The sequence below is a fragment of the Cornus florida genome, unplaced genomic scaffold, assembly GCF_030987335.1.
Source record: "Cornus florida cultivar Cherokee Brave unplaced genomic scaffold, ASM3098733v1 CherokeeBrave_3.0.0_Hap2_Chr10, whole genome shotgun sequence".
Lineage (NCBI taxonomy): Eukaryota > Viridiplantae > Streptophyta > Magnoliopsida > Cornales > Cornaceae > Cornus > Cornus florida.
Genome location: NW_026775580.1, coordinates 100,249,679 through 100,310,626, shown reverse-complemented (window position 1 = coordinate 100,310,626; position 60,948 = coordinate 100,249,679). Strand labels below are relative to the sequence as shown.

Here is a 60,948-nt window from a genome sequence, read left to right as displayed (position 1 = left end):
CAATAAGAGCTCATTAATTCACTAGACTAATTAACAAGAGCTTGTCAATCCACCCAGAAATTAAAAATGATTATATTTTTGGGGTTGTCAAATGATGTAGCCTTCCGTTCAAGTGAGTAAGTTTTGAATGCGGTCATGTATTTTGGGACACAGGGAATACAATATAAGTAGCTAAGTGTGTGCAATGGGCTGGACTCCTGTCACGCACTCACGCCCAAGTTCAAGTGGATCTGACTGGTCAACAGAACGGGACGGGCGGGCCAACCGTGAATGTAAATTCCAAGCCCAAGCTAGTGGCCCAGGGGCGGCAGTATTTTGTTGCTTTTTCTATAAAAACTATTCAAGCCTTCAGGCTAGGATGGCAGAAATTTTGAACCCGGCGGGTCTCGCCCGTTCGACCAGTTTGGAACGGGTTTGGGGACCGTTTATGTAAATGGGAATGGAGATGGGAGCATTCCAATCGAAACAAACTCACAGGGAGGTGGTAGTACTGTCTCTCTCTCACTCACTCACATACGCACCCGCACACATGGCTGTTAGTTGCTGCATATCTCACGAGTTCGTCAAAGCGGCGTCCAAGAACCTCGATAAAGTAGCAGTTATACATGCTTGTGGTGGCTTCAAATTCACCAGAGAATTTCGCAACAATCAAACTTATAGTGACAACGTTACTTGGGATTCTGAAATCAACTACGATAAATTCTTGGACGACCTCGCAACTGGATCGGCGTTTCATCCTCCGGTGTACGAAGGCGACCGGTGTTTCACTTTCTCCCAAATTCTGGCCTCCGTTGATTCCCTCAGTTCTCGTCTCCGCCACATTCTTGACGGTGGAGATGATCCCTATCTTGTCAGACCGACCACCGGTTAGGATCTTTCTCTTATATATACACACACTAAACACACACACGTAAATATGTCTGTATTTATTTGTTAGTTCCTTCTCGGAGGTGATGCTCGCACCATCGTTTTTATAAATGCACTCTTTTCTTTTACCTTATTAATATAAACACAAAAATACCTCTCATACTTTATTCCCTTATATTTGGTGAGATACTAATTTCATTCATATTAAAAGTGAAAGTGCAAATATTGCATCCCTTTTATTTATTAATTTTTGATGTACTTTTTGTTTGATAAGTAGGTAATTGGACTTAAATATTAAAAAAGTGAGCTTGAACTGATTTTAACTTAATCTTTTTTACCGGCAAGAAATTCACACAACCACTTCTATTCTGCGGACATTCTATTTTGGAAGATGAGAAAGATTTTTAGCTTAATTTGAATATCATGAATAATATTTGTGTTTAAACTTGACAACAGGATGATGATAGGGTAAATTTGATACATATAATAGTTTAAATTTGAAATAGGATAAACTGTACAAAACCATCCCTAAACTTTCAAAATTTCGTAGATTATTGTCCGGATTCAAACTTTTGTTCTGATACAAAACTCTCTTAAACTGTTGAAATGCTGCAAATCACCCTCCACACGGATGTGTGACATAAATGAATAGTTGATTGCATGAGTGCTAGTTGCGAGTGATGGTGGTGGTAGTTGTGTGGTGCTAGGCTGTTTTGGTATTTTTAACATTAGGTGGTGGTGGAGATGGCGGTAATGAGGTTATGGTTCATAAGCTGGTGGGCTAAAGGAGAAAGATAAGGTTGTGGAGGCAATGGATTTGGTTGCATACTTACACATTTTGGGGTGTGCTATAGAAGGATTGTGTTAATGGTGATAGAAGCTTTAATAGCTACAGGTTGTGGTGGCTGCAGTTTCCTATACGATCTTTCTACAATATCCCTAAGCAGTTAAATTATGGACTAAAGCCTTTTGTGCATTGTCAAGTGAGTTATGGGCACATCTTTAATCCCTTAATCACATAGAGATTATTTGTATCTATGTTCACATTTTTTTTTTCTTTCCCATTTGTACTAACCAAAGAAATCTTATTTATAATTATTAATCCGTGGAATCAGATGTTAGTCAAAAATTGTGGTAACAGTTCAGTAAATTGTATCCGTGAATGTAAAGATCATCAGTTTTCTGTAATGATGGGTAGGTCATGAGGCATCATTCTTACTTGATAAAGAAAATGGTCATTGAGTACTTTGATTTTGATTTAGTGCTTTCTCTTTAATTCAATAATCTATTATTAAAGGGCAAAAGATAAAATAAAGTTCAGAGGCATTGATCTGATCTCATGTAATAGGAATCCACTTGCTGAACTTGGTAGTCTTAAGTCGCGATATTTAACCCTTCTTATTGTATATGTTGCACATTTTTCACATAATGAAATTTTACCACACAAATTGATCAAGTGTCCAGCACACCAGCTACCAATTTGAAAAACAGCAAAGGGAATAGACCAACCTTCTGTGAAGGTTTGTTATCCAATGCTGTAGTTTTGGTTGGGACACATTCAATGGTTGAACACAATTGTCTTAGACACATCAGATGTTTCAAGCACCATATTCTAAGTCACATTCAATTTTTTGAGGTGGATGTAATTCTTGAAGATGGCTTGGTTTTTGCTCAAGTTAACTAGATGTAGTTGATCAAATATGTTTGCTATTCCTTTGATACTTGACATGCCATGGCATGTTTCATTTATCATGGTGGATTAAGGATTTTGACTTCGTTGCAGGCAGTTTCTCTAGTGAGCAGCCAGTAGCTGTTGACATGTCTGAATCATTGAAGTTTTCAAGTCCAGATGTAGAGCATTATATTGAGTATCAACATATGTATACTCCAAAAGTATTGGGAATATATATGGTACCTTCTGTTGAATACGTTGTTGCTGTTCTTTCTGTTCTTCGGTGCGGTGAGGCTTTTATCCCTTTAGATCCTTTATGGCCAAAAGACAGAATACTATCCATTGTTTCTTCTTCAAATGTTGATCTTATAATCGGGTGTCAATCTTCATTTGATGGAAGTTGTTGTCTCAAGGTTGATAACTCAAATTGGCTTTTAGATTGTGGCAATTGTTCTATTTTATTCATATCCATGAAAGACAACCTTCAGGAGAAAATTTGTTCATCACCATTAGCATGGCCATGTGAAAACAGAAAATTAAGATCATTTTGTTACTTGATGTATACATCGGGATCAACAGGAAAGCCTAAAGGTGTTTGTGGTACCGAGCCAGGTAAACAACTTTGCTTGTTGTGGTATGTCAAATGACAATATATGCTCTAGATTATATCAGTATACTGGCAAGATCTGCTATTTTTGTGTAAAGCATAACTGCCTAAGGTTAAACTGGTTACATTAATACCTTTCAGGCAACTTATACCAATTCAACTCAACAAGCTTTAATTGCTACTACTAATGCCTTTTAAGCAATAGGTTTATATATACATATCCATATGCGCGCGCGCACACACACACATATACGTATATATATTATATATATATATATAGAGAGAGAGAGAGAGAGAGAGAGGTTAAAGCCAAACTCACTCTTATGGGTTATGACTTTAAACATATGTATTAGTTGGTAAACATATATAGTTTTATAAGAAATTGTGGTGGTGGGAAAATAACTAACCTACCGAAATATTCTACTTTAGATGAAGAAGGGCATAGTGCTACTTCTCAAGCATTAACATGAATTAATTCTTTCGATTCCTTATCCTCCTGAGTTATTCAAACACAAAATTGGTTGTAAAAACAAAAAGCCTCTTTGTGTGTGGTGGTGCATCTGGCTGGAGAGGAATAAAAGATATTTTGAGGGAAAGGAGAGGCCTATTTCTTTTCTTAAGTTCTCTATTCTTTCCACTCTTTTTTCTTGGGTTTCGGGTAGAGATTTTAGATCTTCTGAGGATATTGTTGTTTTCTTGGCCTCTTTGAAGGCTTAAAGGGTTGTTTTGGCCCTGTGTTTGTTCTCTTGGGATGCGTTCCCCTTTTGAACGCTTTCAATGCATTTCTTACTTATCAAAAAAAAAAAAAAAAAAAAAAAAATTTTGTAATTGGTTTTAAACACAAAAACCTCCCCGCTTATCTATTGTTGACTACAGTTATAACTGCTAAAGGCATTAAATTGCATTATTAAATATCCCTATAGAATTCTGTGTTTGACTTTATCCGATAGAAGTTTAAATTTTTTATATGGCATGATAAGGTCTGGTTTTGGGTCAACTAGGAGGCTATTTTTGAATCCTTGACATTGTGAGTGATATAATCTCCCACAAGCGTCAATTTGCAATGGGTCAAGCATTAACCTGACAGGATTTTTGATATTTAATCTCTTTGTTGCAAAAGTACAGGACAAGTGACTGATTAAGATTTTTCCTTCCATCCCGACTTCCATAACACTGGCATCTTTTAAAATGCCTACACTGATGTGACAATTGTTACAAGTCTTTGCATAGTCATTCGTTTGTTTATTGATGAAAAATTGTCTTTCTTGCTATAGATGGTTAGGCAATCCTTCACTTTTGATCATTTTCCTCCTCCCCCTGTGGAGGTGCAGAATTTTGTTCAACCAATAATGATTGAGAAAAATAAAACAACTCACTCAACAAACAATGAAAATAAACAAGAACAGTATATAGAGAAGCGTAGAATTGCTTGATCCCTTTATTGGAGGTCTTAGACTCTATTTATATACAAAAGATTGCAAAATTATGGTAGGACTCGCGTTGCTTGCCCTCCAATTCTTTCTATATAAACATTCTTTACTAATAGAGTTCTTTCCATTGTCGAATTTTCCATACATAGAACTTGCCTTGTACAGAACTTCCTATCTCAGAGTTTTCCTTCTATAGTAAATCCTTTAACTGGTAGGACTTGTGCATTCTTGAATAACTGGGCTGAACATATTTTGATCCGGCTGGGCTTGAGTAACAGGCCGGATGTTAAATATTAACAAGCTGGGCTGATGACTTCTTGATTCGGCCTTGATGGAGGTTGGAGGACAAATAACAATGGTCTTGGGCTGTAAATACCCTCAATTTGGGCTTGAGCATGATGGGCCTTATATGTCCTTGGAATGTAGATATGGGTAGTGGTGACGTGTGCGCTTTTTATTGGAGGGAGTTTTTTTCCCTCCACACTTTGCCCCAAATTTCATTTTTAATTGAGCGACGGCTCCTATTAAAGAGGGAATTGAAACCGGTTTTTTACTTTGCTTCAGAAACGGTTCGAGGTCTTTCATTATTACTCCGTCATACAAGATTTTGCAAGAGTTACATTTGCCCTTGCTGCACTTCTGCGTTCTTCATTCCATCGCTTTGTCAGGTTAGTTTCGCATCTTTCTCTTCAATCTTTCATTATGAGTACTTCATCTACTCCCGAACGTATAGACCTTGGGGATTCTGAATCCACACCTTCATCTTCCCCCGTTCGCATTAGGGCTCCCCCTCCTAGGGTTTCTACAGATCGCCTTTTGTTGAATCCATTAGGTACTTCCCCTCTTCTAACCGAGACATCCACCTCAGGCTCTGATTATGTTCTTACTCATGAAGAGAAGAAAGCAATCATCTCTATTCGCCGCATCAAGTTCTCTATTGCTTCGGTAATGGAAGAATTTGATATTCCTGAGGGAGTAGAAATTGCAGAATATCCCGAGGGTGCCGATTTTACCTCCGGCGAGGGAATTGAGGAGGATGAGTTGCTTCTTTCGGTAGGGCATCTTAACGCCCTCCGATTCCCTCTTCATCCCTTCTATCATTTAGTTTTCAATAAGCTGGGTCTTGCCCTCCTTCAGGTAAATCCTAATTTCTTTCGCATCCTTTCGGCACTGTTGGTGCGCCGGAAATTAGAGGCTCTGGATTTGACCCTTGCCGACCTTCTGCTTACTTACAATATATCTAAGCATGGGACCGAGCCTGGTCGCTTCTTTTTTACCTCTCCCCTTCATCAGAGGATATGCACGAACCTTCCTTCATCCGAAAAGAAGTGGAAAGAAAGGATGGTTATAGTTAAAGGAAAGTGGTTCGTGCCCCAATCAATTACGCTCCCCATCCCGCGCAAGTTCGGGAAATTAGGTATAGAATACTTAACCTCCCTTCATACCAAGTGTTCTGGTTGTTTTCCTTGCCAAGTCTTAATGTTTCGCCGTACTTATGAGTTTCTTGGTGTTTTTTCAGCTACATTCCCATCCTCCGCAGCAAGGAACAGACTTTCTTTTCTTGAGGAACGAGTCTGGAGTGACCCCTCGCCTATCGAGGACCTGCTAACTTCTTCAAACCTCAAGGATATTGCCTCCAGTGCTGTTGCTGCAGACCTCATGGATCTGTTTCTACCATCCTTTGACAGTTTCCCTATGACTGAGGAGGAGATACGGAGGGCTGAGGCTCTTAAAAAGAAAGCCAAAGATGCCCAACCCTTGGTTGTTATTAGATCAACTGAGGATGAGGTGGAGGTTGAGGAACCACCAATGAAGAAATCTCGCCTCAACCCCTCATCCTCTGGCAAGGACAAAGTCCCTTCTAAGAGCAGAGGGAAAAAGACTGGAGAGGCCGAACCTGAAGATGAAGTCAGGGCCTTTGTTCTGGCTGAGACTGGGGCTCCTTGGACTCCTTCCTTCACCAGGGCTGACAGGTCAGTCCTGCACTCAGGGGATTCTGTGATTACAGACCCTTCAGCTGCACTGGCGGTGGCTCGAGGAATGTGGCTCCCAAAGGACGAGGAAGCCATCAGCCAAATGGGGTTGGAACAATTACTCCCCTCTGCCCTGGTCCGGGCCATAGAGGTTCGCATTGCTCCTTCAGAATTATGTTACTCTTGCTTGCTTATGTTTCTACTTATGCTTATATTTGCTCCCCTGTTAAACAGAGTCTATACCACACCATGGCCCTCTGCGCCACTGCTGAAGCTCAATCCCTTTCCATCAAGAAGCTGGAAAAGGATTTTGACAATGCAGAGAAGAGAGCCACTACTGCCTCTACCAATCTGAAGATAGCTTCTGAAGCTAAAGATGCGTATAAGAGGCAGTTGTCAGCCTCTGAGGCTAAGGTGGATTCTCTTTAGGCCGAAGTTCAACGCCTGACCGAGGCTCTTACTACTTGCTTCAAGGCGGGGAAGCAAATGCAGGGGCGCTACTCCTGTCTGGCACACCTGGCTAGTGCTAAAGCGTTCCGGTCTGGCTATAATCAGGGCTCAGGTCCTAAGACGATGGATCCGGATGCTTTTGACAAGCAGGTGGGGGCACTTCCCATACGATGAAGGGCTAGAGGCTTTGGAAGCTGAAATCCGCTTTGCCGAGATGGTGAAGGCGCACCTGAAGGGTACTCCTAGCTCTTCTGCTCCTGAAGGGCTAGAGGCTTTGGAAGCTGTAATGAAAGCGGTTTTCTCCTCATCTTCAGGATTCATGGGAATCTGATTGTAGCCGGAGTATGCATCGAGGAATGTGAGCCTCTCATAACCCGTCGTAGCATCCACCATTTGATTAATTTTGGGCAGAGGGAAGCTATCTTTTGGGCAAGCTTTGTTAAGGTTGGTATAATCTACGCATACCCTCCATTTCCCATTCTTCTTTTGAACGACTACTACATTTGAGAGCCATTGTGGGTACTGCACCTCTCGAATGAATCCTGCTTGTAATAGTTTATTTACTTCCTCGGCTATTATGCGATTCCGTTCAGGTACGAACCGTCGGTGCCTCTGCTTGACCGGCCTGAATTCTGGGTTAACCCTCAAACTATGGCATGAGACCATAGGATCGATCCCTACCATGTCCGAGTGATCCCAGGCAAAGACATCTGAATTGCACCGAATGACCCTGATCATTGCTTCCTTCTCTTCGGCTGTGCAAGATGAGCCAATGTAGGTGACCTTCTGAGGGTCTCCGAGGACTACCTCTATAGCTTCGAGGGACTCCTCGGTAGGTGCTTCAGCCTCGGCTTCTTCCTCTGCCTTGAGATACTTGGGCAGAGGATATTGTAACTGCTATTTGATTGCGCCTTTGGGATTCGCCTCTAACTGAGGTGATTTCGACGCCTTTTTTGCTTCATGTAGCGTTAGCATGTAACATTCTTTTGCAGCCACCTGGTCTCCCCAGAGGTCGATGACTTCCCTGCCATCTGGGGATAAACACCTCATTACTTGATGAAGGGTAGAGGGGACTCCGTTCATACGATGGTTCCAACCTCTCCCCATAATGAGGTTATAAGATGGATGAATCTCCGTCACGACAAAGTTCTCCTTCAGAGTCCTCTTTGCTGCAGTAACGGATAGATCGATCACCCCAAGCGGATTCACCTTAGTACCATCAAATCCCATTAGGGGGCTGGAAGTTGGCCTGATGGACGATGGTGAAACCCCCAACTGATCAAAAGCTGTTTTTGTAATGATGTTGGCGCTACTTCCCGGATCTATCAGCACTCTCCTGATCATATAATTCGCTACCAGGAGGCTGATGACCAAGGGGTCCTCATGCGGGCGCTGGACTCTAGAAAGATCATTGTTACCGAATCCAATGTTGATGCTGCCTGGTGCAACCGTGTTTACCGAAGACAATCTTCGTAACTTATGAGCCTCTCTCAGCCTGGATCTGTACAACTCTTCAGACTCTTCATCATCCTCTGACCTTCCGTGTATAGCATGGATAACCTTTACCTGACCGCCCTCTACCCGTCGAGGGTTAACCTCCCGAGGTTTTACGTGCTCCTTCGTGGCGAGATACTCCACCAACTCTCCTCTCGCTATCATGCTTTCTACCTGTCGCTGAAGGGACCTGCAGTCATTGGTGGTATGCCCATAGTCTCTATGGTAGGCACAATGTTTGCTTTTGTCCCTCTACTCCAAGGGTTGTTTCATGGGCTGAGGAGTTGCGAACCTCGTCTTATTCTCTTGGAATAGGCGCGCCAAGGTAGGACGGAGAGGGGTAAGCCTGCCCTCTGTCCTTCGCCTCTTCTCAGACGCTTGGGTGACTTGTGTGGCGGTATGAGGAACCTTCTGCATCCTTGTGCTCGGCAGCTTTCTCTCGAGACTTGTTTTCCACTGTGACGAGGGTAGCGTGCTGTGCACGGTGGGCTACGTTTTCCTCCAACCGAATGTAGATTTGTGCCCTAGCGTTCAAAGTCTGCATATCCGGGGGGGAATATTTGACCAAGGATGTGTGAAACTTGGTTCCCTGGATCATTGCCAACTTAAATGTTTCGATTGCCGTGGCAGGGTGGCAATCTGCTATCTCCGAGGCCTCCATGTTAAACCTGGATAAAAAATCTTGCAGAGTTTCTCCCTTCCTTTGCCTTATGGTGAAAAGGCTGGCGATACTTTTCTTCTGCTTCTTATTTCCGCAATACTGGGCTAAGAACATAGTGCACAAGGTCTCATAATCAGGGATAGACTTGTGTGGCCTATTCCTGAACCATTCTAACGCTGCTCCGGTTAAACTGGTAGGAAAAACCTTACACATCCACGGATCGTTATGATCGTCCAGTGCCATCTTTTGCGCATAATGATCGAGATGCCGAGAGGGGTCTCCTGCCCCATCGAACTGGGTGAAGGATGGCATAGTGAACTTCTTTGGTCTCTCCACAAGGTACACCTCGTCAGTAAAGGGGGTCTTGATCAAGGAGTTTTTGTGCTCTCTAGTCATCTCGGCTGGTGTCTGAACTCTTAAGAGCTTCTTTTCGTCGAAGGCATCTTGTACGCGTGCGCCATCTGGAACGCCATTGGACCATACCGTAAGCCTATGGCTGGACTCGGCCTGTTCGTCCTGTGTGCGACGCGGGAGATTATCCGAAGCAACCGCCTCGGACCTCGTCCCTTGCTTTTGCTGAACCTCATTAGGTCGAGCCCCGTTGGGTGGTGTCTCGTTGGCTGGAGGCTCGTGAACTGGAGGTAAATTCCTGGTGGGGGGTGGTGCTGCAACATCGCCTGGTGGTGGTTGTGGCGTTAGCCTGGCCATGGTCGTGTGCAGCGTATGAGTTTGCTGCTGAAGCGCGGCTATCTGGGCGACACTCGTATCGTTTGCTTGCCAGAGTGTCTCAAATTGGTGCAAGAACTCTTCTCGCATCTTTTGCATCAATTCTATCTGTTGATTCATTGCTGACTCTCCGTTTGACATTCCAGACACGACTAAGGATTTGATTTGAAGAACAAGTGGGAGTATATTTTTATACGTTTCCCACAGACGGCGCCAAAGTGTAGGTGTAGAATTTCGCTCAACCAATAATGATTGAGAAAAATAAAACAACTCACTCAACAAACAATGAAAATAAACAAGAACAGTATATAGAGAAGCGTAGAATTGCTTGATCCCTTTATTGGAGGTCTTAGCCTCTATTTATATACAAAAGATTGCAAAATTATGGTAGGACTCGCGTTGCTTGCCCTCCAATTCTTTCTATATAAACATTCTTTACTAATAGAGTTCTTTCCATTGTCGAATTTTCCATACGTAGAACTTGCCTTGTACAGAATTTCCTATCTCAGAGTTTTCCTTCTACAGTAAATCCTTCAACTAGTAGGACTTGTGCATTCTTGAATAACTGGGCTGAACATATTTTGATCCGGCTGGGCTTGAGTAACAGGCCGGATGTTAAATATTAACAAGCTGGGCTGATGACTTCTTGATTCGGTCTTGATGGAGGTTGGAGGACAAATAACAATGGTCTTGGGCTGTAAATACCCTCAATTTGGGCTTGAGCATGATGGGCCTTATATGTCCTTGGAATGTAGATATGGGTAGTGGTGACGTGTGCGCTTTTTATTGGAGGGAGTTTTTTTCCCTCCACACCCTGCTTTTATCTTTTGTATCTTTTGATGATGTTTCATTACCCATCAGGAAAATAAAAGAGATATGAACAAACAGAAAACTGGAGCAATTTTGTGGCGGTTGCCATATTTCTCAGACGAAAGCTGTTATTGAGTTTCTTTTCTTTTATAGCAACAGGTCCTCTTATTTATTTTTTATTTTTTTATAGCAACAGGTCCTCTTTTATTTATATGCTTCATAGAGAGTGATTTTATTTGATGACCTAGCTCATATAAATCTTGTGCTTGATCTACACTTCTCATTATTTGCTCTGCAGATCCCTTCCTATCTTTATGTGCACTTAGATGTCATCTGTTTATTCTTTGTCAGGTCTTCTTAATCGCTTTAGGTGGATGCAAGAACTGTATCCCCTACATGGAGAGGAAATTTTATTTTTCAAAACATCAATAAGCTTTATTGATCATCTGCAAGAATTTCTTGGAGCTCTTCTTACTACTTGTACACTAGTCATACCTCCTCTCCTTGAGCTAAAAGAAAATTTATTCTATATGATCGATTTTCTACAGGTAGAGTAGTATACACAAAATTACATTTTTTACTTGGAAGTTGTTTTTTATTGCTTAGAATTGGATGAAGCAATTAGAAGCCTTTATTTATTCCACTTCTCTTTATTATTGAATTCTTGAATTTCTGTTCAATCCTTAGATTGTAAGGATATTGATGAATTTAGGACACAAAAATTTTACTCCATCAAAGGATTGTTTTCAGAGATGTAATTGCATAATCACCACATATGTTTCATAAAATTTTCAAGCTTCTCCTACATAACATTCAAAAAGAAACTTCTTATCATCACCCAAAAAGAAAAAAATAAAAAAAGTCATTGAGATATATAAACTATATCCAACTTCCAAATGTATATGATAAGCAAGATTAACAAATTTTGACAAAGTCTACAAGACTGAAGTCATACCTTTTTTTTTTTTCCCTGATAAGTAAATTTTTATAAAGAAAGCGCTCAGAAGGGGTGCGAAACCCAAAGACTGAAGTCATACTTTACATGATTATAATCATCGTAGAGTCCAGGACTTGCTCATAATCCGCCACTATTGACTTTTTTATCGATCTATTTTACCTTTTACACTAAATTTTATCCTGGTATTTACCATTATAGAATTGGGTCACAAACTATATGGTTAAATGTAGAAAAAGGTCATTGCCCAGGATAGGTCCATATTAAGGTGTTTGGAAGGGTGGAGCCGATGAAGACCCAACGAAAAAATTTAATAGCAGAAGGTGACTCAAAACTCAAACTGTGTGTTCGTTTTTCATGCCTTGATTTTTACATTTCATGGTACAAGGCCCATAAAGCTTTACACTTCAAAATATTTATATGTTGGTTTCATTTTTATAAAATTGTTCTGGCAATATTCATTACATATGCAAGGCAATAGGAGGAGGGATGGGGATTTAGAATTTTTTGGCACATCTGTAGGGATGGGATTTAGAATTTTTTGGCAGCTTCTGGTTGAGAACATATATTTTATTAAATGAGTCAGTAACTGATTTAGAAAAATTATGAGTTTGGCAAATGAAAATGATTTTTACACTGTTAGTTGGAAAATAGTTAAAATTTTAAAGTTTTTGTGTGTTATTGTGTGTGTGAGGTGGGTGAGTTTGTGGGTACCTTTTCAATTATAGAATGTAATGTTTGCTTAAAGCATGATTCTGTAGCTAGAGAATAGCATATTAATTATGTGCAACACCTCGTCTAATAATTTGCTTTAGAATGCGCCATTATGTTCCTTTATTTTACCTGATCCAAGATTTTTTATTTTCTTAAGATTCACGACAATCTGTGTTGTATAGTTGACACTTGACACCCTCAATGTTTTGCCAACAGTTTAAACACTATGCTGCATGTTACAACTACTTTGGCATCAAACTAAGTAACTTTCAAACCTTCCTGTGTAAAAGTTTTTGCTTATATAAGAGTATACGCAAGAGAATTTTTTGATTGTCTATATAAAAAATGCTTATATTAACAAAAAAAAATGCAAAAACCTCTATATAAAAATACTTATATTAACAAAAAAAATGCAAAAACCTCTCTATAAAAATGCTTATATTAAGCATTTATTTATTTATTTTGTTAATATAAGCATTTTTATATAGAGGTTTCGTACCTGCAAGATTATACTTATGTAAGCATTTATTATCTTGTCGGTACGCAATGCATTTTTTTATGTTATTTTTCTTTTAAAATACCTTGACCTATATATTTCTATGCAGGCCATGTTACTCATAAGTCATAAACAAAGTGTTTATTCAACTTTTTCTTCAAAATAAATTGTTACAAGTATTTCCAACTTGTTTTTGTAGGTGTATTCTATCAACAGGCTTATTGCTGTTCCATCATTGATGAGAGCAGTCCTACCTGCTTTGCGAAGTCTATATAACAAGAGGGCTAAGAGTTCATTAAAATTGTTAGTGCTAAGTGGCGAGGTTCTTCCTGTGTCATTATGGGACATGCTTTGCAAGTTATTACCGATGACTACCATCTTGAATTTATATGGAAGTACAGAGGTTAGACACTTGCATTCATATTTTTGACTATATGTCACTCATATGGATCATGATAAGTTTAATTTTGACAAGATAGTTCATTATTAATATATTTGTGTTCCCATATCGAGCCTTTCTGATTTTGATGGTTGCTGTGATCTACTATAAATTATATATAAGTATATATAATGTTTTGCAACCATTCATTTGTTCAGTCTCTGGATACATATTTTTAGTTTTATTATGCTAAATATTTACATCTGCTACTATATGGGGACTTCTGTAATTTTCTATTATATGTTTGTTCACAGGCACACACACCCATACACTGAACCCTCAACACATACATTTTTTAGCTGTGGATTTGATGAATTTTCTTTTCTTTCTTCATTTAGGCAAGGAGTGCCTTGTCCTTCTTTGGCAATTTGATACTTTGTAACAGAATACCACTTTCAGTTTCTTATAAAAAATGATTTGCAAAAAAAAAAAGGTCGCTTGTGAATTGAAAACACAATTTCCTAAAACATAATTCAATATTCAAACAAAGTCCACAATCCCTCCTTACCTTGTCCTTTCTTCAGACAACATTTACAAATTTTATAATGTTGAATCTGCTAAAAGAATAATAATAGATGCCAAACCTTTTTTATATAATATTATAATGTAAATAATACCCGTGACTTTCTTAGAACTTAAAAATCTTTACAATAAAAGATACAAAAGCATTTTTGGGTAAGAATAAAAAAATAAAATAAAAGATAAGAGTAGTATCTTGAATCTTCTCTCACCTTTTGTCTTTCTTTTTTTTTTTATTATTTTTTTTAATAAGTAAAATTGTATAAAAGCGCTCAAAAGGGGGAGCAAACCCAAGAAAGAACAAAAGGCCACAAAGGACCTAAGCCTTCAAAGAGGCCAAAAAATCAACAATCTCCTCTAAAGAACTATAATCTCTCCCTGAAACCCAACAAAAAAGAGTGGAAAGAATAGAGAATTTAAGCATAGAAATGACATCTCCTGCCCTTCAAAATATCTCCTATTCCCTCGAGCCATAAACACCACCACACACACAGAGATGTAGCCCTCCAAGCATCCCGAATGAGGGCTCCCATATAGCAACCACTCCAGGCCTTAATCAACCCTCTCACGGAACAAGGCATAACCCATGGAAACCCCCACACCTCTAGGCCCACCCACATCGAGGGAACACCACCCTCCTCTACTCTCCCCAAACTGACTCACCACAACCCTCCTCCAAAGCCAGTGTCTCTCCACTCCAAACCTCCACAGCCATTTCCTAAGGAGAGCCTAATTAAAAGGCACCAATCTTCTAAGGCCCAAACCTCCATTCCAAATAAGTCGCAAACATGCTCCCATCGAACCAGATGGAACTTGAACTCTTCCCCTCTACCCCCCCACAGAAAATTACGCTGTAATTTCTCAATCCTCTCCGCCACAGAAGAGGGAATCTGAAAAAGGGAGATAAACTAAGTGGGAAGGCATGAGAGAGTGCTCTTAATTAGAGTGACCCGACCTCCTTGGAGAGGTACTGCTTCTTCCAACCAGCCAACCTCCTCTCAAATCTATCCACCACAGGATCCCAAACCCCCACACACCAGAAGGAGCTCCCAGAGCCGACCTCCCTTTTGTCTTTCTTCTTTTTAATCTTTCACGTCTTTGTTAGGATTGACGGGAGTAATGTTCGTGTTACCTTGCTTGAATCTCTTCTTTGGTGTAGTTTCTAAGTGTAGCTGTGACCAACTGCATCATTTGAGTTTTATAAATGTATCTACATTTATTTCTTTATTATTTATTTCTTTTGATATGAAACTAAAATATTATAATTTTTTTTTTGGATAAGTGCTATGAAACTTGAATATTATTAGGTAGAGCCGCGGAGGATAAAGAAAGTATAATGGAAAGATGGTTGAGAAGTACGTCAATCTTGAAGAACGAAAATAGACAAGAAGCTAAAAATACTAGTTTCATTGCCACGTCCTTAATAAGAATCTTAACAAGCAGTAAGGGGTACAAGAATGACCCCCTAGAAGACTCATGAGTGGCTGTCCCTCTCTTAGCCGTTCTGTCTTCCTCTTCTTTCTGTGCAGCCCTAACAATCAAAGTAATAACTGCCTAAGGAAAAAAATCCAATATCTCCTTTTAACTAGCATAACAGCTAGGCCCATGACTTTTATGAATTTATATCTTCCTTGAATTATGTTGCAAGATCATTTTTTTATGTATGATCACTTTATTATTCTGCAAATGCAATGTCTTCATTCATGTGTGATCACTTTAATGACTGTGTCATAGCACTGCGGTGAAACGGTGCAAGGAATGTGAACTTTTTTTAAAAAATTATTATGTTTCACTATCTCTTTTTATATCACTTCTTTATTATGTGAATCTGATGTAATCATGGCTTAGGGAAGGATGCTGATATATGGACCTTTATGCAACTCTCTACTCGTGATGTGATTGCTGCTAATAGCTACTACGATAACTTTTATTTTCACTGCCTGATGCATCGTATATTCAATTTAGGTGTCTGGTGATTGTACGTATTTTGATTGCAAAAGTTTGCCGTTGATCTTGGAGACCGAGGCTATAAGCAGTGTTCCCATTGGCGTGCCTATTTCTAACTGTGATGTAGTGCTTGTTGGAGAGGATTCACCCAACCAAGGAGAATTATATGTTGGTGGACTCTGTGTTGCTACTGGATACTTCTGTAATCCTTCTGTCATAACTCAGGATTATGTAAAGTTGCCTCAGGACTCCTGCTGTGACTATTCTATCACTGATCAGGGATCTCAGTATTATTTTAGAACTGGTGATTTTGCAAGACGGCTTCAAAGTGGTGACTTGGTTTTTGTAGGGAGAAAAGACCGCACTGTAAAGGTTAATGGGCAGCGCATTGCTTTAGAGGAGATTGAATGTGCATTAAGAGAACACCCAGATGTAGTTGATGCTGCTGTTATTTCCCGTAAAGGTCAAGGAGACGTAGCACTTCTTGAAGCATATTTAATTATAAAACAGAACGATGATTGTGGTGAAATTTTAAGATCTTCTATTAGGAGTTGGATGGTCGACAAACTTCCCTTAGCAATGATTCCTAATCGTCTCAGCTTCACCAAAACATTTCCAATGTCTTCGACGGGGAAAGTGGACTATGCATCATTAGCTACTTTGACAATTTCCGTGAAACATGTGCAGAATGAGATTGGTGAGATTCAGAATGTTGACCTCTTGCAAATTATCAAAAAGGTGCGCTCTTTTACCTTCTCGGCATTTCCAATATCTCTTACCTTTTTTTTGTTTGCCATAATGTTTATCTGATTTTCTTTTTCAAACAATATTTCTTAGTATTCATAGATTTCATCAGGAGTAGTTGTGTACATTAGGATGGGAGCGTCATAATATGTGCCCTGATTATGTGATGTGCAGAGCTGGATAATTCTTTATCTTTCTATTGATTGATAAGTCTTTTAGTTGAGAAGATTCTGAGAAGGGAACAGGAGTTGTTACTACTTGTGGGTAAAAAGCAGATGGTATTGGATATTTCTTGTCTTTTGATTGATTGATGACTCTTTTAGAAGAGAGAGATTTGGAGAATGGAACAACACAATTTGTTACTTGCTGCAGGAAAAAGGCAGAAGATAATCTGTTGTGAAAATTAACTCATGTTCTAACGTATTCATAACAATTTTTTGCAATTAAGTGTGACCCTAAATGTTCTCTAAATAGTTTTTACGAAACATGATACCTTTGGATGTTGCCTGGTTTTGCTGCTGCATGTGCTATCATAAATAGTTCTTTGCAGGTTCAGTTGTTCACACAATATCCATTGTCTAATGTTTGGAAAGCATTTTGGTGCTTATATTCTCCTTCTTGTTTGGATGTGGAAAAGTGGAATTATATAAAAGGGAATTAGGATGAATTGTATTGATACAGAAGGCACATTTACATTGATAGTTAGTTATACAATTACCTTCTCTAAGTTAAGTATTATCAAGTACCATCGGCTTGCCTTTGCCCCCCCCCATCTCATTCCATCACTTTCCTTTCCACCATCTGTGACTGTGTGAGCTTCCATCTCTGGTGCAAAATTTTGAGTCTAATTAAGGATTGTGAGGTGAATTTGTTGTATCCATGTCACTCACTATCGCCTGTACGACAATCTTGACTTGCTTAGTCTCTCTCATTTTTTGTTTTCCTAGTTCAAACAAGTTCGGAATCCAATGGTTTAGAATGCTATTTGGCTGCCCTAAACAAAGGGACAATCATATGACATGGGTCCTAAGTTTTGGGCGTCAATTAAAGTTATGTTGTGGAGGCCTAGATCCTGTGAAGCTTGAATTGGTAACCAGTTTTGTTGACTGAGACACATTGGCATCTGTTATGTATATGTCTTTTTTATATGAAGTTAATATCTATTTTGTATAGGTTGTAGCTATAAAATAATAAAAAATTATTTTGAGCATGCTGCTAAATTGTTTTGATTGTTGTAAAGATCAGATATCCTAGATTTAATATTCTCTGGTCTTTTACCACTCGGCCATTTGGAGGTGAGGGTTTCGAGTCCCATAGCAGACCTTTTGTGTGTGTGTGAGTATTCAACTAAAAAAAAAAAGAAAAAAATCTCGAGTCTTTGATCTGAACTTTAAATAGAATTTACTTTTTTGTTGGTGAAGTTAATTTTGCTGAAGAATGCTGATCACATAAGTCTTCTTTTTGTTTTCTTTGGCAGGCCTTTTGTGTGCGTGAGTATTTAACTAAAAAAATAAATAAAAAATCTTGGGTCTTTGATTTGAACTTTGAAATAGAATTTACTTTTATGTTGGTGAAGTTAATTTTGCTGAAGAATACAGATCACACAAGCCTCTTTTTTTTTTTTTTTCGGTTTTGTTTGGCAGGCCTTTTGTGATGCTTTGATGGTTAATATGGTTTCCAATGATGATGATTTTTTCGCAATGGGTGGTAATTCTATTTCTGCAGCACACGTTTCTCATAATTTAGGGATTGACATGAGGTTGCTGTATATGTTTCCAAGTCCTTTGATGCTTCAAATGGCTCTTCTACAAAATGACGGATCATGCAATATTGATGTAAGAACAGGCACTAATTGGAGAGCAAATCTGAAAATGTACAAGGACACCATGCTCCTTCCCTTTGATTCTAAGGCTTCTAATCTTTATAGCTCTAAGCCACATGGAAGGATTTTGAGGACCATTCATGACAAGAATGTTAATCATCCTGTTAAATGCTTGAAGGTGGCTTCGAAATTGTATTTGAATTCAAAGGATATCGGTCCTGGAGATTGTTATCCTTGGAATTCCTACTCAATACCCTTGGCTTGTTCATTTAGCCGTTGCAACAAAGTAATTTATGAAGGGGCAGATAAGGGGGATGGTTCATGTCAAGCAGCCTGCTTAGCTGAAATTCCTAGATATAATAAAGGTGCTATGAAAGAATTGTGGAAAGTACATATGGAGTCTTGCGTTGATGCATCACCACTAGTTGTATTTAAGGATGGCGATGTTTTTCTATTTATTGGATCTCATTCACACAAATTTTTTTGCATCAATGCCAAAAGGTAAGTTCTATTTTGTAGTTTCTTAATCAAAGATCTTGGTGTATATATAATTCTTGGTATTTTCAAACATTTGTATCTTTAATAATATGACATGTTGTGTGTTTGAATTGACACTGTTATGCATATTTTGATGACAATAATGGTTTCACTGACAGATGAGTTGATCTGTTGGTCATTATCATTGTAAAAGTTGTCCATATAGAAATTGTGTTATTTCTTTAAAAAGTCTAATGTTTTGTAACTAACTGTAGCATTAATGTCGTTCTTTTTGGTTGGTAAGTTAACACCTAACTTGCACACAGACACACACACAATCATTTCCGTATGGGGACTTGAACCCTCAACCTCCCATGTGAGGGAGGAGGAGATGCCACTTGAGGTATGGGTTAGGTAGTATGAATGTAATTCAATTTGAAAAAATGATAATATAGTTGAAATTAATTATTTATAAGCTTGAAATGCCTTTGATGTTCTTGTTTTCAGCCATTGGATGACAGCCTTTAAGTTAAAATGTGCTTACCATCCATGTACAACCTATTTATGGTGACTCCCTGGGTTTTCTTTTCTTGTTGATATCAGTCAGTTTCTTGATGTAATTGAGGACCATTGATACATGGGATATTTCCGTGACATTTTCTGTACTGGTCAATACCTTGTCAATAAAGGGCAATTGATCATATGCAAGGTAGCTATGGAGCTCTTTTTTCAAATTGAAGAATTGAAGTCACAGGGTTGCTTACCCCCTATTTTGGTCTATGATTGTGATTTAAGAACACTATGAGGTGAATTACTGAAGACTTGTTGAACAAGAAGAATGATTTGGGAGATAAGACATGTCTGGCATGTGGATGGTGGTTTTTGAATCAACAGATTTCTTAAGAGCAGTAAGGTGCTCAGATATTTGAACAATAGGAATCGAAATAAAAAGAGTAGGCAAAGGAGAGGAAGAATCATTAGCTGAAAATACTAGAGACCCCTGAGGAACCCTAAAAGTTTAAAACAATTACATAAAAAAACAGTGGTGTAACAATTTTTGGATTAGTGTTTACATTTATTAGCATAGAATTCTCTTCCCGAGTACCAACATCTACTGAAGAAAAGTATATTCCTTGAATGGGAAAGGCGCTAGTTCAAAGAATGTGACAAAGTTAGATCTTAGACTTCAAAATTTCCTATCCAACATGGTTGTGGAAAACTCTGTTGTGAGCAATGGCTCAGTGTGACCCACTTAACCTTAATGCTAATCATGCTTTACATTTTTCAATTTAGCTTGTGTGTTTTTGTTGCTCTAACTTGAAACTAATATGAAGGAAAGAAGATTATTTTATGCCCCCGGATATGACTGCAACGCATCCGAAAATGTTTTTTTTGTCACTATAATTGGAACTATCATCTTACATCGTACAAAATCTAACTTGAACTATCATATTAGTTGATCTCTAATCATCATATGCTTACATTTTTGAACGGTAACAATTTACCGTGTGTTCTATATTATTACTTATGTGCTTTTTAGTTAAACAGCATGAGCATTTTATGGTCATCAAATTTATTGCTCTAGTTTCATGATAATCGTTTAAAAGTACATAATATTAAGAATATAAGGTAGTTTATTTTATTTTATTTTATTATTATTATTATTTTTTTATAAGAATCATTCAGTTGCTAATAAAGTGTTTATCATGTAAATTGTTTCAGTGGTTTTGTCCACTGGGAGATCAAACTAGAAGGACGAATAGAATGTTCCGCAGCAATTCTTGGTGATTTTTCACTGGTTGGCCCCTATTTTAATGCTTTTGCTGTTCTCCTATTCCATGTTTGTTTCATTTGAAAATTTGCTGCAGAGAGTTCTAAAATTTTTGAATGTTTTACATCTTTTTAGGTTGTAGTTGGTTGTTACCAAGGGAAAATTTACTTTCTTGATTTTTTGAATGGCAAAATCTGCTGGACTTTTCAGACATGTGGCGAGGTAGGATTATTCTATGCAGATCTACCTAGTTTATGTGTTCTTGCATTATTAACTAAATTGTCATCTTCTTAGAATTAAAAAATTTCATAAAGAGGTTGATGATTTTTCACTATATTAGCTTTTTTAGATCTGTATGGTAATGGGTTATGATTAATCCATCTATGTATGCTTTGGTTCCTTGAATATCTTAAGTCTCTCTCTCTCTCTCTCTCTATATATATATATATATATATATATATATTATCGTGTTTGTAACTTGAGAATATAGATGCTACTTTTGTCTAAGTTGGCATTAGTTTATAAGGATGCTAAATTTCAAGTACCTGATGCAACTTGCCGCTTGTGTTGTACTTGAGTATTCTCATTACACTGTGGATCCCTACGATAGAAAAAGGAGGGTTGCATTAGTTAGCTTCCAGCTAGCGTGAAACCTTTGTCAAACCCCTATTGAACATTCATTTTGTAAACTTAACTCAATAAAGCCTTTTCCCAACTATCTGGGTTTGGCTACAGTTTATGTTATATATGTGTGTGTGTGTGTGTATTTTATTTGTCTGTTTCTTTATTTTGTTCTATTTTTATTTTTTATTTTTTATTTATCTCTTGAAAGGGAGTGGGATGAATAGGATGATATTTGTATGACTGTACTATATATTGAGAAAGGAGCAAGGGCTTTTTCACCATAGAAAATATTACATGTTCTACAAGTACCTTTCTGGTTGCAGTGTAAATTCAGAGCTTGATGAGAGTTGAGTCTTCTGATAAAGGACTCCCACTTAAGGCCACTCCCATAAAAAGTAAAACCAACGTTAATGCTCTGTTTGGTAGGAAGGAAGGAAGTGGGGTGGAGAGAAGATATGAAGGAAGAAGCAAACTTCCCTCGTTTGGTAGAGAGGAGGCAAGGAGAGAAGAGAAAAGAGGATGGATGAGTCATCCTTCCTCCTTTACAAATTTTCTTCCCTCCAAATATGGATGGATGACACGAAGGAAGAAAGGCAATGCTATTATAAATGTTTTTAAATTACAAAACTTTCCTTGTAATTAGCACTTTCTCATCCCTTATCTTCTAACAAACAAAATAAGGTATTATCTCATTCTCTTCTCTTCCATTCAACCAAACAAAAAGAGGGAAGTACACACTCTCTTCCCTAGGGATGTCTCATTCATCTCTTCTTCTCTCCCTTCCATCCAACTTTCTTCCATCCTACCAAACGGAGCATAAATTGTTTTTGTATTTATCTTTTTGTAAGTTTTGAACTGAAATTGTTGCCTGCGTCTTAATCCCTGTTAATCATGTTAGATTTGTTTTGCCCAACAGCTTTGAAGTTTCCTGGTTTATTTAGAAATATCCTGCTAGATGATTATAATGATCTTTTCTATTTCAAGGTTACAGACAGAATGACCTGGAGATCATCTGGCATCATAGTATTTACTCTGAAATTCAGGTTATGAGTCACTGGTTTGAATTAGTAATTGTGCATGCAAATATGCTGGTCTGGTTGTGCAAAGCCGCCATGACGGCGACCGGAAAATATCACAAAGTGAGAGGTTGATGTTAGCCATTTAATCTAATAACTCTGTTGCTAGTGGATCTAATCTTTCACTGAGAAGGGATACTGATGTTTTTATTTGGTTGATTTGATTGTTTGCAACCTTAAGTTCCCAGGAAGCACCATCTATATGAAATGAAGAAATTTTTTTTACTGTGGAAATATAAATTGTAATGAAATCGTAATATATGGGTTTCATCTAACTGTCCATTGTTGTTGCAATAATGATTTGGTTGTCTTGTTCAACTTTTATTTTACCTTCAAATTCATCTTTATTGCAATTAGTTTACATATTGGTTAAGCTGTCATGCAGTTTGTTTGATGGTAATCTCTGGTTTTACTTTTAAAGGTAAAGTCACAACCGGTGGTAGACAAATGCAGGCACTTGGTTTGGTAATGTTTTTCTTGTTTTCCCATGTTGTATTTTATTGATTAATTGGTTGAACTCTCAGAAATGTATGTTCATAGCAAGACATATATATGATATGTTTCTCATAGATATGCAGTTCTATATGTTGGACTTGGATATGTTTTGAATTCCAATCACATGATTCACAAATTAATTGGGTCTTTATAAGATGGCACTTTTGCCTGAGGTAGTAGAATTCTCTTCCCGTGGAATACTTTCAATTGATATCATACTTTGTACACTGCATTTAGAGGACTAGTGTGAACGTGTATATACCAATGATTCACTGCACATCTCAAGCCATATGAGATAACATCACAGCTCATAGTTAGGGAGAAATTGTTCTCCACACTTCTTCTCACCCATTTCTAAACTCGATTTATTTTACTTAAAAGCATAATATTTCTAATCTCGATTTATTTTCCTTAAAAGCATAATATTAAGATTAACAGCTGGCTTGCTATTGTATAAACTTGATTTATTTTACTTAAAAGCATAATATTAGCACTGACAGCTGGCTTGCTGTTAGTGCACAACTATTCCTTGACTTGACTATGCAGGATCTAATTTTCATAATATTAGCCCTTGCAGCTGCTCATATTTTGTTAAGTTTTTCTTTGCTCCTTTTCTCACATGGTTAGATATTTCTTGTGCAGCTTTACACACCTTGCTTGACTTGAAATTAGAATGTACTTATTTATCATTTAGCATCATAAATTAACATCCTCACCCAACTAAATGTTGATGTTAGGCCTGAAATCATTGAAGTTTGTTAGTAATGAATGCTACATAAAAACTAGAAGAGAAAGCACCACTACATAGAAAAAAAAGATAAAAAAAGATTAAAAAAACAATAATAAGAAATTCTATTATTTGCAGATCTACTGTAACTCAGTATAGTCCCAATGTAGCTTGTCAGATGTGGATGAAGAATAAAGCCACATAAAACTTCCATTATGGTTTCCAATTATTAAACCGATTGGTATTAGAACATGACAACAAACACTACAGTATTATTTTCCTGCCAGAAATACATTTTTTATTGAACATGGTCTATGCCATTGTGGTTGTTTTTCACATAAACAAATCATTAAAACAGGCATCTACAGGATGCAAAAAGAAAAACAATTACCTAAAATAACTAATAAAAGTTCAGAGATGAGGACTTGAATCTTTTACTGGCATGGCATGGACAATGATGTCAGAAACTCCCCCCCCCCCCCAATTGGGCTACGTTGTTGAATACAAAATGATCGAGCAAATGCTCTAATGCTTTTTCGGAAGAATGAATTCCATGCTGCAGAATTGGAATTGGAGGAAGATTGCTTCACAATCTGAATTAGCGGGATCCACTATTTCAATTCTGAAGCATGGTTTCCGTGCTGCCAAACACCGCAGAATACAACATTTCGATTTTGGATTGGACATGACGTGTATTTCAGTTACATGATGATGTGATATTATTTCTTTGTTCCTTTGACATTTATTTTCATTAACGCTACAGAATTAGTATACTTAAACAAAATTTTTTTTTTTCATAATTGGAAATATACTTAAAACATTGTAATATATTATTATATTTACTTTCTTTATAGGTAGTGTATTTCCATGCGATATGAGTTGCAGAATTGGGACTGTTCTTTTAACAGATCTTTTAACTAAATTTCTGCAGGTGTGGATCATATGACCATAATCTTTATGCTCTTGATTATAGAAATCACTGCTGTGTTTATAAGCTTCCATGTGGCGGAAGCATATATGGATCAACTGCAATTGATGAGGTGCATTCTGGGAAACCATAATTGTTGAATTTACTTAACCATTAGGCAACATGACTCTTGCTTCAGCGCACAGATTGTTTAATATGGTTTTGATGTTGTTTGATACCTTGTTAATCTTTGGAACTTTTGCAAATGTTTTCCCATTCCTAATGAGTAATGTTTTAAGCATCAATATTTGGATAAATTCCCACTTTCTTATGTGGACTGCATTAGAGGTCAAGCATTCCATTTTTATATTGTCACACAAAGTTCGCAAAATTCATGAAACACCATGAAATGTGAATTTTTTTTTATATGGAACTAAACAATATAGATTGTTTTAGTGACTTTTTAGCTGATGCAGCTGTAATCATGGCATAAGTTGTGTTTTCCAATACGTTTGAGTTATATTGGCAACGAAGCCATCGGACTTGATTTTAGAAGATTTCAGGGGTATCTTAAATCACTCTCAAACAGACCGACTTTAACTTCTCCGTAGTAGTAAGTACTCGTAGGAGGAGATGAGTGTTGTATGAAGAACATCACAGTATAAGATCACAGTGAATGGAAGAGAGGCAACTGTATTATTAATTGGTGTTGCCTCTGCAAACGAGATGGTGAGTCAGTGGATCATCTCCTCCTGCATTGCCCTGTGGCGTACGACTGTTTGGACCTTATATTCGGCTTATTTGGTATGCTTTGGGTAATGCCCTGATCTTCTAAGGGTCCGATTAATGCATGGAGGGGATGTCGTGTGAGAAGTAGTGTACGTGTGAGGACAGTTCCACATTGCGTTTGGAAGGAGAGGAATAGCAGAATGTTCGAAGGGAAGGAGTCGTCCATGGCGATGCTGAAACTTCATATTATTCGCTCTATTTTTAGTTATGTGAAGAGGAGTTCTAACTCTCTTTGGGTCCTTAGATCCCGGTTCCACTTTTGTATAAGGGACGCATTCCCCTTTTGAACGCCTTTTAATCAATTATTACTTATCAAAAAAATAAGATCACAGTTCATGTCTTTAGTATTATACTAGAGTCCCAAAATAACTAGCAATGATAGACAAGAATATCGGAGCAGGGTACTGAAGCTACTTAAGGTGAACTATTCACAATAGTTAGCTTACTCCTAGAAGAACCATACTAACAATATATTGAGAGCATGGCCTTTGTCAGGGGGGATGGGCTTAAGCCAATCAGGGAGTTACCTATGGAGGTGTCCAACCTTTGTGATTGAAGATCCCATGAAGGTGGTTCAATAGATAGAAACAATCCACATTGCGTGACTCATCTCAAAGATAAGATGGCTGCATGCTCATGTCCCTGTCTAGAAGATGGTGTGATGAACTGTGCAAATGGACATATAGTGTAGTTGATTTTACAGTAGTTTATTCAACAACCTCTAAGTATGCGGAGGTAAGCCGTGTACTTCTGACCCTTGCAGTAGCGGTAGACTCGTGCACTTGGCTATCCTTTTTTTTTTTTTAAAAAAAATTATTTTTAACTTAGCATTCTTGAGTTATAGGGTTTGCATAGCACTGTTCTTTTCGAATATCGTGATTTTTTTTTTTATTATAGTCAGACTCAATTTCATCAATAAATGTCTGGCGTTACAGGTGCCATAGTTGGATAAGTCCACTAGTTGAAATGGCATATGCATCCACAGCCTTCTTGTGCATATGTTTATGCGTACTATACCTATATATCTATAAAAATAATAATCTTGTATAGCTGCTCCACATAAGAATTTTTTAGTTTTATCTCCCTTTTAAGTCATTAATGCAAATTTGCTTCAAACTAATGTAAAACTCTCAATTAATAGATGTTACTGATTAATTGTAAATGTCATTTATTTTCCTGTTCCCTATACAAAAGAAAAGAAAGGGAGTGATGGGGTAAGGACTGGAACCCTAGGCTCTGATTTAGAGTTGCATATGGTCTGTGATCTATACCGGGGGGTGAATAGGTCTTGGTTGTTTCATTACTTAATTTTAAAAGCAAAATTTCAAATTAAAATTAAGTAATAAAATTCAATATGTCCAGTCGTCCATCATGTTAATCAATCATACCATCAAAACAATAATTAATAAAAGCAGTAGTAGAAAACATAAATGAGGGCTCAAAGTTTTTTTATGTGAAAAACCCTTACAGGAAAAACCACGGGACCTTGTCTAGGCAAACCAAATCCATTATGTGTACAAGTGAATAGCGCCCAAACCTTACAACTTGTAGTTACCTCTTGATACCTACTGATCCACCATACTTTCGGTTCGAGTCTCCAGGCACACAGTCTGCTCGTTAACAGATCTACTCCTCACGCACACTTTTTCTACAACCAGTGATTTGGTTCCCAATGACCAGTCCAATCCTTTGTGGTTTGATTGAATAATTGTTAGTGTTGAACTTGTTCAAATCAGCTCCACCACCACCAATCTAATGCAATTGATAAATGCTAAGGGAAAAATATGAATGCACTCAATTTTGCTCAAAAGCTCTAAAAAAATCTGTGTATATTGTGTGTCTAGGATTTACCCTATGATACTGTATTTATAGATAAATTAGTGTTGTAAAGAGAATAGGATTTTTAGTATTTAAAGCTGAAAAGGGTACTTTTTTCTCGAGCAGCTTGATCTATCGTGAGACATGTCGATTGATTGACATGACTCCAATAGCTCCTGTTCAATTGAAGTACTTAGTTCTGTACTTGAAATTTTTTCAGAAAAAGTAGTTATTAGAATATTGTATATGTACTTTAATTAGGATTTTTCAAATCAAATCATGCAATTCCTAATATATGGATGCATGGACCCTAATTTTGGTGTGTGCATAGAAATATTGATTTACATTTATACCCTTGGTATAGAAGATTACCGTTTTACCCTTCAATGAAGGTTGAATTACATCTTCAACCAAACCAAGAGGTAACTAACAGACCCTAACTTGTAAGAATTCTAAACTAAAAGTAAAAACAAAATTACATAATCTAGTTTTGATTCACGAAATATGTCAATGTAATTCCTATAAACCTATCAGCAAGAAAATTGAAGAACTTACTATGCCCATTTGTTTAGTTTCTATTGTTTCATAACTGATGACATTTCAATGTAGGTTAACAACACACTTTATGTGGCATCAACTAGTGGCCGTGTTACAGCAGTATCAATAAAGGTATAAAATTTCAATTTTATTTCTTCCCACATCAAAGTCATTGTTTGTAAAATGAATATCACTATTACAAGATTTAGAATGGAACATGTACTTTTTGGCTTAACAAACTCACAGGCTGACTGGAAAATGGTTTGAAGGTTGAGTGATAAGAGGAAAATTTAATTAATAATGTGATTCGAATGGGAAAGTTCCATTTCTTAACAATATGGTCCAGATGCAAATGGTTGAGTTGAGAGAGAGAGAGATTGTAAGTCACTTTTCTTCTTATTAGCCTATTTTTCTTAATACAGGCTTTGCCTTTCAGTACATTGTGGCTGCATGAGTTGGGAGTGCCAGTTTTCGGGTCTCTCTCCATCAATCCTCATAATGGAAACGGTATTAATATCATTCTTTATGATCTATAGAGGAGTCTGTGTCAGAATTGTTCTGTAATCTTTTAACATCTGTAAAAAGCAAAGTGATAGAGATCATCGTGCTTTTGGTTTTAGAAGTACTTCTCCCACATGAGTCAATAGAAAACCTGTTACGAAAATTTCTGTTAGAATTATTCCATACCTATATTATTTGTTGCAATGAACATCAAATATTTTGGTTTTTTTTTTGTGTGTGAGCATGCATTTGTGCACTTGTGTTTTAGATTTAATTGTATATCATCAATTTATTAGCTTGGTTTTGCAGTTATTTGTTGCTTGGTGGATGGGCATGTTGTTGCACTAGATTCGAGTGGATCCATTATTTGGAGGGTAAGATGCATTAGTTTTGCGTAGTTCTATATTTGGATGACTTTGTTTACTTAAATTTCTGTACTTGAGAACTAATAAACGGGGTTAACTTTAATATAGAAGCAGATTGTAGATTCATGAAGCATGTGGTGGAATTACCTGACCTAAAATGCTTCTGTTCACGTTGGGATGTGAAATGTACGGTCCTTGTTCGGATGACAAAGCAGCATCAAACATTGACCTTGAGTCTTTGACCCAACTCAACTCAGTGATAGTAAACGTGTTAAAGATAACTTTTGTTTTATTTTTGAATAAAATGGCAATGGAAAGCAACTATTTTCTGCATGGGCAAATCAATGCCCTGCACTTGCTATCGACATAATGATGGTTGCAATACAATTTGATAGGCGCAAACCAGTAGATTCACCATGCCAAAGCAGCTGAATCAAGTATCTGAAATCATGACATGTACAAAATATTTTTGAAGGGTCTGATTGGAAAATGGCAGGAAACTTTAAAAATAATAAACTTTACTTAGATGGGGGAAAGATCTTTCTGAAGTGTAGAATTCCATTATTTGTCCAATCTGGTTTATACATTCATAAGAGTTCTGTATCATTCGTATAAAGAAACAAATGTAGTCTTCTCTTCTAATCTCATGTTGTTAGTGTTGTGCTGACCCCTTGGTGTGTATGTCTAACATGTTCTGTTACTGGCGTGACACTAATACTCTCATCTTTTTTATTTCTTTATTTTTTTTCCCAGGGGAAAACTGGTGGGCCAATATTTGCTGGACCATCCATATCTCATACCCTACCTTCTCAGGTAAGTTTTCCTTCAGGAATCCATGGCACCTTTCAGTTACTTAATACTCCATTACAACCAGGGCTCTTCTTTCCTTTACTTAATTTATATCTTTGTCAATATTTTCATTATACGTATAAGTTATTTAAATAGTAATCTTGGAAATTTGTCACAAAGCAACTTAAATCACTATTTCTGAAAAAGGTGGGGAGTCAGTGCTTCATACTTGTGGTTATTTTGTTGTGGTTGCATTTGATGCTTCCAAATCCAAGAAAAAGAAATTACATTTAATTATGTTTGCATCACCAAAAATTCATATCTGATCACAAATCCTATAATTGTCTTTTTCCCATCTTCTGTGAACTAAGTTGCTTTTATCACTTGAGAATAATTGAGATTCTTTTTCCTCACAAGGCCTTTATTGTAAATGCTTTTTTCAGCAACTGCAAGGCGTAGATGCTTTAATATGGGAGAACAACCCAGCACAATATTTCACAGTATGCCCAATAACAGACAACCATCTTAGCAGCCCAAAACTAGCATATTCCTGTAACAAAGAGATTTATCTTATATAAAATAGAAGTCCCTTGATCAATTCTCCCACCCCAACCTCCAATGAGATACAGCCAATAGGGAGGATTAACCTAATTTGATAAACAAATTGCTATCAAAGGTATATTTAGAGACTCTTTGCACAATTTTTCTTTATTTTTTCTAAGCCCGCAAGGTTTGTTTTTGGCATTAACGCTGCGGTTTAAGCTCTCTAAGAAGGCCTAGGAGAAGCCTCAGCCTTTGGTATTTGTCATTGTTAGGCTGATGGCGGTCCAGTAGTTATAGGAGGCGGGGGGGGACTTCTCAGCTTCTCTGGCCCTTGGCTTTACGGTCACACAGAGAGATTTTGGATACTGAGGGATCAGGATCGGAACCCCAGGCTCCGAGTAAGAGTAAGCTTTGCTTAACTCGAAATTTTAGCTGCCTTTGATTTTAAACAAAAGCAACATAAATTCAAAACTTAACTAACTAGAAGGCAAGTAAATCAATTCATTCATCTTGACCATAGGCAAATAAAAACATGAAATAAAGCAAGCAAGCACAAGATGAACACAAACTTTTTTGTGGAAACCTCGAGAGGAAAAACCACGGACCCAGTCTGTGCAGATCAAATATCTTATGAGAGGGGTTATAACTTGGCTAACTAGGTTACCAAATTTAAAAGTTAAGAAATCCCCTGGTTACCTCTTGACACAAACTTACACCAAACTCTCCACTCGTGTCTTCAGACTGCTGCTCCTTCAACAGATTTGGTCATTAAGCTGCCCGCCTTTCCTTAAGCACATTGATCTCTATGGCTAGTTGCCCATTCTTTGTGTTCAGTATGTGATTATGTGTGGTTGAACTTTGATGTCGGTTACCCCGTTAGAAGAAGAAATTAACTGATCGATATCTCAAGGCATACTCTCACCATCTAGTGCAATGATGATGTATAAGAACAAATCTAGTTGAGAAAGGATGTGTTATGTATGCTCTATGTCTGCTTAGAGATAGTTAAATGTAGCTTGCATAGGTTTGTTGAACACATTCATGGTTAAACAGTCTCACTCGAAGTGCTTACCAAAGTCCACACATATGGCCCTTGTTTATGTTTCTATCACCATGGTAATGTAAAACTATGCATTTGAAAAATAAGATTACCCAAGATGTGAAAATTTCTAGTTGTGAGCCAGATAATTTTGGGCGAATTACACTCACTCCCTAAAGTTAGGTCTAATTACACATTGTGGTCGAAAATGGGCCTAATAACACTGTGTACCCCTCAGGTTAGGTGTGTGTGCTCAACGGACCCTCCCATTAACCAGCCGTTAAAACCATAATTTTTTTTTAATGTAGTGACAGATTTTCCCTTCCCCTTATTGAAAAGACGTTAGTAGCCTTCTTAGTTAAAAAATTTACCAATGTTACCCAAATTTGCTTGACACCACCTCCTCCTTACCCTTCCCGTGACTATACCTCAATCTTTCAGAAATAATCTGTTCTTCCATGTACAGATACATTATACATATAATGCATCATTATATATATATATATATATATATATATATTTAATACTTCCTCTGTCCCATATTAGTAGTCCATTTTTCTCTTTTTATATGTCCCAAATTAGTTGTCCTCTTTGAAAAGTCAAGCAAATAAATTCTATATTTCCATCATTGTCCTTTATCTTTTTTAAAAATTTCAAACTTTGTAATTATATATATTTAAATTAGAAGGGACAAATTAGTAATTTTAAAAGGGGACAATGTATTAAATGCATGTCCCCTTAAAAACTCCCATTTCTAAAAATGGACTTTTAATGTGGGACGGAGGGAGTATTATAAGCATGAGTCATAGTACCTCAAAAAGTATTTATAATTGGAACAATATATATATATATATATATATATATATATATATATATATATATATCGCAAGAAACAACAGCTGATATTTTTTGGGTAATGCTAGGGGTAGAGGAAGACCAAAGTTAAGATGGTTTGGACACGTGCAAAGAAGACCTTTAATACTAGGGGAAGAGGAAGACCAAAGTTAACATGGGTTGAGTTGGTAAAGAAATATGTGATAGCATGTGGATTGGCTGAGGCTATGGCCTTAAACAGTGTGGAGTAGAAACATAGGATTCATGTAGCCAATCCCAAGTAATGGGGAAATGGCTTGGTGGTGGTTGTATTTTTAGGTGTTTTCAAGATTAAAGTTACTGATATGAACTAATTTAAACCCCCCCCCCCCCCCCCCCCCCCCCCCCCCCCCCCAAGAAAAAAAAAAAGAAGAAAAAAAAAAAAGATTAAAGTTCCTGATGACTTCTGAACCCAACAAATATTTGCGGACCGTAAATTGACGTATCGAAACAAAATCAGCCAACATATGGATGGAGACAGCGAAATGCTCTCTCATATGTAGCTATATATCTGTGAAGTAAAAGCAGCATATTGGAGAAGAAGAGCATTGATGTGTGTGTGTGTGTGTGAGAGAGAGAGGTGGTGGAGGTGGATGGGTGGAGAGAGGGGGAGCCATGCGGGTGAGAGAGAGGGTGGACCAATTATTGCAGGGGCATTTTGGTTAAATCCAGTATAAAATAAGGGGAAAAAAATGACATTAATACATTTTTTTTTTAACACCGTGAGCTCACTAACGTCAATAAGGGAGGTAAGTGTAACTAAGGCCTATTTTGATTTTTGATCACCATGTGTAATTAGGCCTAACTTTTGGGGTGTGAGTGTTATTTAACCATAATTTGTTCATTTTTGCTATATGCTCTAGAGGGAATATATTGATTATGAAACTTAATGCAAAGAAGAAGCACAAGTGATGTGAAAACAAACACTCAGCATGAAAAAAAATATATACTTAAAAACATTTTTGAGATAACTAATTTGGTAGACCTGTATTACTAACACCCAAATAAAGCATGTAGGTATTGATATCAGTAAAACCTTAACCCAAATTACTGCCACCTCACAAACATATTAACATCATCTGTATTATACCCCCCAAGATGTAAAATATCAGTAAAGTATTGCAAAGATCTTATTTCTGTAATACAAGTTTATTATGCCCTACAAATCAATATGCACAAATCTCTATCATCGTGCAATAAAAACTTAGGATGCAATATTCTGATGGAGGTTCTAAAGATTTTTTTTTTTTTGGTTTTATTCCTTTGCAGGTGCTCATCTGTTCCAGAGATGGAAGCGTTTATTCGTTTGATTTGGTAAAGATCTATTATTCATCATTTATGTACATTTGCAGTCTTCTTTTTTCTCTCTGAGTTAGGGATCAACTGTCTTTGGTACATGGTTCCACTAGTTTTGTTCTTTTGAAATAACTAATTAAACATTTTAGAATCCAAATGATGTTAGAATCATGGAAAAGCATTTGATCCATGTTAATATGATATTTTGTTGAATTATCATCACAGAAACTGGTATATTTTTCAATGCAACATGATAATATAATTTTTAATTATTGAAGTCAGTATAGAGGAGGGCGAGCCTTGGTGCAACGGATGAAACTGATGATAAAAGATTGAATTTGATTGTTGTGGTATTGGACTGTTTGCTTCTTGTTGTAGGCTCTCTATTTATAGTATTTCAAGCCAACTTCGCCCTCCTTCTTCGTAGCCACAAAATTTCTTTTTTTCTTTGATACTCTTCCCATTTGAATTCAATTTGAGTCAAACCATTAGAAGTTGAATGGGTCTTGGGCTTGCCATATGTCTTCCCTTTTCACCCAACAATTGGACTCCTTCCTTTAGGACTTGGTTGGGTTTGAAAAGGGAAGACACATTTCATGCTGAAGAGTTAAGACCCATTCAACTTCTGATGGTTTGACTCAAATGGGAAGAGAATCAAGTTTGAAAATAGATTTCATGGCTAAGAAGTAGGAGGGAGAAGTTGGCTTGAGATACTATAAATAGAGAGCCTACAACAATAAGCAAACGGTCCAACAACAATCAAATTTAATCTTTGTTACACAATGTCAATTTATCCGTTAATTTTATTCAACCCTAATCTCTGATGATTATTTTCCTTTTATTATCAGTTTAGTCTCCAATGGCTATTTCCTTTTTCATTATTTAATTTCCACATCACTTTATTTACAAGCAATATACTTTTATGTAGCCCATTTATTTGCATCATGCATTCTTTATTAATTTATTCGCATTGCAATTCTTTCATCTTTTTTAAAAGTGCTTGTATCCAAGGCAGTGAGAACCCTTTCTATTAGTTTTCTATTCCCACTTTTATAAACGCCTGATTTTCTCTTAAAAGGGATTGTGTTCGACGTTTCTCTCGAGTTTGCAACAAACTCTGGCACACTTGCACCCCACAACATATTAATTGATCGTACTGATTATAAGCAAACAATATATATGTGTGTGTATTTGTTAGAGAACATTTTAAAACATATATAATATTGAGGCGAGAAATTAAGAATGAACAACACAAAAATATAAAATGGTTCGGCCACTACGGCCTACATCCATGGCACGCAAACCCCAAAGGAATACATATCTTTCATTATATTCTCTCTTAATTTTGTTTACAATGACAACCTCTATTTTTAGGTGAAAGAATACAAACATGTGGTAAATATGAAAAATATATTGATGGAGGACTCCTAAAATCAATTCCATTAGTCACTCCTATAAATATTCTACAAAGGCTTAAATAGCTCCTGTGATTATATTTTCTAACAAGGGAAGTTCGAGACTTATAGTTTTGTTAGAGCCAGGTTTTGTTGTATCTAGATGGGTCAATGAGAGCAGAGTTTCTATTCAAAATAGGATTACCTTGTTTTCTACTTTTAGGGATCACTTTACCACCATTGATCTCTTTGTTGGTGGTTAGGTTTCTTTTTGGTCAGTTATTTTCTATGGTCTGTGGATGATTCCTTGTAAGACTACTTTTCCCTAGTTTGCAGTTACATTAAGGCTCAGTGTGTCCGACAATCTGAGATGCCAGACACGTATAATTCATTGTCTATCTAAGACACTGAGAATAAAATAGTAATAATGTACATATGTTTTGACATTCTGACAGAAGTATACTCTTCAAATGTTTTCTGAGGTACCTTACCAAAAAAATATTTTCTGGGGAACTCTAAATTCTTTTTTTCCGAGATGGGGAAACTCTAAATATTTAATGACTTTGATTGCACATATATGATTCCATTTTATATTTAGGAAAATGGGGATCTACTCTGGCAGCACAGTGTTGGAGACCCAATCACTTCATCCGCTTATGTTGATGAGAACTTGCAGTTCGCATCTGATCTCTCCCATCTGTCAGACAGGTAAGGAAATACCCTACAATGATTCTATAACCTAGAACAATCAGTATGTGAGACATCTTTCTTTATTTTCCAGGTTAGTTTGTGTATCTGCCAGTTCTGGGAGCGTCTATTTGCTTCGAATCCATCCAGATGCCACTGGGGGGAGAAATCTTCCAAAGAAAGATGTGGTGCGGGAATTTGCTAGGTTGGACCTTGAAGGAGACATTTTCTCCTCTCCAGTGATGATTGGTGGCCGGATTTTTGTTGGTTGCAGGGACGATTATGTGCACTGCATAAGGGTAGAGGGCCTGACTTCAGTGGAAATATGAAGCCGTCAACAGCTTTCTAAGTCTCACATAAACGAAACAGTCAAATTCACATGGTTCAAGCAGAGAGACCAGAATTTCTCTTTTTCCGCTCCCTCAGTCTCTCTTCCTTGAAGATTTATTGCGGTGGTTTAGAATTATGGCAGCATCTTGTTTGGTACAAGTCTGAGAATCTATTTTTCATAGACCCTCAACCTTTGATCAAACAATGTTTACATGCAGTGAGGTGAAGGACTTTTCTTGAAGCTAAGAAATTAATGAGAAGAGTAGGTTAATATCACAGACAGGGATTCTTTTGAGAGGTGATATACTCCTTCCAACTGATTCCCTGTTAGTTCCTGTAGCATTGCTTATAAGGAATATTTAATTACATGGAAAATGCTAATCAGCTTATGCTGGATGGCAAGTGTCTTTGCAGGTGCTTCCGTGATTCTGTTGTTGTGCCTGATACTCTGATTCATGAGGCAAACTCACATCCATGGGAAATATATCAACAATCTATTTTCTGGCATAGCTAGAGTTGTCTGTTTGTCTGATAGCATCATTACCTTGTCAGCAAATTTGGTACCGAGAACATACGCAATGGCGATCAAGTTGGCTATATAGCACTAACGGAGAATAAAGAGATTTCCTATTGATTGCAGCTTTCTCCAGACCCCCGGGAAAAGATGGGGAAAAAATGGCTGAATGGTATGATCCCTACATCTGTGAAGATGTGTTAGGTGTTTCATTTTTATTGTCCCATTGAGGCCAAACCTAAACTCATGCTTGAGAGATGGCTGTCCGTACAGTGATCCCACGAGCAGGGTTGTCAAAGGTGCACCTAGGCTCCAGGCTCATACAGGCGCAACAATTGCGCCAGTTGTGTGCCCGCCTTTGACAACATTTGCGCCTTTAATATGGAATATGAATATACTTTAATAGTAATTTAATTTTTAATTGTGCGACTCGCTTCACTCAGGTGCGCACCTTGCCTTGCACCTAGGCTCCAAAGGACCTCTAGCGCCTTAGTGCGCCTCCTTTGATAACACTGCCCATGAGTGAGTTGAAGTTTCATGTTTCCGTAATCTACGGTTCGGGGAAGGAACTTAGAACACCATATGGAAATGCACCCGCTGTTCTACATCTTGATCAACAATGGTAATCACAATAAGAAAAGAAATATTAACTATAAAGGAGGGATAATGTTCAATGGCACAGTTGGGAGTGTATCTAATGTGGTGATGCGGATTTCAGGTCAGTACAAGGCAAGTCTCTGAAAGCCCTGAGTAGTGAACTTATTTCTGCAGCATCTCTATGTGCAATCTTTGGAAGAAAGGAAACAACAGAACCTTCCTAAATTCATATAAAGATGCTTCTACTGTTTAGGCTGAGATTACCCTAAATATGAGCAATAGGCTTATAAATCTGAGAAGAGTGAAGCTGGCTCAAAATTAAATGGGATATCACACTCTTTTTTCTACATAATTTGGCGTGGTTATGACGGTAGCTGATGATGATGTTTGTTTGCATCCTTTCTTTTGGCTGCTACATGTGCAAGGAGTGCCGCACTTCTCATGCTGAAGGATAATTTTAAAGCTTCTCAAACATTGAAAAAGTATATTGAGAAATAATCACAGTACCTATTAGGTATGATATAAAAATTACATCGATTTGGAGCTAAAATATCTGCATTGCAGTTTACTATTTCCGTTCTGCTAACTTCATTTATAAAGCAAATGATACTTTTTTAATTCTTGATTGTCTTATCATGTTTGTCAAATGATCTTGAGCATTTGTGCACTCAGTTTATTCTGCTTGCTACAGGTTTGAAAGTTTAGTAGCACAAGGTTTGGTTGCACTTGTCTTGGTGCTTCAGTCAATTTAACGAATCCCAACAACATGCTTCACAACAGGAACCATACTCTCATATTTTGGCAATGCAATGCAGAACTTGGAGGCACTTATTTAAACTAAACAAGTAGGGCTTTATGAAGCATTTGCGTGCAATGCTAAACCGACTGACTTGCTGGGAAGGTGTTCAGATATTGTCACCTTTTAATGATGGTTGTTTGTCTTTTAACCTCTCCATGCTTGTAAAATGATTGAAATTAGGAGAAACCGGGCATTATCTATGGCTAGCAGTTCAGGATTGTATCCCTGTTGTCGAATCAACTATGGAAATTGTGGTGACACCAACTGTGCAAGGTTCTTGCTGAAACGTTGCATAATTTACAGCCTGTAGTACAATAGCAGCTTGAGAGAGGTATATTGATGCAAAGATTGTAATATCACTTGTTGAACCAACTGCAAGTTTGCTGCAAAACTTGTATATACCTCGTTGAACGGTTGCCCACTTTTCCTTCCGAGAAAAGTGGTATTACATTGCTTCCCTCTGACCCTCATTTTAACAATCCTCTTTATTGATGCCTCAGAAATGTAACGATGGTGATTGATGATTTGCTTTCAAAAACCTTGCGCATTATTATTACCAGTGAAGAACAGTCTAATTGTTTAGAATCTATTACTGGATTGATTTTATTTTATTTATTTATTTATTTGGGTGCGATTAGATGGAACTTTGGCTGGCAAGGCTGTTCATAAATAGTTCAATGACGACAATAGAAGCCAGGACATGAGCTTGTTATATCTGTTAGCATCAAGTAAAAATTATTAGGCAGGGTTGTTGGGTTCAATATCCATTGTCAGTTCTGTAAATTACAGGTCATGTCAAATAAAGTTTCAGTTTTGTATAAAACTCGTAAGGCCAACCTGAAAAATGTTTAAGATTAGGACTGTAATTGTATCACGTTTGACCATTATTTATAAGGTAAACTCCTGTCATTTTCTCGCTCCCCCTGGGTTGTCATTTTATTTATTTATTTTTATTATTATTTTTTTTCCGGCAAAAACCCATATGTCAGAATTTGCTGTGAATTTACTTTTTTACCCTAATTATTATTTAAAATATTTTTTAAAAATGTCAAATGACTATTTTACCCCTATACTTGCCACCGCAATTTTTTTTTTGTTTGTCTTTTTCTTCCTTCAATCCTTCTCTCTTCAGTCGCCTGCCCCACCCCCAATCGCCTAGCACTTAACCGCCTACCACATTTGATGTTTCAAAGTCTTCTATATTTGTGAAATATTAAAATGCCATTTTGAATTGGGGTTGAAACTGTTTTCAGAGTCTTCTACATTTGTGTTTTGAGATTGGGTGTCGTACAGATGGGTCTGTTGCTTAACAGTTGCTGGTTCATCGATTGCTTTTCAATATAATATAGATATTTATTGTAAATGGGTTCGTTGCTAACTTGTTATGGGTGTTGCTGGGTTCATTTATTGATATTGTAATTTCCTTTTATTTTTATTTTTTTTGTCCTGCTATATTATAAATGAGTCATTACTTATAGGTATTGCTGGGTTCATTTCCCATAAGTGCTTATAATATTATACAATATACTCCATTGTATTGTCTTTAATGTGTTACATAATATATATATATATATATATATATATATATAGTGTATTCTAGTTTGGGAAATGAGATGAATTAGGAAAAATAGATTATCAATTTATATATGTGAAGAACCATTTATGAGCAGAACAAGAATGTCAATCTCGGAGATTATAATGTACAATCCATGTCTCAAACTCCGTCTCAAAAATATGGAGAACTGTAGATTTCTAAGTTGAAAGAGTATCACAAGAAATCTCTAACTATACGGAGTAGTGTTTAAAACACAGAAAGATTGATGCTTGACCACACAGAAACTCACTCCCTGCCTCTTTCTCATATGGAGTAATTCGTACTGGCTGTATCTTTGAAGCAGACTGACTGACCACTCTCCTCTACTGATACAATTTTTTCATGAAACAAACACAACCTATTCAAAATGCACAGGAATTTGCTAAACAAACAATGAAATATTTTGGTTCAGAATACAGAAATATAAAATAAGCATAATCATCCTATTTAACTGCTTTTGACCCAAGTGAATAAGTCCCATTCCCACTAGTTAGCTTGTAAAAAAGATCAATAAATAATAATACCTGTAGTTAGGGATGGAGCCATAAATTTTTTTCAGGTGGGGCACATTATAGTATTGTATACCATAACATATATTTACAATATAATATACATACATATAAGTCAATATTTATGAGTATATATATATATATATAGAAAGAGATAAAGATATTTTTGGAATGAAATTAATTTACAGATATAGAATATAAGGATTAAGGAAACAATTTTGGAGAAAAAATATGAAACATATATAGAATTGTACGAAGAATGAGAAAATTCAGAAGGACACTTTCCATATTTTCATTAAAAAATATATATATTATTATAAAATATGTATAGAATATAAGAGAGGAAGAAAATTCAGGGGGGCACGTGTCTCTCTTGGTCCTTAACTGGCTCCGTCCCTCCTTGTAGTCTCAAGTAACAACTACATCACATGAGTTAGACAAGTAAAAGCCTTGCAGGGTCTCAAACAGTAGGAAGATGAGATAGCTTGGGAACTATATGATGTTATATAGATAATAAATGGAGACCTGAAAAACATAAAATAAAATAAAATAAAAATCCATGAGAAACTACAGCAGCCTAGGACCGTAGAATAAGGGAGTATGTTGGTCATTTGGTGAAACTTGGGAAGAAGACAGCTTTTTCATCCAAGGGGTAGCATATTCTTCATCATCTTTCTTCTTATTTTCAGATGGTGTCCAATTCGAGATATAGCAAATTTTTTTTTTTTTTTTTTATCATATGTCAAAATTTTCTTTATGAATTGACGATTCATTAGGCCTAATTACAGTTCGGATTGGTTCGGTTTGGGGATAAAGATCAAACCGAACCGGTCTCCACGGATTGGTGAAAATTGAAACCGAACTGATTCGTGGAGGCCTTCAATCCGAACCAAACCAATCCGTGAAGTAACGGATCGGATCGGATCGGTTTTCACGGATTGGGCTTTTCAAATAGCCCAATAGATTATGGCCCATTAACAGCCTGATACAACTACATTTGGCTTATTTCAAGGCAGCATTCTGAAATATAGATTTCTGATTTTAAATAATGCAATACACAAGAATGTAATTGGTATTGTTCATCTTTCCTTCTCTTCAATTTTCGCAGCAACCAAACAGAAAGTTGAGGAAATTCAAGCATACAGGCAATATAGTTGCAGATCTGACACCAAATTCACCAATAGCAAATGAAATTCAACATATGTAACACACACACATATTTATATCTGTAACATATATATATATATATATATATATATATATATATATATATATATATATATATATATTACCTGATATAAGAACGGCCATTATGATTTGACAATGAAATCGATTTGTCGGTGAGAGGAACGGCGGTGAGAGAAGCAACGATGCCTTCGCTGCCGCCGGAGAGAAGGAAAGCATTGCCGACTTCTTTGAAAGAATCTCGGTCGTAGATGTGGACAAAGGCATGAGCTGATCCATTGACTGATATTAAGAGGGCAACACTGATAGTGAAGGGAGTTGGAATAGCTGTGAAACCCACGTCCTAGACCTAGAGAGAGAAAGTAGAAAGAGAGAGAGGGGATCGACGAATTTGATGCAATTTTTATAGGGAGTGGGAAAGCGAGCTCCGAGCTAAATGCCAGTGAGAAAGGTCATGGACTTGAAGTAGCATGTAACGCTGGAGGGTGAAGAGAGAAGAGGCTGAGGGAGGCGCGGCTGTAATGAAATGAGGGAGGTAGGTAAGTAATAAGTATATTTAATATTGTGTATATATATATATATTATTAACGGTTCGGATCGGTTCGGTTAATGGTTCGGATCGGTTTTTTCAGGGTCCAATCCGTTAACCGAACCGCGAATATCGGATTGCAAATTTTTCAAACCATCACCGAACCATAAAATCTAAAAACCGAACCAAACCACACGGATCGGATTGACGGATTATTTGCTCACCCCTACGATTCATCATTGTTAGGCTCTAGAATTTTCTGGCTTGATAGTTTAATTGATAATCTGATTGGCTATTGTTTTTTCAATTGTTATTGTTAGTAATATTTCTCTCCTTTTTTTTTCTATTTCATGTTGGTTATTTCAGCTTTTTTTAACTTCGACATGTATGGAATAGTATTGAGAATACATTATATATGAGAAGAGGGATGTCGCCGGAAAATTTGCCGGACGGTGGATGACCGGCGGTGTGTGTTAGTAGGAGAAGAATGCATTGGATGACCGGCGGTGTGTGTTGGTTGGGAATTCTGACCTTTAATGGCTCTTGACCGTTGGGTCTTATACCATTTGCCTTGACCCAACGAGTATTAAAAAAATAAAAATAAAAATAAAAATAAAAATAAAAAAGAAAAAAAAAAGTGGAATTTAGATTTAAGTGTGTGGAAAAGTGGATTAAAATTGTTGAATTAAAAAAAGTTAGCCTTTTTTCAAATTGTTATGGATTTAAGTGTGTAGCGATAAAGATTTAAATGCCGCGAATATGAATTTAAGTATGTGAATGGACATGTTTTTGTTTTGGGAAATGATTCTTTTATTTTTGGTGTAGGTTTATTATTTAAGTGTGTGACATAAAGATTGGGGGAAGTGCAGAAAACACCCCCGAAGTATACTTTTTGTAACATTTTTACCCCTTAATTGAAAAAGTGTGCAATAAACACCCCTAATCTTTTGAAATTGTGCAAAATTACTCCTTTGTGCAATAAACACCCCTAAATTATTACTGTAATACTCATTTTGCCCTTTTAATCTTTCCAAAATACCCCTCCTTCTCTCTCTGCCCGAGTTCCTCCCACCACCATCTCACCCAAATCAAGTCCCAAGGCATTTTTCATCACTCCACACGCTTTTGCCATAAGAAACCCTAATAGTGTAATACACTCTTAATTAATCTCTCACTTACTGTATGCTCTCTTACTATAATAACATTCTTGATTTTGGTTATCAAGATGGGAAATACCACTCCATTAACTAGTACAAAGGTAGAGATCAGAAAGAACTGCAGGAAGATCAACACTTAAGACCACATAACTATGGTAGCGAGAAGGAATTACGCTCTATTGTGTTTGCATTGACTGTTTCTTTTTCTTTTTCATATTTTTGCCTTCTTTTCCATCCTAATTTTTCTAAGAGAAAGTTCAATTGTCTGGTCTATTGAAGCCAATATCATAGACTTGTGGTGGAACCTGTTTCTCCTTTAATCAACTTCTTTACTTTGAATTTTAGGTGTTGAAAAGCTTCCATGAATTACAGTTGAAGCATCTCATATTAGTAAAAGAGATAATAGAGAAACCATCTCATATTAGCAATTGATGATGGGTTCTCTGCGATACGTCATCCCATGAACCCAATTCATACCCTATTTCACAATATCAAAATTTTACATCCTAATTCATCGCCATCAATATTAATCATCATTGCCATCACGCTGCGAGCCGCCGTCTTCATCACGGCTGAGTTCAGTCTAGCTGATTCCACCGCCCCTTGCTCATAACCGCCGTGAGATCTCGTTGGCTACCCGTCCATCCCCGGATCCATAATCGTCGGTGGGTTCTTCTCCATCCACCGAGCTTTTTCTTCACGGCCAGATTCACAAAGCCGGCAAAAATCACAACCTCTTCGACAGTGACAGAAGCGGACTAGATGGCTGAAAAGGCGACTTGGGACGGAGTGCGGCAGTGAGCTTCGGATCGGCGGACTGGCAGAGATAGACGGCCGGTGAGATGGGTTCGGTTCGGCGGTGGCTTCAGTTGTGATGAAGCTCGGCTGGACTGATGGCTGGGCAACGACCGCGGAACCAGTTTTCTCATTGCTTGTCGGTGCCGGCTGTCATGTGAGAGGCAGTGGCTGCTTATTGTCCTTTTTGGTCTTTTTACAAAAAATTTTATTTTTATATATTTTATAAAATTATTGACTAAGGGTACTTTAGTCAAATTTGATTTTAAATTTGCAAGAGGGACTTGATTGCACGAAATTGAAACTTGAAGGGTGTTTTTTGCACGGAAGGGGTGTGATATGCACTATAAGCATACTTGAGGGGTGTTTTTTGCACTTCACCCCATAAAGATTTAATGGGGGCGGAATTTAGATTTAGTGTGTAGAAAAGTGGATTAAAGTTGTTAAGAGTTAATAAAAGTTAGCCTTTTTTCTTTCTTTCAAAGTTCCTCTTTTCAGCCCATTATTTCTGAAATTCAATCCACTTAATTCTTCATTATATGATCCAAAAAATATATATAAAGAGGGAGAGAGAAAGAGAATTTATATAAATATTTATAAAACTATAAATTTTATATAGATTCAATGTTGCGAAATATATAATTTATAAAAGTGTGAATTTGAAGATTCATTGTTCATGTAAAATACTATTTTAATTTGAAGATTTACTTTTCATGATTTACCAACACAAGAATCACTAGTAGATCTAGGGTGTGCCATATACACAAACTATTTACAATGTACAATTCAAATAAATTGATCAAGTATCGCATTGATCCTCTATGGTATAGAATCCAAGTCATGTTGTTGATCCATTTTAATTTCAATACCCGCTAAAAAGAACTTAGGGTAATGGTAGATTTGGAGGGATAGGGAAAGAAAAAAAAAAACGAAAAGAAAAGATAATAAGAGTGTGTTTGGTTGGTCAAAATTGAGAAAAAAAGAAAGATATGGAGAGATAGGGTATCTCTTTTTATCCCTCATTTCCTATCTCTCCAAAAATGAGAAGATAGGGAGAGAAATGATATTGTTTAAGTAGTATATTTCATAATCCTAAAACTGCCTCAACAATTAAAAGGAGTGAAATTCTCATATCCCATCTATTTAAAATGACATGATAACAATTTGGTTGTTATCATTTTTCTTCTTTTTTTCACTCTATCATATCCAAATAAGAATATTATTATTTCTTTCTTTTCTCTTTTATCTATCCAAACATAAATAGTGATTATTGTTATCTTTTCTTTTCTTTTCTTCTCTCTTATAACTAATACTATCTATCTACTCTCTTTTTTTCCCCTCATTTTCTCTCCTAATACTTATTATTAATAAGGGATAAGTGCATAAAACACCCCTAAAGTATATTCCGTGTAGCCCTTTTACTCCCTATTTGAAAAAATGTGCAAAAAACACCCATAATCTTTTCATATTGTGCAAAAATATCTCCTTTAGTATAGTATAATACCTATTTTGCCCTTTTACTCTTCCAAAAAAACCAAGGGGTATATATGCTATTAATCTCATAATAGAGGGGTGTTATGTGCACATTATTTTTTTTATTTTTATTTTTCATACCAACACTATTAAACAAAAAAATATATATATACATATATATATATATATATATCCCAATATCATGTGCACTAATTTTGCACTAATTTTCAGAATTTGAAAAAAAAAATTTGTTTTCTTTAGTTTGCACTTTATTTTTGTTTTTCATTTTCTATTTTTATCTTTACTTTTATTTTATACTTTTATTTTTATTTTATATTTTTATTTTTACTTGTCCATTGCTGGTGTTCTCCAAAATGTCTAATTCGGTCATTTAATAAAATTATTTATTTTTATATATTTTATAAAATGGTTCAATAAGGGTAATTTAGTTAACTTAAGGTTTAAATTTGTCAGAGTGACCTATTTGCACCAAATTAAAACTTTAGGGGTATTTTTTGCACGAGAGGGGCATCCTCCAATTATGTATTTTTCGATCATTTTATAAAATTATTTATTTTTATATATTTTATAGAATGGTTCAGTAGGAGTAATTTAGTCAACTTAGGGTTTAAATTTGTCAGAGGGACATATTTGCACCAGATTGAAACTTTAGTGGTATTTTTTGCACGTGAAGGGTGTGATATGCACTGTAAACATATTTTTGGGGTGTTTTCTGTACTTCACTCTATTAATAATACCAAGATAATCTATGATAAACTGACCCAATAAAAAAAAAAGAGCAGCAATCTATGATGAAACACAAGACCTCAACAAAAATGACTTTCTTTACCTTGATAATTTCAAGAATAATAATTGAGAGGAGTTGGAAAGTCCACCGGATTGAAGATCGGAATCATCCATAATCGAGTCTCAACTCTTATGGCCTAGCGGTTTACTTGCTGGATTTTAAAACTTAGCAAGTCCAAGGTCTGGAGTTCGAGTCCTGCTGAATGTTCTTTGTGACAAACCTCTGCTGCTCCTGTAGTGATTTACCCTCGCCCGGGTGGGGAGGCGCCCTTCTGGGTCTTTAAGGATTAGTTAGGTTGTTAAGGGACCCTAAGAGTTTGTGCCATCTCGAACACCCCGAATTAATAAAAATAACTAAAAAACTCTTACGTGCACGCATGTGTGTTCGGCTGGGCGTGTGCTTAATTGCATAGATATATGTATGTTCAATTAAATATTCAAAGAATATAATTAGATGTGTATTTGGTTTGCCTTAATTACACTCGTGGGATAATCGGTTTGTCCTACGAATGCCCAGGGCATCACCGTTTCACGCTTCTTCTTCTTCCCCCTTTTTCTTCTTTTTCTTTTTTTTTTTTTTTTTTTTTTTTTTTTTTTTTGCATGATTGAAGTGTATGATAATTTTCAATACTACAATCTACAATTTGTATAGGGTGTGTTTAGGTTTATGAAATTAGAGTCGTGAAATTGAAATTGGTAGAATTTGATAAAAACAATTAAAAAAATTAAACTAATTTTTTTTCAAATTTCACCGATTCCAATTTCAATTCCAATAATTCCAATGCTCTAAGTCCGGGCAACCAAATGCACCCGTAGAGTTTTTATGATTTTACGGTTTTATATACCACCTTTACCCAGTAGCATATATAAATGCGAGATTGGCAAAGGACTTGTACAGTGATTTAGAATTGAATACAAATGAGTGACATTTAATTTTCTCTAATTGAATATATATAGTCAGTTTCAAGGCTTATTGTGTTAAAAAAAAAAAAAAAAAAAAAGGGATAAAGTATATAGACACTCCTGAGGTTTTGGATAAGGCCACGCTGATAAAAGTGTGTTTATTTTTGAACAATCACACCCCTTCAAAATTTATTATGGAAACATAGCCTTAAAATAAAAAATCTATTTTACCATTTACTATTTTATTAATTATTAATTTTAATTATAAAATATCAAAATAATTAGAGGACCAAACCACCCTCTTCCATCTCTCACTATACAGTCTTCTTCCCCCACACCCTTTTCCACAGTCAACTGCCATTGCCAACCTGGTTCTCCAACTTCATGGCCTCTCCACAAACACTCCTCTCTCTCCCTCTCTCTAAAGTTTATCTTTTGTCTAGATGGGCAATGAAAAACATGTTAAATAATTTATAAATCCTCCATGTTGGGTGAGTTGTCAATCAAGATTTAATTGAAGAAATTGTATGGTTGATTTGTTGCTCAGTTTGTATTTTATTATTTCCCTTTCTTTAAGGGTCAATTATAATCTTAGCCTAAGATTGTGTATAGCCTAGAATAACTTCCATAGTTTTTCTATGTACTGCTATATACATGTTGTATTCATTCGATAGATATATGAAGAAAAATCCTTCTCCGTTTATCATGGTATCAGAGCATAGATCCTAGGGATTTTTGCTACATTCAGACCTTGGCCCATAAATAACAAAGAAAGATGAGGAGGAACCAGACCCGATTAGAAACTATGGCGGAAACAACTGACTTGATGGCGCACCAGCAACACGGCGAGAACACTACTGCTGCCATCCTCGAAGACTTAACGACCCGAATGACGCAAGTCTTGACCCAGAATCAGACTCAAACCAAGGTACCAAACTACGATTCTTCCGTTGTGCAGATGGGCATAAAGTTGGATGGCACCAACCATGCCTTATGATCCCAAGTTGTTGAGATGAATATCTCTGGCGAAGACAAATTGGGATACATCAATGGAGACTCCCCACAGCATCAACTGACAGACCCAACCTTCAGAAAATGGAGAACTGAAAATGCAATTGTGAAGGGATGGTTGATTAATTCCGTGGACCCGACCCTGATAAGCAAGCAATTTTATTCGTTTTCCAATTGCAAAAATGGTACGGGATTCGATTGCTACAACTTATTTTGATGGAACTGACACCTCTCAAGTGTATGATTTGAAAAAGCATTATTTGAAAAAGCGTGTGACTAGAATGAGACAAGCCCGAGTCCCTCATTCCATTGTTGGGTAAGTATTCACACACATTTCACAAATTGCCCACAATGGGGTTCGAAATCCTCACCTCCCTTGTATATCCTGAATTTGCTGGTAACTCTTTTCCAAAAACTTCTTTGTGCCTGAAAGATGGACATGTGCAGTGTTGTTGCTAGTTTGAGTGATTCCAGCAGTGAAAATTTTCTTCCATGGACGTGGAAAATTGTTGTAATGCAAAGAGATCTACATTGCTGCAATTAGGTATATTTTCTTTTGTCAGCCTAACTTTTTCAATGAATTTTGAGTTTTGCTTGCTTTAATTGTTCTCGTCAGGCAAGGATCTTAGCACTGAATGCATCATATATATTTCTCCTGAAACTGAAAGCTGGTGGCCATTTTGTTATATTTGTCCACAAACATTATGTAAAATCCCGATAGTTCTTTATAGATTTAGATCAAAGAAGTAAGAACTTGATTGGAGTAATAATCACCACACACTAAATAAAAATTGAGCTATCTATGTTTGATTGAGTTTCCGAAACTATTTTAGTTCAATTTAGTGATTGCTATGTGATCAAAATCTGGATTATGTGATGGTGGATTAAGAAGCCATCCATCTAGTTCTAGTTTAGATGATGATTAAGTGGATCAGGTGAAAACAATTTTGTTATGCTATGTTTGTCCCCAAGATATATTAGGGAATGCACTTGAATGCCACTTCAATTTGGAGGCTAGGTTATATGGAAGTGCATGATCAACTGGATACTTCAAATTCATGGCTTAATCAAGCTCATCAAATTCTTAATTATAATCCTTTTTACTTGCTTATGCACCATAATAATTATTGTCATTTTCAGTTTCCCAAGTATTTTTTTTTTGCTTGTGGGATTGTGTTTAGGCTTACACGTGGCCTTCTTTGGATCGTGACCTTTTGGCTTTGATACCATATTAACAAGTATCTACTCTAAAAGATGAAGCTATAAGAAAAGGTGTAATTTTGATATTTATATCCTCTAACCCATCCTACTCTCTCCAATTTTATTAGCAGTTTTATGGTTTTAGTTCATTTGAATTAAGTCTCTCTTTTTGTTGCTCCTCTTTAGGATTAGGATGTAGCAGTTGGTTTGTAGTTTGAGAAACGAAAGAGAACTCACTCTCCTACTGAGTTGTGTTATTAATTTAATCCAATGTTGTTTAATTAATGGAAACCATAATCACCCCCAACAATGCCAATCCCAACATCTTCATCATATCTTCTCCTTTGATCAAATCTGTCCTAATCCGGTTCACAATCATCTTTATATCCTTGATTCCATCACACTCGACCAGTCCTGTGACCGGCCGTAATATCCGGTGTGGTTACCAAACTGCGATGCCGGCCGGACAATCAATCAGAAGCAACCAAACTAGGACTTTCCCACCAAATTTGGTCAATTTGGAGTATCGACCTTTGCTTTGATATACAGAGCAATTCAAAGTTGGACCACCGCTTGTCGCGTACTAGGGTGGTCTTGCCAACGCCGCCTTTGCCAGAGGTGATGACGACGACGACTCGTGGGGTTTCTCCGGCCAATTGGGGCTTGCGGTTGTATTGGAGGACCGATTGTACGGTAGTTGTGGTGTAGGGTTTGGTCTTGTAAAGGGTTTTGGAGGTTTTACGATGTTTGTGTTGAAGGGTCTGGATGGAAGTACAGAGAGAGGAGGGTTTTAGTTTTAGGGTCTTCTGAGCTGAGTTGGGAGGACTTAGAAAATGAGAGTGGAAGAAGCGGGAATTGGGAACAAAAGTTTCTAAAATGACGAAAAAAATGCTAAATCCAGGGATTACTTTATGGATGAGAATTTAGAACTGGCTTGTGGGATGGCTTTTATGACATTTTGACTCAAACAGGACTTCTTATCACTCGCTGGAAGATGGCAGGATGGCAATGGAGCGGGTTTGAAGGAGTTTCTCTAAATTTCATTATGTTCTTTTTAATTTTTGTCAAATTCATGCCCGTCCCGAGACTCGCGACGGATTAGATTTTTATGTTCAGTTTCGCCCCGTTGGGAAATATTGTGCCCCCGTACCTGCCCCGCTAACAAATTTTTTTCTCTCACATTTTGAAACTTAAGCTCATACTATTTAAATGTGAAAAGTCTGAGAATAACACAACATAAATGAAATTTTGTATCCCAACAAAAATAAGAAAATAACATGCACATAACATAATTCAGAGAACATAATAAATAAAAACAAAAGTTTAATGCAACCAAATTACAAGAAGTTCTAAGCTTCAACTTCCACCATAACCAAAACAAAAGCAAATTTAATACCAAGTTTACATTCCAAATTATGATTATAAGATATGGGTAACTGAGTAAGCCGCTAAAATAAGTTATTAATATTATATATATATATATATATATATATATGCTTAGTGGGGCGGGGCGAGGCGGGACCTCTAGGATATGTATACTGAATCCTTACTTGCCCCGTGACTCGCGACGGGTACAAAATTTGTATCCATACCCGCTCCAACGGTATAAAAAGTATTCCCATATCCGTTATTAAAGGGGTGGGACGGGGCAGGACGGTAAAAACTGACATCCCTAGAAGATGGTCAGTCCAGTATGTCACTCAAAATCTCAATTGGCCATTAATGACCAACCCAACAAAACTAAATGCTGATCTACAATAAACCTAAAAATGAATAATTTTTTTCACATTCGGTTGTTGGATGTAAAATATGTTTTTAATTGTTGTAAAATATTTACGATTTCTTTTTTAAAAAATTTGATAAAAATAACTTACTCTATATTCGATGATCCATTTTAATCTCGATTTTTGTCACATACTGAAAAATAAATTAATATATTTTACGTTGAAACAAACGCAGCGAGTTTACTTTTAGTAGTGTTGGAACGCTCAAAGAAAATAGGTCATACACATGGTAACTAGGGATGGCCGCGAGTTTATTTTTACTAGTACGTGTTGGAACTCTCAAAGAAAATAGGTCATACACATGGTAACTAGGGATGGCAACGAGTATTTTTTAGTAGTGTTGGAACTCTCAAAGAAAATAAGTCATACACATGGTAACTTGGGATGGCAACAGGGTGGAGTTAGGGTGGGTTTGACTAAATCCTACTCCGCTATGTTAGAAAATCCATCGTACCAACTCCGCCCCCACTTCGGGACGGATTTATAATTGGTATATCATACTTTGGCATATAAAGTACTAACTCCACTCCGCGTACTAGTTTAATTACGAGTGAAACGGGTTATACCACTTTTATTATTTAGTAAAAGAAAAAATTAGACCAATGTGATCAAATTGGGTTGATAAATAATTTTTAAATTACAAAAAAAAAAAAAAAAAAAATACCGTAACAAGGGTCTTTGGAATATTAAATATTATATATATATATATATATATATATATATATATATATATATAATTTTTCTGTTGTCGAATCAACCATAGAAATTACGGTGACACCAAGTGTGCAAGGTTCTTGCTGAAACGTTGCATAATTGACAGCAGCGTATATTGATGCAAAGATTGTATATCCCCTTGTTGAATCAACTTCAAGATTGCTGCAAGACTCGTATGTACCTGGTCGAACAGTCGCCCACTTTTGCTCCAGAGAAATATTATATTGCTTCCCTCTGATCTTTGATTTTAACAATCCTCTATGCCTCAGAAATGTGCCGATTGTGATTTGTGATGTGCTTTCAAAAACCTTGCGCGTTATTATTATCAGTCGTGAAGAATAGTCTAATTGTTCATAAATAGTTCAATGACAATAGTCTAAGTGAGATCTGTTAGCTAGCATCATGTAAAAATTATTAGGCAGGGTGGTTGGATTCAATATCCATTGTCAATTCTGTAAATAAAGTTTCAGTTGGCCAACCTGAAAATGTTTCAAGATTATGAATGTGATTGTATCACTTTGACTATTATTTATATATATGGTTCAAGGCAAGGAAATGATCATATGGAATATAATCTTAATTTTCTCAAAGATTTTGTGCCATTGGGTGCAGAGTAAGTTAGGGTGAGGTGGATCCCAGTTCACTCAGCCCTCCACCTCAGAGTTTAGCTGAAAGGTCAACATGACATGTGAACAAATTCTTAAACATACTGTGTGTGTGTGTGTGTTTTTGTGTATTTATAGTTTATTCATACATACATACATACATATATATATATATATATTAACGTGCATGCAAAAGAAAAAACACAATCTTAAACGGGCCATTATATTCTCAGTCATGGCCGGTTATGTGGGGACGGTTTGATGTAGGGGAAAGCATTGACCTGTTCTCTTTTGGTGACACCCTAAAGTTTTAGGTTATCGAAATAAAAAAATATATAAAAACCTACATCATTGAAAAAATAATGTACCATTTTTTAACTCGATCCATAAATTGTTGCAACTTTTCAATTTAGTGTTCAAGTATTGTTGGTATCTCCTTTTCATGAAAGGTCAATAGCTCGAGTCTTCACTAAATGTATGTGTGTGTGTGTGTGTCAGCTGATGTTTCCCTTTCTTGATGAGGTTAAAATGCAGTTTCAGAAGAAGAAAAAAAAACCAATACCAATATGTTTTTATATCCCTTATTAAGCCAATAATAATAGGGTTTGGTAACTTGGTGCGTTTCTTTTGTCCTCTTATAAAATGTTGTTGCTTTGGTGATTTCAAAACAGATTTTATATAATATAAAACAAATTTGACAAAGCAAGTAGAAACAATCATAAAATGGAAAAGAAAACGATCGAAGCTTGCATGCTCAATTCTTTTCTTATGGAAAGATGGAGAGAATTTCTTGTCCTTTATATTTACGTGAATACTTTTTAATTATATAAAAGTATGTTGAAGAAAAAAAAAATTATTAGTTTCGAGACTAGAATTCACAATATCTACTAAGAGAAAGAAAAGTTGCACAAAAATCAATTCTATATTGTAGAAATATTCTTAAAATATTATATTATTACATTGTAGCAGTATTAATTAATGGGCAGTGACCTAATGATTCCACACTTTTACATTTTAAAGGGAGATAAGTGGTTTGAATCTCGGTGAAAACATTAGCGAAAAAAAACATATTATTAATATATTATATTTTATTTATGTGACTTACTTCCACCCATTAATTTTTGCCAATAATGTGGAATCTTCTCCATTATTTTGCAAGTGCAAGTAACATATTATTTATGTGGCTTGTACTTCATGATGGGCCCACAAACAATGCAACACCCAATGGAAAAAGCCCATCAAACCATCAATCAAAGACGGCGAAAGACGCAACTTACTACCAAACGATGGCCCTCACAAATCCAAAGAAGCATCTTGATGACTAATGAGATAGAGAGAGAAAGAGAAACATCTTTGTTCTTATCAAACCATTTTATTAATAGATTTAAAAAAATTTATTATTGTCCTATGATTTCAAACTCGATCATTGCATTTTGTGAATTTTAGAATGTTATCTATGTGGCAGTTGCCAAGTTGGTATAACCACTTTGATCATCCCACTCTAATACAATACCAAAGATATATATATATATATTTTTCAGATAGTACTAAAGATATAAATAGGCAATCCTAATCATATAATAATACACATGTGTAATCAACCATCACTCCATTTATATATATATATATATATATATATATATATATTTTCAGATAGTACTAAAGATATAAATAGGCATATAATAATATACATGTATAATCAACCATCACTCCATTTATGTCATGATAATTTATGATTTCATCATGTTTTGTTAATATACATTGAACTTCCTTTTTGTTTATCAAATTATGCTTACTTGTCTTGAGATTTGTGTATAAATACTTCCTCATCACATAAAAAATGTTTGGAATTTTAACTTTGTAAGGTAATGACTTTAGTATATATATATATTTTTATTGTATTGGCAGTAATTAAATTACCAATTTATGCACAGTGGATTCACTATGATATTAATGTTTACTTTTTATAAATTCAATGCAAAAAGGTTAAATTAGTAATGTTATAAAAAAAATACATTGATTGTGTAGCCGGCGATCATGGCATTTTCAGCCTTTCAGGTAATAGCGTTATTCATGCTATCAAACCTCCAAAGAGCACATCTTATTGGATTCGTTGTACTTCAAATAAGAAAAATATCCACATTTTTTAGGATAAAAATCATGAAAAAATATTTATCATTTTCCTAATTTTACTGACAAGAAAAAAAAAAATCTAAACAAATCAATGTCAAACTCCCATTTAGGTACAGTTCTCTCCTCACATGCAAAATAATGAAAGCCCTAATTCTCTATAAGTATAGATTTGCATTTGAATTCCAACTTCAAATAATTTTGATTTGATGCGTAACCAAAAACTAACAACCAGTAATAACATGAAAGGTACATGAACAATTGAACTCCACACACATATTTCCAATTAATATCATTTATCGACATATAATATTTACTTATATTTAATCTTTGTCCATAAGTTAAGGATGTTTACGACAAAAATTCATATTCATGCTTAATTTTTGTAGTTGCGGTGTCAAACTCATGTTGTAATGACTTTTTGTCTTACTTAGAAAATTATTTAAGTGCATTAAACAATAACCTTTATATTTATTATAAAAAATTGAAGGTAGATAAGAGTACAGTGTTTTCGTAGACTTGTCTCTTCTCCAACTGTTCAAAACTTGTATGGCAGAAATATGATCTAAAAAATTATAATTAAGCTCACTTATTATTATTGGTTTACCACTCTTTGCATATTGCCCCAATGGTTGTCACTGTTTATTTTAGAAAGTTGAGAGATACTATTGAATTACAAGACTCTTGATAACCTGATATACGAAATGTTTAGTTTTGTCTCCACCTACCTAACGTTGTTTTTTTCGTTTTGAACCGTGCTACAATTTGTTGAGATTTGATAGTCTGCTCAGAGGTTTGGGTGTGGGCCCACTGCACCAACTCGCGCCCACTTCTCCAAGTCGACGAACTCTCGGCAAGTTATAAGTTGTTTTTTTTTTTTTTTTTTTTTTTTTTTTTTTTGACAAATTCAAAGTTTTATTTTCTATTTGGTAGGAAAGAAAAGAGGTAGAGAAAAAATAGAAAGAAAAACAAATTTTCTGGTAGAAATTATACAAAGAAAGAAAAGAGAATATGTACAAATTTTCATCCGCCAAATAATGAACAGAAGAAAGCAAAGAAGACAAGTGAATTATTATAAAAATTTTAAATTAAAAACTATCCTAAATTATACAAGTTTTAAATTACACTATTATTTTTTATAAATTAAAATATTATAAATATTATTCCATATAATGCTAAAATTATTTAAAACTTTCAAAAAAAAAAAATTTAATTTATTAAAAAACTTATAAAGAATGAAATATATAATATTACGAAACTTATTTGTTTAGTTAATAAATGGTGAAATGACATAATTAAACAAAAACAAAAAAATTAAAAATAAAAAAAAAAATCAACAAGATTAATGCAATTCAAAGAATAAAACATAATTAAAAAAAAAAATCAACATGATTAATGTTTAATGCAATTCAAAGAATAATGCTACTGTAATAAAATAAAGAATTTTGAATCATGTTGCGAAACAGATTAATCAAAATGAATTAAGATATTTTTTCAAAAGTAAATGTAGTCATGCAAAAAAAAAAAAATCTATACAATTCAAATAAATTACTATCAAAGTTGAAAGAAAACATAATCTACCTATAAAAAAACAAAGAATTTTGGACCAAACTGAGAAACAGATCGATCAATCAAAATAAATTAAGATATTTTTTAAAAAATAAAAAGTGACATGACATAATTAAACAAACTCAAAAAAAAAAAAAAAAAACCCTGTAATAAAACAAAAAATTTTGAACCATCAGTGCGTAATAGATCTATATCTATATCTAGGAAAGTTGAAAAATTCCGAGCATAATATGATTTATTTTAATTGATAACTTATTTTATTATTTGACAAATTATCTTATTATTTTATATATAAATGATTTGAAATATCTTGATTAAACTTTAATTAAATAATTACTTATTTAATTCTAATTAGTAACTTATTTTATTATTTAATAGTTTTATACAAACTCTTTTGAAAATTATTATTCTTTAAAAAATAAAAAATAAAATATTTATTAGTAGATGCACATGAAACATAAGAATAATTTTATTATAAAATTATAATATTAAAAAGGAAAGAGTTAGAAAGAGAATATAATTCGAAGAAAAGTAAATTTATATTTAGGAAAAAGTCAGAAAGAGAATAAAATAGAAAAAAGTACAATTGTTTTAATCTTGAAGAATCCCGACCAAAATATAATTTATTTTAATTGGTAACTTAATTTATTATAATTTTGAAAATTATTTTATTAAATAATTACTTATTTTATTTTAATTCGTAACTTATTTTAGTTATACCTTCGAAAAAACTTATTTTAGTTATTTTAATAGTTTTATAGAAATTCTTTTGAAAATTCCTATTTTAAGAAAAATAAACAATAAAAGATTTATTAGTAGATGGACATGAAACATAAGAATAATTTTATTATAAATTTATTTTAGTTGTTTTAATAGTTTTATAGAAACTTTTTAGAAAATTCCTATTTTAAGAAAAATAAACAATAAAAGATTTATTAGTAGATGCTCATGAAACATAAGAATAATTTTATTATAAAATTATAATGGAAAGAGTTAGAAAGAGAATAGAATTAGAAGAAAATTATTTTATTTTTATTTGGTAAATTATTTTTTTAAATAATAAACTATTTTATTTTAATTCGTAACTTATTTTAGTTCTTTCAATAGTTTTATAGAATAATTTTATTATAAACTTATTTTAGTTGTTTTAATAGTTTTATAGAAACTCTTTTGAAAATTCCAATTTTAAGAAAAATAAAAATAAAAATAAAAGATTTATTAGTAGATGCACATGAAACATAAAAATAATTTTATTATAAAATTATACTATTATAATGGAAAGAGTTAGAAAGAGAATAGAATTAGAAGTAAATTATTTGATTATTATTTGGTAAATTATTTTATTAAATAATTACCTATTTTATTTTAATTCATAATTTATTTTAGTTGTTTTAATAATTTTATAGAAACTCTTTGAAAATTCGCATTTTAAAAAAATAAATAATAAAAAATTTATTAATAGATAAAACATAAGAATAATTTTATTATAAACTTATTTTAGTTGTTTTAAAAGTTTTATAGAAACTCTTTTGAAAATTTCTATTTTAAGAAACTTAAACAATAAAAGATTTATTAGTAATGCACATGAAACATAAGAATAATTTTATGATAAAATTATATTATTATAATGGAAAGATTTAGAAAGAAAATAGAATTAGAAGAAAAGTAAATTTATATTTAGAAATTCATTAGAAAGATAGTAAAATAGAAAAATTAAAGTTGTTTTAACCTTGAAGAATTCCGAATATAATATGATTTATTTTAATTGGTAACTTATTTTATTATTTGGTAAATTATTTTATTATTTATTTATAAATGAACATGTTAATTAAGTTTTATTTAAACAATCACCTATTTAATTTTAACTGGTAATTTATTTATTATCCAATTTTATTTTAATTTTAACTTGTTTTAGCTGTTCTAATAATTTTACAGAAACTTTTATTTTAATTCTTTTTATATTAATTAATAAATATTTTTTTATATTAATTAAAAAATACTGAATGTTAAAAGAGTTCAAAATTAATAGAGTTTAAAGTGATTTTTGACTCTCCATATAATTGTATTACCTTTACTTTTGGGTTTCGTCTCTTATTTTACTATCAATTATTCTTATCAAACTCATAAATTTTTGTTTTTTTGTTTTGTTTTTTTTTTTTTTTTGGTACAAAATAGAGATTAGCGATATTTATGGAGGAAAAAATTTGAGAAGGAACTAAATTCTTAATAGGAAAGAAAATGGAGATAATTAAAAGAGAAATAAGATAAATTAAATTTCTAATAGAAGACGAAGATCGGAAAAAAAATTAAAAATTCAATGTTTTGTAGTGAGTCAACATGACCCACTACTAAATATTATTTGTCTTTTTGAACCACTTAGATTCTTAACAAATAGGTCTAAGTTTTCTGTTTAATTATCACGACTCAATATATTTTATTAATTATTAGAATATAAAATTAAAATTTTCTTTTTGGGGGCATGACAGCTGTCCCTTAACAAAGCTATTTGTAGTTAATTAGAAAGTAACGTAAACCAATGTAATATCTGTCAACAGCATGCCAGTAGCTAGGAAAGGTAATGATCAATCCTAATTAAGAATTTTGATTTAATCGTATGAAAAATCAAAGGGCAAGTTGCGTGAAGAGATTGTCTGGACACGTGGAAAGATTGTTGTCATTCTCATGAATAATGCAACTTTGTTGTAAAGTCAGCTTTCTTCATTTAATTTTTTATAAAGAAATATTATGCATGTCCATTCACAAATATTAAAGAGAAAAAATAGGGACAGGTCATTAAGGGCGTTTTGTCCATTTAATTGGGTCATCTTCATGTTGATGTATGTAATACTGAAAAATGTGGACAATTTGGATATGCATGTCCACCACTTTCATTTCCAAAAACCAATTTGGTACTTAGAAACCTGACAAATCAACTAATGCTATGTGTTCTTTCTGGTAAGTATATATATAAAAAAATTGTGTATATAGTGGGACCATTACTTTATTCATGATTTAATCATTAATATTTCGGAATACCATACTCTTTTATATATTTAATACTTTTTCATAGATGCACTTGCACAATTTAAGCTTATATTAAAAAGGAAAGACAATTGCAATAACTCATACACGTTTTCATCATATAATGTATTCCATTGAGTCCGTAATTTACAATATAATTAGAAGGTAAAATAAATATCAAAACCAATGATCTGTTATACCATAATAAACATATATTGTTTTTTTATTTTATTTTTATTTCGTTTCTATATTTACAAAAAATGTCATAATATTACCAATTAGAAAATGGTCCCAAGACGGTTTTAACCTTTCTAGCTTTCCATTCTCCTTGTACTTGCTCAATGATCAAGACATTCCATATTAATTTAAGATGGTCATGATTAATATGTCTCAAGATCTATTATAAACTTTACCTTCCAACAAAAAAAAAAAAAAAAAAGGATCTATTATAAACAAAAACAAACTATGGATGAGATAGAGCACCATTTTAATAAAAAAAGAAAAAGAAAAGAAAAGTTAACATGTTATCCAAATATGAATTGTAAATATATCTTGTGTCTCATGATTCTCATCCTTCAATTTACACAAATACCCCTAACCAAAACCGAGTAGAGCCACCACGCTTATTCAAAATTGCACCAATTGACCGACCTATTCAAGCCCACTTCATCTCTCTTTCTCTGCACATATATATACGCGCACACACACAAGCACATAAACAGTGATTTCAAAGAAGCTAGGCTCACAAGCATACCAAAGATGAAGAGTTTTCTCTCTCCAATCTTCAGAAGGCTAATATGCCTCTCTCTCCTTCTCCATCTTTGCTATGCCTTGAACGTGACCACAATTCCATTCAATGAAGGCTTTAGTCCTCTCTTCGGCGAGAGTAACATCATCCGTTCATCAGATGACAAAAGCGTCAATCTTCTCCTCAATCAATACACAGGTATGCACTATTCCTATTCACCTCATCTCCTCTTGTACATACATACATATATATAGGCATGTAGTTTATATATATATTAGAGCTAGTTTGATGATCACCCTTTTATTATATAGGCATGCAGTTTATTCAGAATCATCTTTTATACATGTCTATATATATGTGTGTGATTTAATAATATAAATGCCATTATTTTTATTTTTCAAACTTCATTCACACATAAACTGAGGGTCACCCTTATGCAGATATTCATATATATGTACAGTACACACGCATATCTGTATATGTGACCATGTGTTTTGATAGATACACACAAAGACACGTACATATATACATACATACACTTTTTTTTCTTCTTCAAAGTTGGTTCACACTTAATTTCTTCTACAGGTTCTGGTTTTAAGTCCTCTGACCTCTACAACCGTGGCTTCTTCAGTGCTAAAATAAAGTTGCCATCGGAATATACTGCCGGCGTCGTTGTCGCATTTTATGTGAGTACATAATCTAACTTACTTCTTAATTTCTCTTTATTCTATAGTCCATATATTATGCTATAGTCCATATATAATTATGTACACACAACAACACAGGGACAGAGCCAATATCTCTTTATTTTTTCTTTTTACTCTTCAATTTCTTTCCTCAATTGAACTTTTTCTTTTTGGAGTTCTCTCATTTTTCTTTCCTTTTTCTTTTTCTACTTCTAGTTCTTAAAATTCTTGAAATCTGGCTCAGTCCATGCACAAACACATATAATCATTAGGGTGGTTTTTATCATATGGTCAAAATTAATAATAATCAAATTAATAACTTCCGTTACATTTTATTTATTTATTATTAATTGACAGACTACAAATGGAGATATATTTGAGAAGACTCATGATGAATTAGACTTTGAGTTTTTGGGAAATATTCGAGGCCAAGAATGGCGGTTTCAGACGAATATTTATGGAAATGGAAGCACCAACAGAGGAAGAGAGGAGAGATACCGCCTCTGGTTTGACCCTTCCAGAGAGTTTCATCGATATAGCATCCTATGGACCGCCAACAACATTATGTGAGTTCTAAATTAATTATATTCCCACCTGCTTCTTGAAAATTAGAAAAAAAAAAAAAAAAAAAGTCAATATTTGCTAATTTAATTTGAATTTTGACTATTTTCATTGAACTAGAAAACAATTCTAGAATCTAGAGAAATTTCTCTAGAGCAGGTGGTTAGGTGGTATATATATATATATATAAATGATATTCGAATTTAGTCATTAATGAACATTTGATTCAAAAATGTAGTGTTTAGCATTTTTCATATATAAATTTGAGTAGTAATGTTTTTATGTTCCTACCTATGCAGTTTCTACATAGATGAAATTCCAATCCGGGAGATAGTACGTAGCGAAGCCATGGCGGGAGACTACCCATCAAAGCCCATGTCACTGTATGCCACCATATGGGATGCTTCAACATGGGCCACTTCTGGCGGCAAATACAAAGTGAACTACAAGTATGCTCCATTTGTGGCCGAATTCACCGACCTCGTCCTCCATGGATGTGCTGCTGATCCTGTACAAGATGTACTCGCCGCTAGCTGCTCTCAAGAAGATGATCAATTGATGGACTATTACTCCAATGTCACTCCAAGACAGCGAATGGCGATGAAGAAGTTTCGAGAAGGATACATGTATTACTCGTACTGTTATGACACTCTAAGGTACCCTGTCACACCACCAGAGTGTGTGATTAATCCA

At 35.1% G+C, this 60,948-nt stretch overlaps 2 protein-coding genes across 8 annotated transcripts in view; both read left to right on the top strand.

The window, feature by feature from the left end:
* Positions 1-473: 473 nt before the first annotated feature.
* On the top strand, positions 474-37,863 carry LOC132276363 (putative acyl-activating enzyme 19). 7 transcript variants are annotated; one of them, XM_059777757.1, is made up of 21 exons: positions 474-866; positions 2,651-3,151; positions 11,042-11,238; positions 13,055-13,258; positions 15,779-16,498; positions 18,148-18,827; positions 20,526-20,601; positions 20,710-20,796; positions 22,696-22,739; positions 24,428-24,536; positions 27,620-27,679; positions 27,970-28,054; positions 28,358-28,422; positions 29,167-29,226; positions 32,927-32,971; positions 34,946-35,055; positions 35,129-35,662; positions 35,779-36,050; positions 36,322-36,500; positions 36,597-36,989; positions 37,167-37,863. In XM_059777757.1, the coding sequence occupies exons 1-17, from the start codon at positions 530-532 to the stop codon at positions 35,361-35,363; spliced, it is 3,615 nt and encodes a 1,204-aa protein (XP_059633740.1). In that variant the 5' UTR covers positions 474-529; the 3' UTR covers positions 35,364-35,662; positions 35,779-36,050; positions 36,322-36,500; positions 36,597-36,989; positions 37,167-37,863. The 7 variants fall into 7 exon arrangements, with proteins under 7 accessions (XP_059633740.1, XP_059633739.1, XP_059633741.1 ...); XM_059777756.1 differs by having other exon boundaries at positions 36,322-36,596; positions 36,901-36,989; XM_059777758.1 differs by lacking the exon at positions 36,322-36,500.
* Positions 37,864-58,901: 21,038 nt separating this feature from the next.
* The window catches only part of LOC132276362 (probable xyloglucan endotransglucosylase/hydrolase protein 30), a 2,367-nt gene continuing 320 nt past the window's right edge, over positions 58,902-60,948 (top strand). The window contains exons 1-4 of the mRNA XM_059777754.1: positions 58,902-59,206; positions 59,594-59,694; positions 60,052-60,260; positions 60,555-60,948. The exon at positions 60,555-60,948 is cut by the window's right edge and continues 320 nt beyond it. Coding sequence (XP_059633737.1) covers positions 59,020-59,206; positions 59,594-59,694; positions 60,052-60,260; positions 60,555-60,948 — 891 coding nt within the window. The 5' untranslated portion in view covers positions 58,902-59,019. The remainder of the gene's footprint in view (positions 59,207-59,593; positions 59,695-60,051; positions 60,261-60,554) is intronic.

Excerpts from the sequence above, each read along its gene's own strand:
- LOC132276363 (XM_059777759.1), top strand. The coding sequence starts at position 530 with ATGGCTGTTAGTTGCTGCATATCTCACGAGTTCGTCAAAGCGGCGTCC. Across the intron at positions 20,797-22,695 it reads CTTTTCAGACATGTGGCGAG|GTAAAGTCACAACCGGTGGT; the intron begins GTAGGATTATTC and ends TTACTTTTAAAG. Across the intron at positions 32,972-34,945 it reads GCGTTTATTCGTTTGATTTG|GAAAATGGGGATCTACTCTG; the intron begins GTAAAGATCTAT and ends TTTTATATTTAG.